The 72,089-nt window shown below is 44.6% G+C and overlaps 1 protein-coding gene and 1 non-coding gene across 7 annotated transcripts; both read right to left on the bottom strand.

Moving 5' to 3' along the window:
- Positions 1 to 12,707: 12,707 nt before the first annotated feature.
- On the bottom strand, positions 12,708 to 12,779 carry TRNAA-UGC (transfer RNA alanine (anticodon UGC)). The gene has a single exon. It is a non-coding gene; the product is annotated as a tRNA-Ala (tRNA).
- A 9,086-nt stretch (positions 12,780 to 21,865) lies between these two features.
- WT1 (WT1 transcription factor) lies at positions 21,866 to 53,661 on the bottom strand. 6 transcript variants are annotated; one of them, XM_032444725.2, is made up of 9 exons: positions 53,536 to 53,661; positions 48,146 to 48,268; positions 47,957 to 48,059; positions 43,550 to 43,627; positions 34,660 to 34,762; positions 33,168 to 33,318; positions 27,525 to 27,614; positions 26,570 to 26,662; positions 21,866 to 23,233 (listed from the first exon to the last, which is right to left on the bottom strand). In XM_032444725.2, exons 2-9 carry the CDS (start codon positions 48,165 to 48,167, stop codon positions 23,112 to 23,114), a joined length of 762 nt encoding a protein of 253 aa, XP_032300616.1. In that variant the 5' UTR covers positions 48,168 to 48,268; positions 53,536 to 53,661; the 3' UTR covers positions 21,866 to 23,111. The 6 variants fall into 6 exon arrangements, with proteins under 6 accessions (XP_032300616.1, XP_085406051.1, XP_015718988.1 ...); XM_085549925.1 differs by having other exon boundaries at positions 26,579 to 26,662; XM_015863502.3 differs by lacking the exon at positions 53,536 to 53,661 and adding an exon at positions 51,688 to 52,446 and having other exon boundaries at positions 21,866 to 24,287.
- Positions 53,662 to 72,089: the final 18,428 nt, after the last annotated feature.

The raw sequence follows: 72,089 nt of genomic DNA, 5'->3' as shown, positions 1-72,089 counted from the left end.
GCTTACAGAAGTGCTTTCAGGCTGCCCCAGCCAACTGCACAGACAGCGTGTTCCAGAAGCAAACAAACTCACCAGCAATCTGAGTAACAAAAGCCTGCTTCATCAAAAGCCCCTCTATATGCACACTCCAAAATACAGCCTTGGCGACTTCATGGTACTGTCCTGTCCAATGTTTGCAGCTGTTTTCTAAAAAGCAAGAAGAGAAATTATGCTGACAATCTGGTTGTTGTTCCCTCAAGTCACAATAACCAACTGTTTGTGGGAAGGAGGGAACTTCTATACAATGATTTATTTTTGGTAATACAGCAACACTGCAAATTAGGTAAATTACAAGGCATCAGGGTATCATCTGAGTCTTTATGCAGTTCTGAATTTCAATTCAAGTATTATAGAAAAATAAGATAAAGCCAAAAAACAAAACCCACCAGATCTGAACTGTTCCTCCATTCTGAAGGAACTAGTAAGGTGCAATACACACTGAAACATACTGAAATACATTTGTAAGTCATCAACCCTTCTAAACTTTGTTGTTTAGCTGACAAAATTGATCCTTACCAAGAAACTTGGAGAGAGATCTCCAACCCAAGTTCACTGTCAGGAGTTACTTTGATGTTCTTCCAGATGAATACAGCTGCAGCACTTCCTGTGTTACTGCAGGCATCCTGCTGTCTGGAAAGCACCTTCCCAAACAGGCAGGCCTGCACTGCTGAAAACATCCACCTTCTGTCTGTGAACAGGAATCACTGTTGCTGCCGTTAAACTCTATTTCAAATATAAACTTCAGAATTATAATGATAAAAGAGGCAAATTTTCACATTTTAGTGTCAAATGTGACTTGATATAAAAACCAAAAACAAGCAGATGTACAGACTTGAAGGAACGAAGCAGACCTCATTTGTAATTCAGATTTACAATCAATACTTGCTTTGTATGTATAGACAAACAAATTTGCACCACTAGAGCATCCAAGAAGTCTTGCTTCTCTTAGAAAGCAAACGATAAAACACCAGGCAGCAAATATTCTTACAAGTGCTTACTCCATTTTAAAAACAACATTCTAAAAGAAATCCCCATGCTCCAAACCCCACCCAGATTCCACAGAAGCCAACGTGAATCCAGCGAGAGCCTGATGGAGTACATATTACTGCTCACCACAGAGCAGACCACCATCCAGCAACCCATTTATTGCTATTTTGAAAGCCACCAAAATGCTACAAAATCATACTCAGGTTGGATGTGATAAAAAAAGAAAGCAAACTATCAACAGTGAAAAACCCACCAAACTAATAAGAAAATAAACACTTCCTTTTTTTTCCCCATAGAACCACAGAATGGTTTGAGTTGGAAGAGACCCTTAAAAGTCACCTAATCCAATGTCCCCGCAATGAGCAGGGACACATGCAGCTCTATCAGGTGCTCTGAGCCCATTCAGGTGGCCTTAGGTGTCTCCAGGGATGTGGCATCCACCTCTCCAGGCAACGTGTGCCAGTGCCTCACCACCCTTGTTGTAAAAACCTTCTTCCTTATATCCAGTCTAAAACCCTGCCTTATTTCTCCTTATTTTCAGCCTTAAGTCTTTTTTTCAGAAACTGAAAGGACAACTCGAGCCAAACTAAACTATGACAACACCCGCAAGCCCTTTCAACTCCTCAGATATGCTGGAGTTACTTTGACCAGCTGAGAACACCATGAGCACCATGAAAGAAATGCAAGGAAATCCCTTCAGCACAGCAAAGTCCGAACCACGGGGACAATAAATCAGCCATCCAGTTTAATTAAAAAGAATATTTTTAGTGGAATCACTCCAAAAACATGACAGTGAGACCATTTCCATCCCCGCGGCCCCGTGCTGCCCGCCTGCCAACAGTCACACCAAAGTTCTTATCCTTCAAAGGTGCATTTTAAGGAAAACAGCCTTGTATTTGACCTCGCTACCTCAGGAAAATGCTATAATCAGAAGGAGAGCCCTTTTATTTTAACAGATAGTTTGTTCTAAATAGACAGTGGGCTGATACGTACATAGAAATGAGCACGTTCCAAACCAGGGGTGCTTCAAGATACACTTTAGTACATGGTACATCAAACTGCAACAAAGATGGCTTGATGAAACCAGATCATAAAGCAGCGCTGACATCCCAGACGTGCCTACACAGAAAAACAACACTCGTTTTATCTCCAATAGATGTAAGGAGGTAGATAGTCTCTCTGCTGTCACCAGATCCAAGGCCAGTTTAGCTGACAGCATGAGGCAGATCCATTGTTTAAATAGAAGAAATTGTTAGATAACCATGCACTCTGTGCATCCCAGTGAAAGATTTGTAGAAGCTGAGGAGAAACCAGGTTGGGTATCAGAGTAAACTTGTCTTTCATGAAAGCATTAGCCCTGGGCCAATTATTAAAAGGGCCTCTGGAGTATAGTCATAAAAAGAGGGAAGGATTTCAAAGGTAACTCAGCACAACAAACAGCCGAGCAGGAACAACTTCGTGTATCTGCCAAGAGGAATATGGCCAATGCTCAAAAATTCAAAAAAAAAAAAATTAAAAACCAGAAACATGATAAGAATAGAAAGGATGTTCATTTTCAAGCAGGAGATAAGAAATGGATTAAAGTTCAGTCTCAGAATAGTGCAGAGAAAGATTTTATTGCTACACTAGCCCCGAACCAGAAGATTCCTTACTGAGTTATTTAAGTAATAGGGTAAACTGAACTGCTTGCTGTTGGTAAAGTGTGCTGCTGTGGGCTGTAAATCCTGGCACGCTTACACTTCTGGGATTCTGTCAGCCTTTATTCTTCTGGAGTTCGGGGAGAATTCAGCTTTTGTATTTTTTATTGTTTCCATCTCTGATCTTATCTATGTGGACACTCTATTAACCTATTCTTTTGTGTTCTTTACCTCTGACGTTTTTAGCTCTCCCCCAAGAAAACCAAATAACCACGAAAAAGGTGGTAACCATGTAGCTAATCCTTCACATACAAACATGGTTAACATTCTTTCCTTTTCCTATTAAATACATATAAATTCCATCCCTGTATCTCTCGGCAGAAGATGAGCACTGGTTGGTAAGCTGGAGAAGGCAAACCAAGAGAAGGAGAGGGGCTGGAAAACAGAGGTTGGTTGAAGGAAGGGTTTATCCTGCTTCTGATTAGCACAGCAGAGCCTGCAATATTAACTGGAGAAACAGCAAAAAATAACTTCACAAAGCTTGTGTCCTCAGCAAAGCACGGCAGGGAAAAAGGACTAGGAACAATATCAGTAATGAAGGAACAAGCAAAGCTATGCATGATATTTAAGCTAAGGAAAGAAAGTTACTGAAGTAACTTGTAAAGTTTTGTGGGAAAACATTGTTTATTTCAGAGCTGGCACGGAAGCAGTCTGCAAGTAAACATTTAGCCTCCAAATGTGATTTAGGACTCTCACAAAATGGACAGCGTGAGCACATAGAGTCCATTATTCAAAATAGGAATGAGTATGGGGGATCTTTTACTGGTCCTGTAATCATCATTTGACAGAAACACTGGAGACTGACATACTGACACTCAGTTTCAGCTTGGTTTTGGCTTTCCCCGCATCCAGGGGCAAATGACTTGATCTTGGCAGGTCTCTTTCTTGTTCCTCAGTAGGAACCTGTTGATATTTCCCTTTGCCCATTCTCTGTCCGGTCAGGCAATAAACACCTCAGAACAAGGGCGGCCTCTCGCATAAAACTGCTACAGTAGTAAAAATAATGACTTCTGAGTTTTTCAGACTGTAAACTCGTGATTTATTCAGGAAGAGTAACTAGGTTGAAAGAGTTTGTTAACATTAATAATTACTGTCTGTGGGGATAAGCCAGAATTCGACGCTTTCAGGCTATGACAATGTTTTTGGTTAGCTATGCATGGAAAGGAATGGCAGAACTTTCTAAAGTCCCGCTTGTCCTACTGTTTCTTTCATATTTTTCTCTCACTCTCAACTTCACTTCTTTTTCCATTTTGCTTCTACTTTGAATAACTTCCCATCTGCCGCGTGCCAAATCTCCTTTAGATCCCTCCTTAAAACCTACTTCCTTCACATAACCTACTTATGCTGATATTTTCACCACGACATCTCCATTCATTCCCCATCTGAACTATTGTCCCATAAATCATATTTGTCTTGCTTAGATTGTCAGCGCTAAACATAAAGCATGTCCCGGATATTCTAGCAGTCATTCCTAGTCTGCTGCCACATGAATGATAGCACGGTCTTGTATCAATTTCTGTACATTTCCCAGCAGGAAAGAGGAGAAAAAAAATAATTCAAAGAGCTTCACAACAGCCCTGAAGGCTTGTCTGTATTACACAGCTGGGAACAAACATTTCTTCCTCCTCTGAACTACAGCTCACATCATTATTAGATAACCAAAGGTTAAATATAACTAAAAAATGTTTGTTCCTATTGCACATGACAGTTCTTTATACATATACGAGCATCTTAGTAGATACTAAAATATACCTTTCTTCTAAACATAAATCTCTCAAACAACTCAGGATCTGAAGCTTAATGGAAAACATAATTGTTAGCCCTCAGCAGTCAGCAACAAGAAATGCATTGCTTAAAATTTGACGAGAAAGATCTGTGAAGAGTTTTGAAAAAGAATTTTGTCAGGTCATATTTAGTCAACAACTCTCTTTTTTGATTGTGAAGATTAATGTTTTTTCCATTAAACTTATGCCAAAACTTTGACTCTCTGGAAATGAAACATTAGTTTAAAGAGCTACTCATTATCATTTGTTTTACAGTAAAAAATAAATGTAACGAATTAAGATATAAACCATTTTGTCACACAGCAGTACGTTAAAGAAGACATGGAAGGTGACCTGAATACAAATGGTTGCCAAGTTCCCAACTACTGTAACAACTGCATAGATCCCACGGAAAGACAGGAGTTCCACTTGCTCAGACTGTTAGTTTGGGTCAGCTTTCCTCTGTAAAGAAGAAATTAGCATGCTTACCTTGTACAAATGCAGTGATGGCTGGCTGTCATTCTCACCACCTGCAGTGCGCAGAACCCTCTCTTGCATATTACCACCCACAGGCCTAACATCAGCACAGGCACGGATGCATGCTCAGTGGGACCTTCTGGGACCTACTTAAACCTGTGAGTAAAGATTTCAGAATAAGTCCCAGTACGGGACAACTGCAAAGGAACAACCACTTCTTAGATGTTTTTCTGCATCTTCAGTATGTATTGCTGCTTATTCAAAACAGCAGATTCTGAGACAGTCTTCTTGCATGCCAAGACCATTCCTGCGTGTTAGAAACAAAACTTGAGAGGTTCCAAGTATTTCTGGGAACTTACAAATGGAAAGGGATTGCATCCAGAGTCCTGAAGTATAAACACACACTTGTTTGATATCAAAGTATTAACCTAACACCAAAAATCTCTATTAAATATCTAGATGAGAAAAGTAAAAATATATAGTGGTAATTTGTGCATTTTTTAATAATATTAATTAGAGCATCAAAAAAAATCATACCAGGAATTGTGGCAGATTTTGCAAATCCTTAATTCCAAACTATCCTTTATCTCCCAAAAAATGTCATCAGCTGTTTTCCTGACATGCATTCAGTAGGATGTAACTCACATTATACTGCAGTTATGATTTTATTCTCTGTCTTGGTTTGTGAAGCAGCAAATTGGTCACTCTTGCTTTCAGGCTAGAATATTTTTACTGATTCCCCCCCCCGAGTTTCTTAGACTCATTCTTAACCTGCAGAGATCTTGAACCGGTATTCTTGTCTTCAGGGACATTAACATGACAAAGCTGGGAAAGCATTGGCAGATTGTGCCCTTGCAAATGGGGACAGATGTTTCGCAATGGTTGAGAAGTGAAGGAATCTGCAGAAATCCAAAATCCCTGTGAATTTATTGCTTCTGCCACCTCTAAAACACCAATACTTGGATGTTCGTCCCATTTCCCTCATTCATCAGCGCTGTGAATTTCAGAAGCAGTGATTCTGGTTCTGCAATATGAAATACTTGGAGAAGGTTGTCATTTTTCAGGGGAGAAATGAGTACTTAAAGAAAACATTACATTCCCTTTCAGAAAACAATATATTTTCAAGATGCTCCAGCTTGGCTACTTAAAAATGGTAGTCAGAATTTCTAGTTATTGCACATAATTTGGGCATAAAATTAAAACAAACCACCACTGGATACTTAAGCTGGCCACTTTGCTCCATGTCAAGAAATTCTCATCTTTTCTCCTGCCACCTTTTAAAGCTCATTTGGATCTTAACATTTACAAGAGAAACTCTGCACACATTTCACATCAGAGCAGGCAATAACTGCTCAGGTACATCTGTGAGAGCTCACCACCTTCATTTCAGTCTCTCAGGTTATAATTCAGGAATGCACTAGAGCAAATCCATCACTCTCTAGCAGTGTGTAGACTACACAGATACTCAGCTGTTTTCTGAATGGGAATGTTTTCTTACAGATCACAGAGTTGGAACCTATTCAATACTTATTTTCATGCAGCATGAGAATTATATTTCAACTTTTCAGGGTTAACTGTCCCAGGAATTAAAAACAATAGGAAATGCACTGCTTATAAGTAAGTTTGCTGTATACAACTGTAGGAACAGGTTGCTTTAAGGAGCATTTTTACATTCCCATATTTCAAAGTCAGACCACTCTTGAATGTATGAACAAAAAACAGCAGTTATCTGAATGCAGGATGGAAACTGGGAGCTGAGAACCAGTTTTAACCTATTCCTACCACAAGTAGAGAGTGTTTGTTAAATTACACCTGACATTCTAATAGCCTGATGTGTGGCATTGCTGTTGGGAACCTGGTACTGCTGGTGCAGCGCACAGTTGAACCCCATCTGTGCTGCATGTGAGGGAGATACGATTGTCTGCATTTCAGAAATCAGCATACTTCTACAAAAATAACCATTGCTGTCATCTGCTGTCAGCTCCACAGCATAACACAGTGATTTACACACTGGTTACAGCAAAGAGGTTTAGAATCCATACTTCTCACTATGACAACATTCTGATTTCAGAGAAGTCAAAACACCATACGTCCAAGGGATGTTACACCAACCCAAAGTTTTAAACTCTTACTTAATTTGATAAAAATCTACCTTTGTCAAAACTACTCTGCCTGGTCTGCTGGTTGGCCACCCTGCACACAGCAGGAGGGTTGAAACTAGATGATCATTGTGGCCCTTTTCAACCCAGGCCACTCTACAGTTCTATGATTCTATACCTCACATCACCACAGGATTTCCAGTCTGCCCGTGAAGCCCATATTTAGCATCCCAGAAGTTCATTTTGGCCTGCTACGTGACACAAAAAGCAGCTCTAATAACTGATTAGCAATAGGTTGTCCTTACAGCAGTGTGGTTCTATATACATGCTTTCCTCCAGTATTCCTTCCCTATTCCCAGAACAGAGACACTCAGAAGTCACAGATTACTATATTACATCGGAGACCCTCGTTAAATCACAGCAGACACCGTTATCTTTTGTATCCATCAAACCATGAAAGGTTACCTGAGTTACTAAAAAATTCCAGGCGTGTCTTCTTAATAAACAACAGTATAGTGATTAATTACTAAAAGAATCTGGTGCTTTAGGAGCAGCTTTAATTTGGAAAGTTTAACATACTCACTTACCAGACAACTGAACTCTCCACTTCTCGCTTTCTCAGGTCACCTGCAAGTACGAAAGATTTATGTGAGCAAGAAATATTGTTACTTTTTAACATGGTGGTGTTTTTTTAAGCAACATATCTCAGATAGAGAAGTAGCCCCACGATGGATACAAAGAAAGAGACTTTGCTCTGAGAGGATTTGGTATGAACTGGGTCACAAAGGCAATTAAAAGTCGTAAACCAGATGTATTATGTCTGTTCAATCCTTTTCATTTGTGTCAAAGGGTGAAATCGTAGCATGGTACACCCTGGTTCATTTTGTCATTTTAAAACTAGAAACGATGTAAACAGAAAAGCAGCTCTTTTTGTGAAGGGCACTCATATTATTCCAGCGAATGATGAATTTGAAGCTGCAAATGCAAGTGCATGTGCATTTTTAAGCATTCTGATCCTATAGCAGCAGTCATTCAGTAGTTTGGACTCACACTAATTGTGATTCATTTTCTCCTGTAACCCACAGCACACTTACACAAGGCGAAATTTAGGTAAATAAATTACTCTATTAAAGCTGTATTTTCATTCACCTGTGGAATGCTTTATATGAACAACTGGTTCATGTAAAATACACATTTAAGTTTCATGGGACTGAGCTGGACTGAATATGCTTTCTGCTTCCATGGAAGATCAGTACAAACACAGTGAAATTAGTAAATCATGCACGTGGTTGCTTAGTATGGAGTCACTCCAGTTAATTATATTCCTGTTGGTTTTGGCAAATAACTAATGCCACAATATTTACTCTAGTTTAATAAGCTGAAGCAAGCCCCGAGCCTCTTCAAAATCACACTCCTTAGAGCACAAAAAACTGTGAAGACTGCAGAATGACAGTTCAGCTTGAAAACACTTTCATTACTTATTTGCCTAATTTCCTGCAAGCAGAAAAGAATTTGCTACTCAGTGAGGCATCTATGTAGGTAGCTGCTGGGGGAGACACTGCAATACCTTGGTGGTACTGACCAGCTGGTAGAGTGGCATCATTCCTAAACAAATGCTCTCTTTGATAGCACTGGGGAAGAGGGAACAAGAGTCTCTTTGGCCTCCTTGCAACCTAACAGGGTCAGTACTGCTGACTATAAAACTAGCTGAAGCATCCCCTTCTCTGCTCCAGTCCTAAAAACCCCTTGTGTCTGGCTGCCCAGAAGATTTCTAGATACATAGTATCCTACAGCACAGCAGTGTTACCCCCATTGCTTCAGGTCTCCTGAATTCCCAGTGAAACCAGCCCTAAGGCAAAACTAATCAAAAATGGTTAAAAAATATCATGACTGCCCCTCAGAAGTTCACCTTCATTAGCCATCCCATTCTCATTTCATCTGGCCTTGGTTGGGCCATATTTGTATTCTCATCTGCACCTGTGAGACCTTCCCATTCTGCACTTTACTGGGGGTGACAGGGAGGAGAATACCATACCTCATCCCCAAACAACTTGATTTCCACAGCCAGACAGAAACATGCCTGTAATTTACTTTATACTGTCAGTGCTTTCTGTGAGAGGAAATTGTTGGGCCACTGGAAGTTATTTATTTTCTACTATATTTTATTAGGTTATTTCCTGTTTTTCTTCCTGTTCCTTTGCTCTGTCTAATTTGGCAGATTGATTTTCTTCTTGTACTTTCACTCTTCCTTGATTGTTCTCCCTGTCCTATTCAACATCTATTTTCCCCAAACCTTTTGATCATCACTCGAACTTTTGAAAGAAGATCAAGGATTTCAACCTTTACGATGTAGATAAAGATTTCCAGCTAATTTAATATCTTCATATTTAATTTTCCCCAATCTTATGCTAGCCCTTGTTTATTCTTGTTCCTAGAAAACTGCTCATCACATCACAAAAATTAACCTGTTCCAGGATAGGAGACCTTCAAAGTTATGTGTCCCCCCTAGACTGAGATAAATTGAACAACATCAGATGCATCAATACTTTGGGAAAAGTGATCATTAAGTTCAGCTCACAGAGAAATAGCCCCCCAAGGGATCCTCAGCTCATTCAGGCTAAGCAAAGGCCATAGCCAGCACGGCTAATTCCTACATGTGACATATCGAAGCTATTGGATTCGCCAGATATCCTTTAGACACACTGTCACAGGCCCTTGAAGTGGAATTGCTCAGCAGTGAGTTTCACTCATCAGCTGCTCCGACACACATTCAAGGAAGGCAGAGGTTGTGTTGTTCCTGCTGCATTTCTTTCATTTCTCTTTTAAGGGAAAAAAAAAAATTCAAATAAAATGACTGGTTTTGTACATATCTTGAATGAAGTTGTTGCTTTTTCAAACTCTTCAAAGTAAATAACTCTATTGCAGAAAACTTCCAGCTCACTTCAATAGAACATAAAACAACCAAAAAAGATGATTTACCAAATTCCCATCATTGCAAAATCCCAAACGAGAAGGACTCATCTATTTTAAGTGCATATTTAATAGCAACTGGTCACAAGCCATCAAAACTGGAGAAGCAAAATCCTAACAATGCTTTTCTAATCAGTTTCTAAAACATTATCTAAGTCTCAGCATTTGTTAACTAAGCACAAATTTGAGAGCATTGAGGGGAAGCAATACACTCAGAGCAGATTACAGAGTCAGGAATATGCTGATCCTGAAGGCACTGAAAAACTATTTTTTATGCCAAGAAAGAAAAAAAGTCTTGGGGTATGACCTGGAAATTTGAACACTTGAAGAACAAGGGTTCAGCGTTCTTTTATTTTTCATTCTTGGCACACTCCATTCACTCCAATTTACTGCTTGTGCACTTGGACACGGATCCAACTGTCTCCTGTATCCAAGGATAATGACCTACCACTCCAGTGATTTAGTAAACCTCAACTCTGTTCAACTACTCAATCAATGATGGGCTAATCCCTTAATGGCCATTTGTGTCTTTCCAGTGCATCCTAAGGAGTTCTGTAACACTCCGATTCTGCTGCACAGAGTTAGATGCACTCCTTCCACCCTTGTTATCTTATCAGGTAGCTAATTCCCACAAATGATCATGGAGTTTCAAGTTTAAGATGAAATTGCAATTGAATCATAAATTTGTCACTCTTTAGACAGCTGTAAAGTCAGTAAAATCTTGATCAAGTGGGGATTAGTCACTGGATTGAACAATTAAGACCTGTGAGTGCATCTGGCCCTCTGTCAGAGACATGTTTATTGATAAAAAAAAAGTTTATGTAGAGGTTTAAGATGTTATTAATTCTTAAGTGGAGTATAATCCTTTATCTGGTATATTGTGACACATGGCTAGCTATCCCGCTAGTGCCTCGTTCAGCTCAATTGACTATTTAAACAGAATCTTTTGTAAAGGTTCACAGTCCTCCCTATTTCAAATACCAGAGCACAGTGCAGATGGAGGTGTCATCTGTGACAATTGCTTGCTTCCATATTATTTTGGAGTCAGTAAAGAAGACCCTTTCAGATTACCTTGTTATGCCTCTATTAAAGTGTTCATATGTATCAAGAAGAATAAGTTTCCCAAGAGAACTGACACATACACACATCTGAGCCCTAATTTGAAAAAAAAAAGGTAAAAAAGGATCAAAGGTAAAAATATGGCATCAGAATGCAAGACTACATAATATAATAATAATTGTAATCGAGGCTAATAAATCAAATAAAATGAGGGACAGAATGTCTGAAACCAAAAGCCCTACTCTGATTTGAAAGCAAAAGGGCTGGGAGCACACCCACACACTGCCAGGCAGTGAGAGAGAGTCCCATGACTAGTGGGTCTTACCTTCCATCTCAACACAAAGTCCTCTGGGGTATGTAGTTACCTTCTGAGAGCCAGCTACTGGGATAACAGGCAGTCCATGGAAGTGGAGCATTAGCTCTTTAACTCACAGTTCTTTACGTGATGTGGAATACTGAGAATAAAAATCATAAAACCAGGACATTCCACCCTGTAGAGACAAAATATTACAGGTTTATAGTTGTAATTTCAGAGTAAATAGCCAGAGAATATTTAAGAAAAGACTCACCAGTGCTGAGGCTTTCAGTTGAGATGGATGCTCGCCACAAAAACTCCGCAAAGGAGCATCTCCACACATCTCCAGAAAGAGATGCTATGTGCATTGCTTTCAACATAGTTTTCAACAAACCACTGTATTATTTGATTTTATTAGAAGCTGGTGCATGGTAGGGGACATGATAAATGCACTCAGTTCCATGATCCTTGGCCCAAGTATTTACAAGAGAATTTTTGAAGTGTGTCCCATTTATCTGACTCAGTTCTTTCTGGGGTGCCGTGTCACCATAGGTTGTTCCTCAAGACCCAATACGGTGTTTCAGGCAGTAGCATGGGATACTGCATAAGTTTCAAGTCACCTAGTGGTTGCCTCCACCATGTTGAGCACCTACCTGGCACACCTTTACAACCATATATTTTATTTGGGCAGCAATGTCCCACAGTTCAGCAGCCCAAATAGGTTTATATTTCTTTGCTAGTTGCTCTTTTCCCACTGCTATAATCACCCCATAAGCCATTTGCCACCATCCATGAGCCAGTATAAAAACAAAGCACTGGCCACCTCCCCTGTTCAGCAATATCCAAGGCCAGCTGGACAGCCTTAACTTGCACAAACCAGCTCAGTCCTTTTATTTCAATGGCCTCTGCAACTCATCATGTGGGGCTCCACACAGCAGCTTTCCACTTCTGTCCCTCCACAGGGACATCAATATTGTTGCCTCCTGTGACTGATCAGGTTTGACTTGGAGACTACCCCCTTTGGCTTAAGCCTCAGCTCAGAAACTCTCTCACTCTCTCTCCAGAAAAGAATTACATAGAGCTCAATAAGCACAAGCCAAGCCCTAAATAAGCCACACCTCAGATCTACCTAAGCCTCACCATCCCTGCCTTTAATATTTGCTTGGTTTCTTGGGATCCCACAGGTGCTCAAGGATGAAACACTGAGACACCGCAGGACCCTGCACTTCCCAGAGCTTCCCTAAACCTCTCCAAATTCCCTGCCAGCCAACATTCTCTGGTTTTGGCTGAAGCTTCTTCCATAAAACATGAATGGAAAAGATGGAGATGCCAGGGATTGAACCAGGGACCTCATACATGCAAAGCATGCGCTCTACCACTGAGCTACATCCCCACCCATGTAAGCAGCAGGTAATCAACCAAATTCTTAATTAACTTTGCAACATAATTTATATAACAACGTTACAATGTTTAAAGTCACATTAATGCAATGTGAAAGCACTGACTCCACACAAGAAACTGAGAGCAATTAACATGAAGGAAGAAATGAATACCTCCTGTAATAAGATGGCAGTAATATTTTTCCTCACACAGTTACACTAAGCAGCACCAAACACAACATCACATGCAAAAAACAACCAGCATACTGTTATTAAATGTTCACAAAGCTCAGCTGGAAATAAAGGTATGTATAATTTTAGCAGTGTCTAATTAAGTTCCATGTCTTTAAAACACCTTACCCCACTGTAGCCAACATTACACAGGGGTGGTTAAGCCCAGGCCGGCCCCTCACTGGGGCTTTACCCAGTGCAGCATTAGCACAGGTGGCTGATTAGGTGGGTGATGGGGCTGAGGCACATCCACCTGCCCACATTGGAATGCTTTAATTTGCATCCGCTGTGGCAAATTCTCCCCCCATCACACCCTATGTTCTTTGTCAAGTCACAGCTGAAGGGCCTCTTGCTCAAGGAACGCAGCCCAAATTCTTCTGACAGCCAGGTTGGATTAGGGCGATTCACCTAATGAATCAGACAGAACATACCCTACATCAGCCTGTGTTGCTCTGTGCTGCTCAGAAGCTTAATTTTGTAAATAACTCTCAAAATCTACTCTCATGTGTCGCAGTCATTTCATTTTGCCCTTGCCTTGGGCTGATTAATGCAAATTAAATCTCATGCCAGTCAACTCGAGCAATCTGCACAGGGCACAGATATTCAGAGGCTCCAATAGAAGGCAAAACTGTTGTTACCAGTTACTTACATCTTCAGAAAAGGTCAGAATTTGAACTGTATCAATATCTGAGAGAAAGAAAAAAAGCCTTGAACTTCAAACCCATTCATCTTACATTTAAAAGCACACCTGAAGAATCTAGCTAGGTTGCTTAAGAGTCATATACATCCAAGTGTATTATGTGTCCAAATAAAAACACTTTAAGTGTACGACAATTCTGCCTTCTAAAGAACGGATCCCTGTAAGAAGAGCCAGGAATGTACTCAGCTATTTCCAGAAAATGGCCAACTTAAACAGCACACAGTGACAGCATTTCCCCTGGCTGAAAAAAAAAATGTAATATGTTTCATGGCTATTTACTACACTGCTCCTAAAATGAGTCCACATTCTGGGCTAGTATTTCAGCCAAGCCTCATGATCAGCTCAGCCCTCTCTCTACACATTAAATATTAATTCCAGACAGAGAGGAGAAGTTTGTTTTATTTAAATAAAAAATACTGCCCTGGGTTTCTCTGTTGCATAAAATGAAGTTCTGTTTAAGTAACATCCAAATCCTGTAGTGATAAACACAGAATCACAAGTGAGGCACAGTAGAACACAGCAGAGCTATGATGCTGTGCAGAAGATAATCCCACAGTGTGCTTTCCACAGTCAAACTGCACATTCATTTGGGATAACCAGCATGCTCAACTGGGAGCAGCTTGTGCTTTCTGAACCTAATCTGGCAACTTCAGGTCAAAGCTCTATCCCTATCAACTTTGGGAACATGGGACCTTCCCCTCTTTTCTAAGTAGGGATGTGTATAGTTGCAATACAAAGTAAATGGATAGCAAAAGGGTATCCATGAAAGGACTCACCAGCACCGAGGCTTCCAGTTGAGGCTCACCACAGAAATTCCACACATAAGCAATCTCCAGAAAAAGAAACTACCTTAGTGGTGGTCAGCCCTTAAATGGGATCTAGGAGAGGTGAAGTCAAGCTCCACGCCTTCCAGGAGCACAGCTGAATTACCTTCACCTGTGCTCCCACAGCTGACTCGTCACTTGCCTCAGATGGCTGATCAGAGGTTCAGGCTGTGATCAAGTGTTTCCCTTGCAGGATTTAAGACTGAGGATTCAGCAGAGGTTGATACTGGAGTATTGCATTATACTATGTGTACTAACAAAGGAGATTAATGTTTTAACTGGCTAGTCTCAACATTCATAGTTAATTGGGAAATCCAATCTGTCGTGGGTTTGGTTTCCCCACAGTACCCAGTTCCAATAAATACTCTGGTGCCATTAGAAATTACATTGCACAAGTCTCTATTAAACAAAATATTTCAAGATGTAAAACCTTAAAAAGAATAGTGTATTTTCTGCAGAGGCTGTCCCCTGAAAATTAGGTTGGGTCGGTCCAATTTGTTAAGTATAATTTGAGATACTTAGCCTGAGCAAAGCACTTTGTCATCTGATTACTTGAAACAACACATCAGAGGAAACAAGGTGAACTACAGAGGGTCTTCAGTCAGAAGAAAAATCACCCAGGTATCAGGCGCTTCACATTTGTCACTGTGGCCATGAAACAGCCTCCTTTTAGCTGACTGACTTTAATTTCACCCATGCTCATCACCCAGTACCCAGCTTCCGCACATGCTCATGCACTAAGAGTGAGAGCCAGAGAGTGGGAGGGCGGGGTGACAAAGGGCAAGGCCAAGATAATCCAGTTTGGATCTGAAGTTCAGAATCATCAGGCCTGATGTGAAAATATACACAGCTACTGCCTGCTCTGTGTGCTGTGCAATTAAAAACAAGACTCTACCTTTTGGAGCCGGGAAATCTTCCTCACTCCTGCACTGGTTGTTAGTTTTTTTCTTTAGTATCTCACCTTTTATTAAAGGTGCAATGGGAACGTCTTCAGTGTTTGACTTGGTGTTACAAAGAAGGGAGCCTCTGAAAGCCAGAACCATTAGGCCTGAGTGAGCTGGATGAGGGCTCAGGGGTTAACAAAGCAATTGTGGGCAGCCATCAGGCAGAGAGGGTAGCAAAGATGCTGGACACAAACAGGTGATAAAAGCTGATAAGAGAGATGACAAAATTAAGAAAATAAAGAACACCGTTATAAAGATTTATAGATCAGCTAAAGCAGAGCAAAATAAATGAAAACAAACACTGATAAAATAGAAATGGGGCATCAGACATATAAACAGATAGCAAACTTCAATGCTTCTGTGTAGTACTATGACACTGCTTTGTTTACACCAGCATTGACCTTTTGCTCCCAGAGAAGTTTATTAACCATCTTGGTCTTTCTTTGTGTTGCTTTACTCATCAAGAGAAAGTTGTACGGGGTTGATACTGATGAATGGCTATTTCAGAAAGTCAAGTTATCCTTGACTAGATGCAGATGGCCTAGTAAAAAATGAATGCTGCCAGCAGACATTGTCTTTATCAGTAGTAAAAGTTCAGCAGGGACTAGACTTCCTCATCTCTGGCCAGAGAAACCCAGCCTTCTGTTTCAGCACCATATCACATATTGTCCTAATGAATTCTTGTAACACACTGCAGCCCAGATAAATATGCTTATATTAATGGGTTTTGGCAGTCTGGGGCATGGTACAGAACTGACACAAACGTTTGGATTCAGCCTGAAGCAGACACTAGGAATTTACCCAGCTTAGAAATATTAGACTGTTGTTAGGTTGTTTGTCCTGTGTGCTGACCTTCAGTATTGCACGCCACAGTTCACTCTTGCTGGACTGCCTTCATAAAGGGGAAGCATGCAGCATGCCATGCTGACAGCCTGAAGCTCAGGGCAGAGGGAGAAAGCAGCTCCGTCACTAGAAAGTTTCATCCATCCCGCAGCAGTATGAGCACTAATCTGAGATCCTGTTTCTAGCAGCCCAGCGGACAACACTCATTGCAGGTAATTCAAATCCTGCTGCCATGTGGCACTTGCCTTTCTTTGATACCACTCATTCTTCCTGCCAGTAATAGAAAGAAAGTGAGGGAAAGGAGCAGTGAGTGATTTATGGTGAACTTCCCTTCAGAGCATGAAGCAGCATTCTAGGCAGCCTCAAGGACAGCAGGATCTTGGCCTTCAAAGAAGGCCCCAGGCAATACCAGAGACAATTAGCAACCAGATCTTAAAAGCTCAAAAGCCACCCAGATCCACTTGGAGAAAGGCTGCGAAAGCAGTGACAGCACAACTCTCAGGATACTGAAACACTTTGTGAGCTGTGTTACGTGATATTCTTCAGCTCCCACTGCTGCTTTGCAAGCACTGTAACTGTTGCAAGTTAGGAAATTCCATCGGGCAGCGGGTGTTCCCAGAAATGCAGCTGTCCTATAAACAAGGAAACCTTCCCGGCTGAGCCACCTAGTGTCTGAAAATGAAAAAGCTTCCAAGTTCTTTGTTGGTCTGGATTTCTTAGCAAGCAGCAGATAAAAACCTCTTTATTTGCATTTACAGTGTACCTTTGGTGCGGCATGAGGCCCATAACTTAAGCTAAAAAGCTCAATGATGTAGCTAAAAGTGTCAGAGACCCTTCCAGGAGGGAACATTAAGCAGATGCGTTTCCTAGTACAAAAGTACTAGTAGAGCACATTCACAGGGACACGCGATTTCCCAATAAACTCTGGGGCAGGATTTCTTTCCAGGCAATGGGGTTAATTATTTAATTATTTATTAAGCTGTGTGTTTTTCAACGTTTCACTCAAATGAATGGGAGTTCTGGAGCATGACTCAGAGGGGAATGAGACATAAAAAGAAACTGCCTGAAAATAAACACAGTTGTATTTCCCTCTTGCACCACCATACTAAGGAGTTTCCATGCCCTGTGTGTTTCTTTAATCCTCTGGCACCAAGAGAGTATGTTTCATGCTGGGGAAGGGCACCTAGTTTTGTACGAGATCCATCCAGCCATTCATGCCAGGATGATCGGGCAGATCTTCCCATTACTGTACAGCTTATTTTTGCAGATTAAGATCTCAGCTCTTCAAGAGTTAACCAGGATATAAGCAGCCTGTTTCACATTAAAAACAAACAAACAAACAAACAGCGATGCTATTAAATATTTACACCTACATGATATGCACTTATTCATCAGTATTAAAGAAGCCTTGCCTGGGTCTTTACTTTTATCATCCAGTATGTTCAGTGCCTTTAAACCTGTGCATTTGAACCCCTTACCTATGGTCTGCAAGTTCTTTATGGCAGCATTTCCCTGAGCTCCTACAGTCCCCAGCCCAAAACCTGTCCGTGTTATGTGTGGCTTCCACAAAAATACCACCTTTCAGACCACCCTCAACACTCAGAGCCCTTTCAGGATTCAAAGCTGGCATTTCTGATTGGATTTCACACTCTATGGAAAACTGTACTTCGATTAATTGATGCTTTGGCTTATATCCAGCGGCCATGCTTATCTGGGTTCCCTCACTGCCATTATTTAAGAACCTCTCTGTGCTGGTGGAGCCACATCAGCCCATCGGTGCAAAGATGGTTTGAGTTGGAAGGGACCTTAAAGATTATCTAGCTGATGGCCAAACCAAGCACTTAAAACCCAGCTTCATCAGGCTGCTATTTGAAGCCACGGAAGTTCTGCCAGGATATTTTATGGGAATTGACAGAGGCTGTGCTGGCAACGTCAACGTGAAAGTATGCAGCTTAGTACAAGCAGAGAAGAACATAATCTCTGTATATTTTGTCTTTGACTCATTTGAATCATATTCCAGCCAGCCCTGTTGTTTCCTATATTATAAGTAGTCTCTCATGAAAACTAAAAACAAAAGTTGTGTTTTGGGGTTGTTTTGTTTTTTTCCTTTTAGTGTCTCTGTATTAGCTCTGAGCTGATAACTTACTACAAAACAAGCAGTTACAGCCCATGCACCTGAGAGTACAACCGTTGCTACCTGCCAGGCTCAGCTCCCTCTCCGACTGCTCTGCCAGCTTCCCAACACCCCTCGTGGTGCACTGCAGACAGCCCTGGTACATCTGTCTCCCCAGAACACCCATAGCCGTCCTGCTCCTCGCCTGCAAAGCTGGGCTTCAGAGCCCTCTCCAAGCTATTGGCCCACCGTGCCTGTCCTCTGAGTTATCTCAGCTCTGCCCCCGGTTTTGTCACTGTATCCTTCAATCCTCTCGCTCCCCATAAAAGTGTCTAGCTGTCTCTTAAACTCACTTTACCATTTGCTTCTTTGACCTCACTTGGCAACTTATCCTTGTGTTTATTATTTGAGGTGGAATAGTTCTGGCTACATTCCTGGTTTTACTCTTAATTGTCTAATTTTTAGAACGGTGTCAGTGGGGTTGGGATTGGGCTTTGTTTTGTTGTGTGTTGGTTTTTTATTAAACTCACCACTTTCGTGACCAGATCTTCAGTTTCAGTAGGCTCCTTTGTGTCATCTCAACTTCCAGTAACTAAAAGGATCCTATCGAATCTTTTATTGGATCTTCACAAATATTGCAGCTGGATCTTCTTCTCCATTAGTGCCATTCTGAACTGCATACATTGCCTTTAATGACATCTATGTTAACTCATGGAGGGAGCGGATTCCTAAAGTGTGGATGAGTTTCCCAGCCTGACACTGAGTAATTCCCCCTGCCCATTCTTGCCCCCATGTACAAACAGGGTTTGAAAAGGACTGGGCAGCATAGGTCTGACCATCCTCTGACAACGTACCTCTGCCAGCTGGCTGCCTTTGTGTACCCACCTCACTATGTGCAGGCAGCTCTGAGGTGTAGAGCTGCGGGTATCTTCTTGGAGGCCCTCAGTCCACCCCAAAGCCTTGGACTGGATTTACTGACAGATCATACTGATGACTGGAAAACACTGCATGTGATAGAATTTTCTCAGTGCCTGCCTGCAGAAGGAGAAGGAGGAAGAAACATTCATTTAAAGCACCCACCTGTGTCTTCAGGACTCATCCTCAGTAGCTGTAGTGTTGGTTGGTGGAGTAGTTTAATGAATCTTACTAACATCCTGAAACAGATAGGCCAAGTTGGATTGGTTTCTAATTGACAATAGGACTGCCTTTGTGTTGTTTGCTTTACAGCAGCAAATTGACATCTTGGGACGTACTTTTTGGTCACTGCAGTTGGTATTCTTAAATAATATGACACGCACCAAGAGTACAATCAGGTGGTTACAGCCCAGGTGTGTTAGGTCTTGAGTTTTCAGCAGAGAGGACACTTGGTTGGATTCATCTACCTTGAAAAAATTGGTGCAAAGGAATCCTTGATTCTTGGCTCACAACATAAGAAAGAACTGACATCATGTTCCCTTTCCTACCCAACATGTATTGTCCCTCATGAAGTGACAAGAAGAAGCACAGGTGCTACTTATGCCACAAACATTCTGAATTATGGGGGGTGATGCAAGCTACAGAATACAAAAAGTACGTCAGTCACAGCAGACATTTGACCATCAGCCAAAATAACATTGCTGACTAGTTCCAGTTTACGGACACAGGTCAGAGGCATAAAAGACTTTCTCTGTTAAATGTGGGATTGAAACTTTTCCAGAGAGCTTGTAAGATAGAATAGTGTGCAGTCCCCTCATCCTTCACTTGGAGGTCAAGCTCACAGAAACTCAGGCCTCTGAGCAGTTTCGCTTGCCACAAAATGAAGAATTGCATGCTGCAAGAGACAGCACCTGGGGGCTGCTTCTGAGAAATCCATGTAGCAAAGCACTTCAGTAGAGGTGGCTTACCTTGCTGATAGAATCATGGAAACAGGAAAATGAGAGGGAGAGACATGAGACACCTCATGACAAAGGCTGCAAAATGACTAGGAATAAGAATAAAAAAGACCTTCTAAACATCACTGCTGTCTTCACTGTAGTCGTAGCATCGGAGGACATAATGAGCATCGAGCAACTGAGCAGCAACAAGTGCTTTCATTGAAAAAGGGGCAACAGCAGAAACGAAGGGACATACTCTGTCACTTGTCACCCCACACTTCATTTTTTGTCACCGTCTACCATTGTTATTATTTGGCATGCCGTTCACCAAGCAGAACAAGTATGGATGTAGTTATTTACAGGTCACTGGAAGCCTGGTCTACGCTGCAGCAGAGCTTTGGTTGTATTTCACCAAAGATAGTTTTATTTATGTTTGACTAATGCAGGCACAACTGGAGGCTGATTTTTCTTTTTTTGGCTTTTAGTATAAACACTTCTGGCAGCTCTCTACTTTGGGTGCAGGCTGAAGAACATTGTTTCCTAGTTGCAGAACACTGCTGGGTAAATCAGAGGACATAGTTATTACGACTGAACTTCTCTCTCGAGAAAGAAGGAGGGGTTGCTTTATTTTTTAATTCTGTGCAGTTTTATATACACCATTTACTCCAAATATTTGATGTTTGCCACACTTATGAGTTTCTCCAGAGAGATGCTGTCTTTTGGCAGCAAAAGATAAAGTTGACTGATACAAATGAGTCACAGTACCCCAACAGTAATTAACAGTGATGCAATACCCCAGCGAAAAAGAGGACTTGAAGAATTAACTGTTGAGTTTTCTTGACGATGCAGCTGCACTTTAAGAGAGAAAGCTCGACCCATCATAGAACTCCATTGTGTACATTAGAGAAAAAAGCTTGGCAAGATACATTAAAGATTTTTGCTAAAGAGATACAAATATTTTGCAAGGTCAAAGGGCTCTCAGGCAGGCTGTACTTACTTCCAAAGAAAAGCAGGCAGTATGACAAAGAAACAATCATTTTTTGTTATCTCCATTTTCACACTTCATCATGTAAGAAGGACTGTCTTTTTCAACCTGCTGAACTGATTTAAGCCGCCCTAACTCTAAGTTAACTTTCAAGTAAAAGTCACTGCACAGCATCCTAATCTTAGAAGTTATCTGCGCTTATGTTTTCAGCACAGTTCTACAGAAGGCCAATACTTTTATAAAGTGGATTTTACTGTCCCTTGAAGTTCATATACAAATCTTAGAGCTTTAAAGAAAAGGAAGAGTTTTGTAAAAAGACGAACGATTGAAGCAACTGTTTTACAGCACAATATGAAACTTGACACTGTTTTCTGCTGCCAGTATGATTCCCAAGTGAGATGGATAAATTGTGGTCAAGACCTGGACAGGTTAACTAGTGGTCATCAGTGCTGGTGGTACCTTTATATACAAAAAAAAAAAAAAAAGAAAAAAGAAAAAAAGAAAGGAAAAAAAAAAAAAGAAAGAAGGAAAAAAAAAAAGGATTCTATTGGACAGGGCATTTGAAATTTAATACCAGACATGAAACAAGACATCTGTTGGACTCCCATTTGTTTCTCTTCGAATGGGCTTTAATTGAAAGCTCAGTGAAAAATGCAGGTTACATTCTTAGTGTTATCAATAGTTTGTAACAGCAACAACATCAGAACAGTGATGCATCTAATATTTATACAGTTTCTAATTTTAGATGTCTAAGAGCAATACATTATCAGATATATATATATATACACACAATTTCAAGCAATTAAAAGTAAATAATAAACCCCTCCTCCCAAAACCCTGAAACAATATATTTCCTTACACTAATAATGCCTTTTTCACATATACTTGACAAAGAGTCTTTTTAAGTTACTTATCTTAAGAGTAATCTGTTAATGGAGATCCTGGACCAGCCCCATTAAAAGTTCAGTTTTAAGTTTATACAGCTTGCTAAGCCACATAACCAGTGTGGCTTTACATTGTAAACAAATCCCAAATGTCTACAATGATTGGAATCACTTTTGTGTAAAGGAGATCTGTGCATCTCATGATGGAATAAATTTAAAACAAATACATCAAAACAGAAAGAGAGGGAGAGAAATAGGGTTGTTTGATGAATAAAACAGTTTGGGGGGCAGGGGGGAATCGATTATGCAATTGTTTCAAAAACAAGTTAACTTAATGGTAAGATTCTTATTTTCTATACAGAGGTTCACGTCCATCTAGCACTGGCTGCTCTAGAAATAAGAAATTCCTTTAAAAAAGAGTTGATCTGTAAAATTCAGAAGCATTGCTTCCATGTTCAAAAGTTTGCCTTTTGGCAGTATGACTACGGAGTTTACAACAAGTATCCCAGGTGATGTTTCTGTTTCATCCCGCGAGGACAGCATTTGGAAACCTTAGCGTGTGCACCAAAGCAGTAAGCGTGAAGCTTACCTTCAGCGGGCACTGATCACCCTACCCATGGCGGGACTAAAAAGAGCACAGTATAATGTGCCTAGAACAGCTCAAGCAAAAATAAAACCAGAAAACTGGAAACACCTACAAAATGTAAGAATAGCTTAGAGCAATCTTGAAACTGTGGTAATCTTGCTCATTTTTTAATAAAATAGAAAATAAAAATCTTTTGAAGTTATTGGATAGGAAATTCTGTTAAGTCCAAATGGAAGCTGAGCAGAATCCTACTGTTTAGTTAACTTGTGTCAAATGGGATGCGAAGACAGCTGCAGCTTTCTGACAGAGGTGATCGAAGATGGCTGATAAAGTCTGCAGTAGCTCATAATGTCCCATCTGGTTTATTCACTTGTTTGAAATGCCTAAAGGGCCAACTGCAGTTTAGTCATGTTCCTCTGGTGCATGTTGTGATGACGGACTAATTCATCGGACCTGGCAAATTTTTTTTGACAGCTGGGCCATCGGCAACTGAAAGGCTTTTCACCTGTTAACAAAACACCCTGTTATTAACTGGGAAGACAGCTTGCCTGGGACATTGCTATTTCTTCTCTTTCTGCAGCACTGGGAGAAGCAAGGCTGATCTCCATCAGGAAAGGTGTGCTGGGACACCATGAGAGGGTGTGAGCATGCCCTCAATTACTGCTCACCTCAGCACCCGGTGCTTTCTTACAGCTTGCTCTGCTGGTGTTTAGCCACAGCCTTTGCAGGTGAGGCACAGCATTCTGCAGCGGATCATTCCTGAAGACAGGCCCGTACTGGACATCCTAGTGCCGCATACACGTTACTCACAGTTCTTGGATGAATCAGCTTAAAAGTAACTGGCACCTACAGAAGCTTCGGTCATGGCTTTGACCAGGAGAATCGTGATTATTTAGAGCTTGACCTCTAGTCAAGAATTTTTCCTGCAAGTTCAACAAGTTTTGCCCAAAGTTATTTGAAATTATGATGGTGAGGGTGGTGAGGGTGAGTGAAGCAATAATTTGCTGAGCCAGACTGAAAGTTTCCCATTACTGCCTAAAGAGATTCCTTTCTACACAAAATTTTAAAGGACCAGAATACTTAGTATTTTTATTACATTCCCACGAGTATAAATAATAGCCACTAAAAATGACCCCAAACAAAGTGCTTGCGATTTTGACAAGAAATGCCATCACCTTTTTACAGTTTAATCTGCTGTCTCGATTCTCTACAACATTATGTGGAATTTCAGGACTTGTGTCTGATGCTGCAGGAATCCTGCTGGAATGCTTTCATTAGCTCAGAGCAGTGCCTGGTGACTCCTGTTCCTTTTAGACTTGCCTTTTCTTCCCCCCAGCTCAAGATAGATGTGGTATTTTATAGTAGGTTCAGCTCTGGGACAAGACTCTTCCATGCCGTCTTACACACCTCGTGCTCTCCATCTCAGGACATAATAGGGTAGGGTAGTACGAGCTCCCCCAGACATCTTTTTCCCTTCTTTGCCTCACCCTTTGTACATTTCACAAACATCCAAATTCAGGCAAAAATGAATCTGGGAGTGGCACCAATGTTGTGTATTTCTGTTTGCAAAATCCCATGCAATAAACAGGTCACATAAAGCAGGAGAATCTACGTAAAATCTATTTTATCCACATGACATATATGCTGGCAAAAGCATCAACCATCTCACATGGGTGCATAAAACAGCATAGGACAAAGCCACTGTGGTCAGAGCTACTGATAAAAATCACAGAATATACCAAGTGGACTTCTCTCATCTCAGCAGCATTTGCAATCATCCTGTGAGCCGATGTGAGCTGTGGCCAATGTTCACCCAACTACCACCACAAAAGCAGCATGAAGGTTTGCTGTTTCACAAGCAGCGTGATTGTCCACTCACAACAGGGGCAACCACCTATGAATTCTGGGCAGGGCACAAACTACCTTATGCAGTTTCCCTGTACGGATACCAGAAATCACTTCCTGATTGCTATAAATGTAGATTGGATGTGGGGTTTTTCTTTTGGATTCTTTTGTTGCTTTTTTAGAGCAAAGATTGATTTTACAGTAGACGTGCTTGTGGAGACAAGAGAGCAAATAGTTGAAAAACTGACTGACTTACATTTAATCCCACAACAACAGATAAAAGTGACTTGCACTATGCTTCATCAAAATTTAACATGAAACAAGTTAACAAGTTAATTAGGTATTTTGTTGCAAGACTTAGAGAACGTAAAAGAAAGGAAGGAAGCTACAGCACAAGATGGACATGAAGAATCGCCAGCCATCATTTGTGCTTGGTTCCTCTCAGGTTAGGTATGTTTTACAGTCAAAAGAGAACAACATCCAGCTTGCCATCATCACAGCAGGAGCAACTGGGTTGCAGAGCTCATACAGAACCTGAGCTAGCAGGGCTATGGGGCTATCAGCGCTCAAGAATGGCTACTTTCAGCAACAAAGGCAGCATGGGCTTGGATTGCATGGAGCAAGGGAGAACTAGAAAAGGGAGATCAGTTTCACTTGAGAGAGTTATTCTTCACTGACTTAGCTGGACTAGGGTAAAAAAGTTACTGAAGTCAGGAGAGTACAGAGTCCTTCCATGAATTAGCAGAGCAGCTAGAGGTAAAATCTGAAGGGGAATGTAGTTTCTCCTAACTTTCTAACATGTGGTAACCACTGTCATTTTGTCTCCATGAGAATGTTACCTCTTGATGATTAAGAAAATGTCTTTCTTCGTGCACATGCACTGAACCCAGGTCCTACAGTTCACCATGAGCTACACAGAGAACTGAGAAATACGGATATGCTCTTTATCTTCTGCAAGTTGCAAATGCTGATATTGCCACTGCTTGATGCATTTTTCCAGCTGGTGCCACAGAAAATGCCATTATCCTTAGATCAATTGTTTCCTTTATGAAAATTTCTTACTTATTTTTGCAATGTGTTTTTTTATGGTCATGAAGAGAAGAAAGAATCCTTAGCAGAGGAAAAAGGATTTTCAAGGTCCTGGTCAATCAGTAGAGAAACTGAATCTAAAAGGTTAAACTCAGTATGGAAAATACTGTGATGTCTAATAACATGACAAAATGCTTGGTAAACAACTACTTCATAAAAATACTGCCTATGCAGTGGAAGGGAACAGAAAGTGTCAGTTCACAAGAATAACTCTAAAACTTAAAATACAAATGATGCTGCAGTTGCTTCTAAATGGTGTTTACATTTATGTGAGGGCAGAGTAGACTAAAATGCCTGCTATTTTTTTTTTTCCACGTATTGCTATGAAATATTATAGTTTCTGCACAAAGGTCCTTGAATATCTGAGTAAGCTTTTACTTCAGCGTCTGTCCATATGAGTTTGCAAAAGGCACTCCTTTTATCTTCTGGAGAGATTATAAAGCAGCAGCAGCAAGATCTTTGCCATGCTACATTGCATTAGGCTCAAGTGACACTTAGGAGAAACACAGGTAGGCATGAATACTTTAGATTACAGACCTTCAGCTGCAGCTGGAATTAAAATTTCTTTCTCGTAGGTTTTTTCCAGCGAACACAATAGATGCAGTTGACATTTGTGGGCTGAGGCCATGATGTTCATTTCACTATAGCTAACAATATCTTTTACCAAGCTGAAGTTTCATGACAAAAAGCAAGCACGGTTTCAAAAGCCACTTAACTCCCACTGTAAAAAGTAACCATGATATTTAGGGAATATAGTCATACTGGCAAGCCAGCACACTCTGATATTATTTTTGATGTTTAGAATATTTAACACTTGTTAAGAAACTTTCTAATCACGTAATTTACAACAATATTATTTTAAACTTAAAAAATAATGAAATATAAATGTGAAGAAAAGTTTACGCACTTGTTTTACCTGTATGAGTCCTGGTATGAGTCTTCAGATGATCAGATCTGGAGAACTTTCTCTGACAGGTTTTACATTGGAAGGGTTTCACACCTGGAGAGAGGGGAAAAAAAAATCTGTTTTTATAACCCAGCAGCTTTTGGGAGGCTGAATGACATCAGCTATTTCCGAATCTTCAAAAGAGTGGATTTTTTGTGGTGAAATAATTGTGAAATGATAACCTAGTAAATGATTCACCAAGAAGGACTGCTGAATCTACGTAGGACTCAGTCCTGATCATGACTGCTGCTGCCTTCTCCATTGGATGATAACAGCTGCTATACACTTTCCTACCTATTTTTAGCCAATTCCATTCAACCCAATCAGCCAGATCTTTGATGTTTCTCTCCTTGCTACTCCTAGAATCCTTCTTTAGTTGCCAGAAAGGCTTAAATCTAAGATTAGGTGTCTTGTTGAATCAGGTACTTTATTTAGTATGGCTTTTCCTTTTTTCTGCTTTCCACATGGAAGTGCATTCTAAGTCCACCAGCCTTTAATGGTGCACACGTGCAGCACTCACATATTGGCATTGCCACACAAACATCAAAACATCTACAGCAGCATTTATCTGGTTACTCACTGGCAACTCTTCCTTGCAGAACTCTCTGGCTTTAAAAAACAGTATATTTATTACATCGAGAATACTATATAGCAAGCAGTTTTGTTTAGAAATCTACTTCAAAAAGATGGTGATCGGATGAAAAGGTCACACATGCAACCAAAGTAGTGCTTAAGCACCAACAACTAAAAAACCCAGCACAGTTACAACCCTCTCCTAAAGCTAACTTTAAGAATTTGTCACTACTGGCATTGTGCATGAGCAGATACATCAGAAGTTTAGAAGTACACTTTTCGGATTCCAATTTTAATAGAGATGTGAACTCTTTTAAAGAGTACAGATGCACTTTCAGCATACCTGTGTGTCGTCTTTGGTGCCGTTTGAGTTGGTCTGAACGAGAAAACCTTCGTTCACAGTCCTTAAAATCACACTGATATGGTTTTTCACCTGCAAAGTACAGTTTATGTGAAATGTAGCCAAACTGGAAAGTGTGTCAGCTAGAATCAGAAGATTAAATGCACTACAATAAGCAAAAACTAAGTAAATGATGTGGTAATTTTCAACATACTAAATGAATACAATATCCTAAATGAATTCTAAGAAAGTGAGCAAAATTCAACTATAAAACAATATGTTCTTCCCCAAAACTCAAATGATGTTTCTTCCATAAAGCAGTCCTAAATAGAATTCTATATGTAGCTGCACACATACTGCAGGCAAGGCTGTGAATTATCACAAAGGCTCATGTAAACACAAACTCTTCCTCCACCCTGTAGAGTTCAGCAGGGGCCTTCAGAGTGCATTCTCCCTGGGACCAAAAGAAAGCTTCTGACTTAAAATGGATGAATGAATGAATTAATATTCTGAAATCCCCAGGTAAGCCTTTGCCATAGATGAACTGAGTTTTTAAAAGCAAAAGTTTTTTTAAAGCACAAGGCCCCATTAAACACAAAAAGATGCAAGAAATTAGCAAGGAGAAATGTTTTTTGTTTTTTTTTTTTCTGGCCTTTTCTTAGATGTCATTTAAGAACTATTATGGAATCATTTGAAAGATGATTAATAGAACTATCCTATATTCAGGACCATGGTCTTAGATATCAGCACCAACTATTTTAGTTTAAAGCAGCAAATTAAGAAGAGCATTCCAAATTCATACCACTGTAGTTAGGATCAAGATTTCACAAAAGCAGCTAAATCTGCAAGAACAAGTTAACTTCCTGTGACAGTCACCCAAAGGAGTTTACTGATTCTCAAACCTAGGTGTGGACAACTTCCATGTCTGCTGTGCTTAATTTATTAGCATCAAGGATTAAAGTTGCCACAGGTGTTTGAAATAGTTCTGCACACTTTGACCACAAGGGCTCCCAGGGGGGTGCCTGGTTTTCAGAAACCACTTACTTCCAAGGAATTCTGCCCTTTGGCAGATTTAAGAGGGGAAATGTCAGCAGTGCAGAATGCAGTGACAGGATGATTGTCTGCTAATTGCAATGTAAATGCAGAAGATAGTTAAGGAGGTACTTGAATAAAACAGTACAGCAGGTCTGATTGCATGTGTGTTGAAGTATTTCTTTCAATACTTTGGAATATAAATTATTAAATTAAGGACAAATTTCAGCAACGCATTTTTTAAAGGAATCAACCCAATACACAGCTTACACAGAGATAACACTGATGCTGTAGAAAACAAACAATGTAAATAAGGGGCAACACAACATTTGGCCAGCAAGCCTAACTTCTCTTTCCTTCTACATCTTCCATGCCAGCCAGTGTCAAGTAAAAAGCCTGCTGAGGCCAGTTGCCACATACCAGTTAATTTTTGTAAGTTCAACAAAAACAGAATCATAAAGAAAGGGGTTAGACCAGTGTCATGTTTCCTTCAGCCTATTAGAGCCCCTCCTGTAAAAGGCTCAAGCCTCTCAATGTACAAAAAGTATCCCATAATACTGTCAGCTTCCTATGTGACCATATACAATTTCAAAACAAAACAGGAGAAGGTGAAGCTCCACCAGTCCTTTCACCTGTGACTCAAAGGATTCCACGATTACTTACATTTTATTACTGAAAGAGAGCAACAAAAAGAGGCTAAACTTTGTGTATACTGAGAGGATGGGTGGAATTGCAGTAATGGGATAATATTGAGAAAAACATTTAGAAAAAAATAAGCTCAATAATCACAGCACAAGTCTGAATCAGCCTTTAGATTCTTTGCAATAAAGACATTTAATAAAATAAACCTTTTTGCTCAAAGCAGGTTGACTCAAGCTAGAGGAAGTGTGTACATCTCTGGTGCAAATTAGTTTACACAGACACATGGGAAAACAGAAAGTCCTACTGCTGTAGCAGTCGCACAAATATTCATCATCATTTAATTTAATTAAAGCACACAGCAAGAGCAAAAGCTTGCTGCTAACCAGTGAAAATGAGGAGAGGAGGCTGATTTTGAAACAGAAGACAATGAGTCTCAGTGAGCACCTGAAATGGGATTATTATCCTATAAGTTACTGCACTGGATACCTTAGGGGTCTGTGCAGTTCCCAGCTCAAGCACAACACCACCCACTTCTCTTCTGCTTACACAGAAGATAGACCTCTGTCATTTACCGGCGCTGTAACGATGAACTGCATTAATGACTGTAAGGCATTTAGCAGCATGGTTGCACATGCCATAAAGAAAAGATACTTTGTTAGTCAAAGCAAAGAAATTACTCTGAGATGATTAACAAGAAATCGGTTATTTATCTGCATTATCTGTGCTGCCTAGAGCCTCAGAAATTCACTTCCAATAGCTCCCCCCTGCCACAGAAGGCATTTACTTTCTTTATTACACGTTGTCATACTTCGTTGTAGAAACTGATACCTGCAACTGAGCACATGTAGGCTGAAAAATATCCCCAGCAAAAAGGCAGAGAGTATTTTCTCCACAAAAATACTGGTTTTCATTAGTGGTAAAAACAGATTACAGAACCCAGTTCTGTGTGCCAGGGCCCTGTTTGATTTTGCAATACTACAGACTGGTGAATGGAAGATCTGATGAGCCAAGTTCTCTGCAAATATTTATGGTAGAAAGTGAAAAGATAAGCAAAAGTGAACATTATTTCATCATGATCTAATCTGTTTTTTTCTAATATCAGGTAAATGTTACAGCTTGTTTTCAAATTGTGTGTCCATAATTAAAAAATTGTCTTACCACTTTATTAAGAAAGGTGGGAAGGGCTTCAAACCCATGAGTGAATACAGGATCACCTTACAGGAGGATGTGTAAAATCTCATATTGGCTGTAAAGAGGTATCCCAAACAAACAGTCCTCTACTTGAGTTAGCACCTGACAGTCCTCTATCCTCAAAATGTCTTGTCAGAATTCCCCATTGAAACACCAGAATGGAAGAAGAAAGGATGTAGTATATATGAGGTATTACATTCACCAGTTTACTGCCATCTAAGTGAGTATGCTGATTCCAACAAGCCCAATTTCTATACTCAGCAGTGAATTCTAGAGCAGTGGTATGGAATGGAGTTCATTGCGTTGCAGGCAGAAAAGTGACATGAGAGCCTAAGAGACAGGTACATAATTATCAACATATACCAGCAGCCTCATCTTAATCATGCTGGTCCCTTAAGATATCCCCTCACATAATACCAAACAGGTGGAGAACAGAAAGTTGTTAAGTGTAAACTGTAGCAATCGTAACTGCTACCAACAAAACACACACATTCTTTGTAGCAGTGATTGATCTGCCCTTGGAGACAACAGCTCTGTAGGAAGGGCCCTCCTAGTATCACCAAGTCCAGCTGCCTGACCCCTTCAGTGCATGTCATCCAAATACCCCTTGAACACTGGGAGGCACAGGGCACCGAGCACCTTGCTAGAAAGCCTGTTCCAGTGTCTGTCTGATCACCCTCATGATAAGGAAACATGTCCAGTTTGAATCACTCCTGGTGCAGCTTTGTGCCACTGCCACATGTTCTTTTGACGATGAAGCTTTCCACAGGAAGGAGCCATAGATTAGGGTCAGATAAAGAAAGACACCTAGGAGGCTGGGAATGGCTCTATGCCACAGATAGTCAGTTCAGCTACCCAGGAGTACAGAAGAGCATGGGACTGGTAAGGACCACATGGGCACCAAATCCACACCCCCCACTGTACCACACAGCCAAGAAAACATTAATGTTAGGTTTATCCATTCCAGATGCTCCCATACTGTATAGTTCACAAAGCACTCATAAAATCTAGGAATAACAGACTACAGGAAGATACAGGAAATGAAGGGCAGCAAGTCTTAGGTATCTACAAGCAGCTGGGAATTTAGTAAGTAAAATTTCCAGATAACAGTTATAGGAAATGGTTAGTACTCATGCAACAAGCTGGAGGACAAAAACCTAACTGTCCCTGCCAGTCTGACAATGGGGCAAACTCCTTTCTGATCCTAAACCTGAATGTTTCTGCCATACAGTTTAACCAATTACCCAAGCAACAATCACACAAGCAGTGCAATTTCCCTTTGCTTCCTCTCTTTAGCTCCAAGCAACCTTGAAAGTTCACATGGTCTTCTCTATTGCAACAGTTTTATCAGCAAAGACAAACTCTGGGTGTCAAACTCACCACTTGGAGAAAAAACAAGTTTTAATGTTAACATAACACACTGTAATGGCAGAAGGATCTGGGTACATCTGTAAAGAAGAGATGTTTGAGGGGAAAAAAGCCTTTTTTCTCTATTCTGTTCCACCGCAGCATAAGCCAAAGGAGAAAGAAGGGCTTTTTATGACTTCAAATACAAGGGAAGAAGTCTCTCTAGGGATGCTAGGTTGTTATAGTCCTATTCTCTATCTTGCCTGAGGCTTTTGTGACTCTACACATAAAGATTATATAATGCTGGATATCTCCTTCAGTTTAAGAATAATAATTTAAAAAGATGTAAGCAGAAGGCCCTGTGGTGCATCCAGAAATAATACTGTGAAAGCCAAGAAACTAACTGGAATAAAATACAGGAACAGAACAATTGCAATTACTTTATCCAGAATTTTAGCGAAACTGAAGATCTCTAACAGAATATTCTGTAATTTGCATATTCAGAAATCAAAACTGCTTTGTAATGTTCATTTCTTACCTGTTTTGTGCAAGTAACAAATGTCAGCACATGGTATCCAAAAGGAAAAGCATGCAATTAATTTTTGTATGAAATATCTGACAACCTACTAAGTCTTAACACTCATCTGTTCTTTCATCCTTTTGACCTTCTGTTATATGTTAATCGAACATGTATATTTACAGATTTTATTCACAGGTTTCGAATTAGCACAGAAAAGCTGCCTAAGTAGAAATACGATAGGCAACAAAAACATGCATATGGAGCATATCTAAAGATACCATCATATATTTTCAACAGTATAAATCTTCACATAGGGGAAATGGTCCCTTTTAATCTTTTGCGGGGTACAGCAGGGCATTTTATTACGCATTTTCAGATGCAAAATGAATGGCCTGAATTCAGAGAGAACTCAGGTCTCACCATACAAATCACTGGCTTCTAGCTCAATTCTTCCTGGGATGATCCCATAGCAAATACGCTCGTGTGCCAATCTCCGTGTCCAACCCCAACCAGACAAGGTTTATACAGGGGGACAAGATTATGGTAAATGTCTCATTCGCTCTTGCAGAAGAAACTTCTTAATAGTTAACAACTGTAATATTTTGGATCAAGCTTTGGTGCTCCTAAATTAAAAAGAATTAAAATCACAGCCCTGAATGCTACCCTGTAACAGTAAGAGAGGGAAGGAGGTCATCTACTTGTTGTCAGTACTGCTCTGCGTTTTACTTCACTGGATTCACAGCCAGTCTTCTGCATCCAAAAGAGGGACCTCACAGATGACAGAGCACATGCATCCCTCAACTAATAGAGACTCCCTGCCCCTGTCCTGGCAAATCATTTATTGCACCGTCTGCTGTTTTAAAATCACCCTGCCCACTGTAACACAATGCGTGCCATTCAGTGCCAGCACTTACCAGTGTGCTTTCTGCTGTGCATCTGTAAATGGGACAGCTTGAAGTATCTCTTGTTACAGCCGGGGTATGCGCACATGAAGGGACGTTTTTCATTTGTCTCACTTGCTGATCGAACGATAGTCGGAGCTACTCCTGGCACTCGTCGCACATCCTACAATGGCAGACACTTGCTAATGCAACGTGAATGTTCACAAGCTCAGAGAATCAAAAGGCAGACAGTCAGAGGCACTTCTCCATGACAAGAAATAGTTAAATACACCATGCTGCAAATGGTAACGTATTTTACGTTTTAATGAATTTCAATCTTAGCATATCTCAACCTGTTATTTCCAGAGCAATAAAATGATATGAAGAGGAAACAGTAAACTTTCAGTAAAATTATCTCATTAATATTTATACGTAAGATTAAATATTCTGGCCTCAGATATAATCACACAATCCTGGAAGTAAGACTGACTGGCATAAGGAATAGTCTTAAGTATATACTGGCATAAAGACAAGAGCATTAGCCAGAGTGACATTATATTACATTAAATATTCATATGAAATTAAGGTGCAGGTTTATTGTATTGGGTTAATAAACATTGTTAAAAAATAAACCAAGAAAAACTGTCCAGGTGGAGCTGGTGAACAGTTCGGCTTCAAAGAGTTTTGGCCACTGTCTATCAAAGGTTCCACCAAAGACCATCTTCTCCTCCTGAGACAATGAGCATCCATAAACACGTCAGCTGTTTACTTCTATTTACTCAGCCAAAAGCTCTCTCACAAACCTGTTTCTGAGAGTTTGCTACTGAATAGTGACTTGTTACACTAATACAGAACGGAAAAAGGAGAAAAAAATGGCATCTAAAAGCATTCATCTACGCTGATTACACAAAAAGAGCAACACATAAGAAACAAATGGTATGTGATTACTTTTCCATTGGTTTTAAGAAGCTTTAACTTTTACAGAGGTATTCATCAATGATAAAACTGTTTCAGAAACAGAGGAAATCCACTTCCATGAATGAAAAATTCCTTCCAAATCTTTTTTTTGTCATCAGGAAACAATCGTTCTTATTTTTGTTTTAAGGAAACGTGTTTGAATTAGTAAAGCTTCAGAAATCCTTAAAAGCAAAATGTCATCTAGCACTTTCTTACACAGTTATCAGACTTAGTCCATTGTAACAAAAGTTTCACGTGGCCAAAGTGGCTGGAGCTAGAAGTTGGAAGCTGAATCTTATATTTTGGACCATCTGGAGCAGCTGGTAAAAAATCCTGCCCCACAGATATCTTTTAGAAATAAACAGTTCTAAATGACTGCGCCAGAAAGAAATCTTACATTATACTTCATTGGTTTCAGTGAAGTCACGACACTTATGTCAACCATTTCTTAATGCCACAGGGAAACTCAAATCAAAGTTGAATTTATAAACAACAGTAAGGTAGTAAATGAACATTACAAGCAGGCAGCAGCGTTACTTCCCTGTGAATAGTGCCCTACTGTACTTACTTGTATGCCTCTAAAAACTCCATGGGTGTGTATTCTGTATTGGGCCCCACAGCTGTATAACATGGGAGCACTGTGGTTCTCATTTTCATATCCTGTCGTATGGCTGCAAATAAAGAAAGGAATAATGCAGAAATGAAATATTTTTCAGTACTTTGCTCCATGTGAGAGGTTTAATTTCTTAACTTGATGATAACATATGCAGAGTTTGTTTCCATAGGCAGGATATCCAAGATCAAGTGGAATTCACCAAAGGAAGCCTGCTCCACCTTCGCATGAACCCACTCCTTTATAGCACAATGCACAGACTCCATACACACAACTGCTGGTATCCCTTAAGACAGGAAAGAAAGAAAGAAAGAAAGAAAGAAAGAAAGAAAGAAAGAAAGAAAGAAAGAAAGAAAGAAAGAAAGAAAGAAAGAAAGAAAGAAAGAAAGAAAGAAAGAAAGAAAGAAAGAAAGAAAGAAAGAAAGAAAGAAAGAAAGAAAGAAAGAAAGAAAGAAAGAAAGAAAGAAAGAAAGAAAGAAAGAAAGAAAGAAAGAAAGAAAGAAAGAAAGAAAGAAAGAAAGAAAGAAAGAAAGAAAGAAAGAAAGAAAGAAAGAAAGAAAGAAAGAAAGAAAGAAAGAAAGAAAGAAAGAAAGAAAGAAAGAAAGAAAGAAAGAAAGAAAGAAAGAAAGAAAGAAAGAAAGAAAGAAAGAAAGAAAGAAAGAAAGAAAGAAAGAAAGAAAGAAAGAAAGAAAGAAAGAAAGAAAGAAAGAAAGAAAGAAAGAAAGAAAGAGAGAAAGAGAGAAAGAGAGAAAGAGAGAAAGAGAGAAAGAGAGAAAGAAAAGAAGAAAAAAAACACCTCATGATTTGAACTCTGATGTACTTCCACAAAGATTCGAGGTAAGGGGAAAAAATCCACATAGCAGCATAACTGTGTCATGTGCACATGTACACGTTATTTATCAGCTAAATGTGGGGCTGGCTATTGCTAATATCTTTTGGAATGAGCAAAATGCTTCAAGTTTCACATTAAGTGCAGTGGATTTTTGTCAGCACTTCATGACTCAGATATTGCCAGATACTACCAAGAAAGTGATGACATTTATAAGAACAGCAGTCATGTACTCATAAACAGAGATTACAAATCAGTGTCCAAACTATTTATCCCACGTATCAGCTTGCAGGATGCACTACAAATTAACCCTTTATTTATAAAAATAATAATAATAAGTGTACGTTATTGGGATTCCTTATGCAGCACCATGACAACTTTAAACACGTGTGATTTATGCTGTTTTCAGGGTGAATCAGCCACATATTTATGTATTAATGTTTAATCTTCAAAATCTTACACTCTTCTGTCTGGAACATTAGGAATATTGGAGGGTTGTTTTTTTTCTTTTCTTCCTGTTAGTGACTTTCTTAATGTTACAATAATATCAATATACCTTAAATAAGTTTGTTAGATTAGTGTGGACGTTGCCACATGTATTAATGTACACTGGCAACAGTAAATGTTCATATTTCACACTGCACTAGAAATTAGAAAGCCCGGAACAAAGCCCAAGGGCACAGAGCTAGGGACAAAGATGGATACATAGGATGTTATCCCAGTCTTTGCCAAATGCTTGCAATAGCAATTTTAAGGGGTCCCTGAGGCCCAGGCTCTCGTTTCACTGTGCCTTCCTTTCTCTTCACTCAAAGTTCATGTGCAGAGTAGAATTACAAGGAAGTTTTAAACCTCTTAAGTGATTTGCAGAACAGCCAGTGGAACTGGAATGCGGGAGATGTTTCAACAGTTTGTGAACTTCGCTAAAGAGGAAGGGGAGCCCTATTTGTGAACTGCTGTTACTCCAGCACGTGGGTCACATTCCTTGTTATTCCTCCACTTAGCGGCTCACAGGCTGCCACCTGGCAGATGTGTTCCTCCAGTTCAAGGAGCTGCCTAAAATACTCGATTCAAACCCAGGCTCCACCTGGCTGCTCAAAACAAAGGCTACACTTTCTAGGAAAGCACATTCTGACTGTTTCAGTTTTAGGTGCCAACCAAGTGGTTATAATGAAATAAGTCTTAGGGTGATGGCAGTGAAGTATCTCTGATCTGAAATATTATCTTTAATAATAAGAGAAAGGAATACACTGTTAGCTGATTTAGATGTATTAACACTTCTCTAGACACATACCATTTCTAACTAAACAGGTTCTTCTCTCTGCTCAAGGTCCAGATGTGGCCTTTTGTTCTGTAATACAAGTAACAAATTGCCATTTGCACAACTCACATTTCCCACCAGCACTGAATTTTCCTCTCCACTTAAAGACAGCAAAGCCCATAGTCAATAAAAGAAAAGTTGGAAAGTACCAGGTCCATTAGGGTACTCATGTTAATCACAAATTAGAACAGAAATTAGATGAGAATGCCTATTTATAAGGAGGAATTCCTGAAGTAGAAGCTATCACTGATCTGTAGCATAACAACAGAGGGTAAATGTGAACTCCAGCACCAGTTATCCTGAGTAGCTGTGAGTGCTCTCACTCCATTCCTGTGCTAGTAACAAGAAACACCAACTCAGATAAGAAGAATTTGCAAGGCTGAGATTTTAAAGGAGGAACAGTAATGTACAGTAAAACGTTATGGCACCAAACACAACCTAATTTCCCCTCCAAACTCACATTTTTCTTCTTCTACTGTTGAATGCTTCTGTTAAAAGCAATTGGTTCTGAAGCAACTCCTCCCAAGAATAAGAAACAGAACAAAGAGCCTGTCTGTGCCCTCAAGAGTGACTCCGTGAGCGGGAGTTATCCTCTGGATGTTCTCCACCTCAGTTTTTATTGCATGTTTGGGATGGCTTCCTCAACATTCAGCCTTTTTTTGTATTTCCTCCCATTATTTCTAATTATACTTCATTATAGCTTTACACAAAACTGCTACGCTTAGAAGATAAAAACTTTTCAGAGCTTCTCAACCAATGGAACACTAACAGGTGAAGAGCCACCTATTTAAACAGCTCTCTTTGAGGAACTTTCTAGCAAGCAGGAATCATAGTTCCCATCTCACATAACGAACAGTCTCATCAGTGCTGTCTGTATGGTCATAACGATGATGACTTCGAAACAGTGAGGTTTTGTGCTCAAGGTGATATTTATTCACTATGGAATAATCTGCTCTTTGAGAAGAAAGAAATTAACGTGTGACTGCTCCTCCTGATGAGTGGAGAAATGTGAACGCTGAAGGGAGGGTTCAAAACCAGTCCCCATCACTGCTCTCTTGAACTTCACCTTCCATCAGTAGTAACTTTAATGTGAAATAAGATTTTTTTTGGTCTGTGTCCCCATGATGTATGCCACAAAACATACGCCATGCTTTACACAGCAGGCTTGCTTTATAATGCTTGTAGTTTACATACTAAAATAAAAGCTCTGACTGCAAATATAAATCTCCTACACTGCTGAAACTCAAAAGTCTACTTTACTGCCTACAGAAGATAATGACTGCATGTGAATGATGCAAGTAACTGGCAAGTGTATGGCTCCAGCACATTAAATCAATGAGAATCTTCAGAGGGTAAAAGATCCCTTAGCTTTCAGCTTTTCTTGTCAGGCAGTCTGTGTTTAAACAGACAAACAGAAAACACTTCACGCACATAGGTCACAAGATCTATACAAATAACAACAAAAAGTTGCCCCAGGACACTCTCCAGAACAGGTAACATTCCAGACCTCCACCGAAGCACTATGATGGCTGCACCGTACATCCCAGATCCTTCTAACAACATCTGCATTGTGAATCAAAAAGATGGCACATTAGAGATGATACCATGCTGTCCAGATGAGCAGTGATGGTTCAGGCCAGGTAAGCATTGACACCTCAGGAGTGAGAGGATTCTCCAGCAGGACCACATGTTCCTTTCCCACAGGGTGGACTGCTGGTGAAACTACAACTCACAGAACCACAGCATGGCCTGGGTTGGAAGGGACCTCAAGGATCACCAAGCTCCAAAGCCCCTTGCCACAGGCAGGGCCACCAACCTCCCCATTTAATACTGGACCAGGCTGCCCAGGTCCCCATCCAGCCTGGCCTTGAACACCTCCAGCTGTTCCAGCACCTCACCACTCTCATTATTTTCTTCTCTGGTTCTAGGCAGCCAGAAACAGACTTGGAAACATATCCATACAATGTAACTCTAGATAACTGGGAAACAAAGACTGATACTTGCAAGGCGAAATGCTAAGCAAGCAATAGTGTTGCAGAGTAGTTAGAAAGGCTTGCATTGACCGCTGGTCCAGCATATCCTGAACACCCGGAGAGTAGCTCTTTTAAATGATTAATCTCAAAGTTGTACAGATCGTACAAAGATTAATAAAAATGAAGGTTTTACTGATGAGAATGTGTGATGAAAAACAGAGCAGCTTTAGAGAGTTATATCAATCTAAGTGGTTATAAAAAAAAAACTCATAAAAGATGACATTCTAATCTGAATATTTTAAAAAAAATAATCAAGCTGCAATTTCTCTCTCACACCATTTTTACTTTGTTAAGCTGAAACTGTCTGTCTAATGCATAAACCAGTTACAGCTTAATCTGTAGAGTTAAGCCTTTTATTATTATTTTGTGAACCAAAAAGGGGAAGCTTTAGGGCACACTGAGAAGACTTAGAAAATTTCAGATGAAAACATGAATACAAATTGATTCATGAGATTCAGGCTTGGAAGAATAAAAAAAGCCAGAAAGCAAGATTACATAAAACAGGCACCGCATTAAGCCTCAATTTAATTGTGTTTCAATGCAAGAACAGGAATCTTAGGGTTTAGAAACAGAGCCAAAAATGAGGCAAAGTGAGGGTGTGGGCCAGTCCTGTTGATAACAGAACATAAAGGAAGAGAAGGAGAGCTAATTCCCTCTGCTAAAATATTTACCATCCTCGCACCCTGGGAAAAATACGTATGGAGACAGCAAAAAGATTCTGATTAGTTACATAGAAGATCATGTGTCTGCCTGTTTTTTGTCTAACACCATTACGGAGTGTGGACTATAAAGCTGCATTTTTATCTCTACTTTCCAAGGCAATGAACATTACAAAAATGTTATTTCACATACTGCAGCCATTCTGCCATCTTCAATGAGAAAACCAGCTGGCTGACAAGAGGAAGGCATTGGATTGCAGGGGACTGGTCTCATTGACTTCAACAGCTAAGGGTTTTTTTTCCTTTGACTGCAGTAGAATCGGGATTTCACCCAACACTTCCCTTTGAAACGAGGCCCTCAGCTAACAGTGGGAAAGGGAAAATGGAGTACAATAGGCAGTGGGTCACTGTCTGTTTCAAATTCATCTTGACTGCAGAATTGACCCCGAGTAGGAAGTTTTACACCTCCCTATTTTACTGATAATACCATTGTAGGAAACAGAAAAACCTTCACAATTCACTCCTAGTCAAAATAAGTTGTCCCTGTCTTGTTTTACATGCAGTTCTCACAGCATTCTATAAAGATCGTACCTAATTTTCCTTCCAGTGGACATGAGCGAGCAGAATATGTACAAATGTCTTTCAGACACACTGACCATTTAAAACACAAGCAGAAGTAAAAAGGTTTTTAAAAAGCCACTACATTTATCTGGCTTTACATATGACTCAAGGTTAATGTCAGAAATACGTTTTACAACTCTCATTCAAGCAGCTGAAGATAAAACCATGCAATATTTCTATAAAGTCTTGTCACTGGGTATGTGGCTACCGCTGTCTATCATGCCATATTTTCCTGCTTGGCATATATTATTTCTATGTCCCTTTTACACAGAATATGTCACAATATCAGAGGATTTTAAAGTTGTGAGGACAGCCTTTGCAATAGTACTACGAAGGGCAATAGCATTTTCCACATTGTACAAATAAAAAAGTAATACAAGGGCAGAAACTGAGGGAAAAAGTGTCCACAGATTTATGACACCCAATCTGAGACATCTGAGATCTGAGGACACACAGCTTTCTTGCAGCAGTATAAACCCAGTCCTGCCCTCCCAACCAAGTACCACAAAATACCATCAGCAAACAGTGACGTTCACCACATTAACCTTGAAGCTCTCCCTTCAGATCCCTGAAACTGCCCATTTATGTGGCAACTCCTGCAGAGAAGAAGACAGCCCTCTCTTCTGCCTAAAGCTCAAGAACAGCAGAGAAGTCTCCAGGACAGCTCCTTGAACAGGTTGCTTGTTTAGGCTTCTTTAGGGCCCTCAGTCTTCCTTTTGGCTTACCAACAGGCATAAATGTTTAAAATTTAACATTCAGGAACTGAGTCGGTATTCTGGAGTAGTCTAACTGCAACACTTCTACCCATTTCCCTGCATACATCTCTCCCTTTTACTTGCTAGTCTTTCATGTGGCTGTGCAGTCAGAAGACAACACCTCCGTTCACCTTGTGTTTCTCTCTCCACCAGTTACAGTGTCTGAACAGGCACTCTGTTCCATCCCCTTTAATGCTGGCCTCAGCTTGACACGCAGACCGTGCCTTCTGCCATTCCTTAACACACTTACTAAAGGCACTAAACACAGAAGGCACCCATAGAGCTGAAGAAGCTTCTTGTCCTCACAGCTCAGCAGGAATGATCGTGGTGATGAGTGAAAAGGACACAGCTTTGACCACCTGACAGTATTCATGGCCAAATAACAAACTCTGAATTCAAAGTGAGCTTTTACAGCTGATTGATCAGATGCTGGCAAAACAATGTAACCAGCTAAAACCAGAATGCTTGCAGCGAAACTGCTTCACAAGTTAAGGACAGAAGCTGCTATCTCTACATAAAATACATGGTAACCACTTCATTTCAGGGTATTAATAAACTCATCCTGAACCCAGAAAACAAGGAGCTGAACTTGTCCAGCGTCAAGTGCACCTAAGTTTTAGATGATAGCAAGTCTAACTACTTGCAGAACATACTGGTAATGTTTCCTTCCTGATTACAAAGCACACAAGCCTTAGCTAAGCCAGGAAGAAGTGCTGGGAAGAACCCAAGGCAAGGAGCTAAACAAGGACTGTCATCATTGAACAGAATCTAGAAGCTCTGTATTTCAACAGAAAGACCGATTCCAAAATCCTTAAATTACAAGATTGAGAAAAGCATCTGAAATACTAAACGCCTGGGAATCACTTATGAACAGTTCATATATTTTAAAGATGTAAATCTTGGGAAGAATACCTTATGTTCGTGGCAACCGAGCTTGGAGGTGCTGTGTATTGTAACTCTCGGCCAGAAAAGACAGATAACTATTTTGGCTCATATTACCAGAGATGAGGCTATGTCTAGCACTGATTTTCCACAGATTCTACAACCTTGGCCTACACCAAAACTTTCAGCTTTGTTTTACCATAGATCATTCATCATGATTTCTCCTTTTCCCCCCCCCCCCCCCTCTTTCATGCATTCTAGGTCACATACTTTACACTGCTAGCAGTCTGACTCCTGGACAAGCAAAAAGCCATTTATTTTGCTCAGTGCTCCTTCAATATTTCTATTGTGCCTTTTCTTTTTTTTTTCCTCTTTGCTGAGTTCCCCAAAGAATAACCTCTTCCTCGCTTTAATAACTTGGACCTCAGTCAAGGTTGATGCGTTACTCCATTTTGCAGGATATTTTCTTCAGAAGAGACAAAACAGTGTCTAATATTGCGATGACTGATCTTTAAAGTGCACAGATTAAGGAGGAAATCACAAACAGTTATGGGGGGGGGAAAAAGAGTAGGAAATGAAATAACCTTTAAAAAGAAAGAATCGGCAGCACAAAAGGCACTGAGCTGTGCACAATGGTAGGATTTGGGGATCTTCTTAAACACAAGAGATGTCCTTGGCAGATCTCCTTAGACTCAGTTCAGGTCATTCCAACATACACAGGTTACTACTCTATTATCTGTCCCCTCAGCCTTCCAGCACCCTTTGGGAGTGAGACAGGAGTAGGTCCAGGATATTACTTCCTTCACACTGCAGCACTGTATTGTATGGACAAACCCAGTATCAACCAAGGCTTCCGCACTCATGGACAACTGTGAAAGCACAGATGTGTGTGCTATTTTCTAGATTTCTTTTGCTGCTCAAGTGAGACTGCCAGCGTGTGCTTAGGCAATGGCAACGTCTCAAAGCATGTCGGTGATACCAACATCACCAACCTTCGGGAGGGAAGTTTCCATCTATTCAGGGCATGGCAGGCAGTCTTTGGCTCTACCTCGAGTAGGATCTAAAGGTGGCTCTTTCACTCACGGCAGCATTGGTCTGAAGTGAGGTGAACGTACAGAGGAGCACCAGCTGAGCGGCCCTCCCCTTGCCTGAAGCTCCCTCGTGGGACAACCAGCCCACGGGAGCACCGTCGGGGCACTGGGCACGGGCTGCTGTACGGCTCCGCCCCGCCGGGCTCGCCCCGTGCCCCTTCGCTCCCGCGGCACCCTCCCGGGGAGGATCGCCGTGCAGCCCCCGGCCGGGCCACTAGTCGGGGAGCGCAGTCCCTGCGGTGGCCGCCACCCCGGCGGGGCCCCGCGGCGCCTCGGGGCCTTCCTGAGCGGCCGGCGGCAGGAAGCCCCGCGGGGGAGGCGGGCCGGAGCCTCTTCCCCGCAGGTGGGAGGGCGACAATGGACGGGAGGAAGGAAGCCGGGAGGCGGCGGGCCGGGACACAGGACGCAGGGCCCGGCGAAGGGAGGGAAAGGGAAGAGGGGCGGTAGGAAGGGGCAGCCGGGGCGGCCCTTCGGGAGGGCGGGCGGCCCCAGGGAGCTCGGTTCGAGGGGTGCCGGCAACTTGCAGCCGCTCTGCAGCAGTGCACGGCTCCGCTGATCGGGCTGGGCATCGGAGTCCGGCCGTAAAATCAAACGGGACGTTGGATGCCTAATGTGATCACTTTGGGAGAAAGGTTAGACAAGAGTGCAGCGCCTTACCCTTTCAGCGTGGATCCCAAGTTCATTTGGTTCCATGTCATGCATTCCAGCTGGGACGTCATTTGGTATAAATTGTCACTGTGGTGGAAATAGCCAGAATTAGAACCAAACGCACCGCCGCCCGTTTAGCATCGACTCGTCTAAATAGCAACATTTCGTTATCGCCTTTAGATCTAAAAACAGCAACATATTTATTTATGCAATGCATCTTATCGATGTAATCATTTGTTCATCGGGAAAAGAGGGAAGGGAAGGGAAGGGAAGGGAAGGGAAGGGAAGGGAAGGGAAGGGAAGGGAAGGGAAGGGAAGGGAAGGGAAGGGAAGGGAAGGGAAGGGAAGGGAAGGGAAGGGAAGGGAAGGGAAGGGACACCCTTGTAACCTACAAGCTGAGACATGAAGCTTTTTCCCTTGCAGAAAAGTCACATCCGATATTGGCACATTGAAATTAATGAAAAGGGACCCGCGGGCTAACAAAGCAGATTATTTGTTTTAAAAAGGCAAATCTGTTAACTGTTTTAACCGGGAGTGTAAAAGATCACGTGGTTAATGGAGTGAAACAGCTATCGTGACTCGTGATGGATGGCACTACATCTAGAGGCTTGACAGGCAGAAGAAAAATGGAGTGGCTGAGCGATAAACTAAGCTCGCGACGGGAACGCGCTGGGATGTCTGCCCGCTCGCTGCGGCGCTCTGGGAACCGGCAGCGACGGCGGCATCCGCGGCTTCTTCGGAGCGGGCACGGCTCGGCTCCCAGCGCGGAGCGGGGCTGAGCGGAGCCCACGGGAGACGGAGCCGGGCCCGAAGCTCCCGGGAAGGGCTGCGGGAGGGAGCGGCCCCTGCGCCGGGCGCCGCGATCGATGCCGGGTGGGGAACGGGCGTTCGCAATAAGGCGCGTCAGGGCTGATTAATTGCGCCGGGATTCACCGCGCTCGGGCAATGAGTTTCCCTCATCCTGTTACTAAAGAGGGCATTTTTCTTTCTTCTTCTTCTTCTTTTTGTGCGTGGCAGGTAGAAGCGACCTAAAAAAGTCAGATTCCAGTGGGAAGCTTTTGCATATAAAAACAAATTAAGTGACTTCAATCTCGAAGTATGCGCGGTACCATTTGTCAGTATCACCGGACGCTATTATTCATTAGTGTGTCTGAACCGCTATTATGCTACTACAATGTCCCGCATATCAGCTCGGGGATTGTTAAACTCTCCTGCAGTTTCCCCATTTGCAATAGACGCTCGTGCTGGTCTGTGCCAACTACGTTTTGCAATTCCACGAATTCTTCCTGTAATGCTGCCGTAATTAATTCCTCCAGGACCCTGATTTTTATTAGAAGTGCCCGCCCGATGCATTTACAGCAGGAGATTTCCCTTTAACTTTCTCTCCCTTGACAGTTCATTTATAAGAGCCTCCCCCACGATATCCACTTTTTCCCCTCCTTTGCTTTTTCATAAAGTAATACACTTATTCATCTTGTCACTCGCCAGCAGCCACCGTACCGCACTCCGCCGTCGGGTGACAGCGTCCAAACCGAGAGCCCCGGACTAAGCCGCAGCCCGCCGTTCCACCTCCAGCCTCCCTCAAGCCCCCTCCTGCCTCCCGGTTCCCGACCGCGCTCCGCTCCTCTCCTTGCAGCCCCGACGGCAGCCCGGCGGCGCAGCGCTTCCCGGAGGGATGGGCTTCGGGAGGAGGGGGGCAAGGACCCGCTCGGTAGCCGGTGCCGGACATAGACGGCCCAACTTGGGCAGGCTGAGAGTTGGGGCCGGGGCCGCGCTGGCCTTCGGGCACGCTTTGGGTTGCAGGGGGACACAAGGGGACATCACCGAAGGATGGAGAGCGTCGCATCCGACGCGTGACGCGTCTGCGCGGCTTCTCAATGACGGGACCGAGAGATGAGCTCGTGGAATTAGTAGCTCTAGTCAACATCTCTGCTTCGAATGAGTCTTGGGTTAGGAGAAGGGAAGCGGGTCCCTGGGGACGTGCTTGCATTGATTCCAATCGGAATCGTTGGCCCTCCAAACGGCCACAAAGGAGACGCTAAAAATAACTTATTTTCATTACGGAGATGCTTTTAAAGAGAAAGGAGAGGAAGGGGGGAACGTTTCCACAACGGGATTAATGTAAGTTGGAGTGGAATAAAAGGAAGTCCACGCGGAGCAAAAAGGGAACTTAAAAGGAAACCAGTAGTAGATCATATAGAGTTTGTTTTGGCCTGCACCACGGTATTACCGAGTTCTTGACCTCTGCACAGAGAGAGCTATAATCTGAACCGAGACTCCTCCACTTTTAAAGTCTTTGTAAGTGTGACTCACAGTAAATTTTCAACATCGGGCATGTTTACTACATCAAGCAGCGCGAGGTAGAAAAGTTCACATCCCCACGTCACCGCCCCACGGCAGCCCGCCGCCCGTGCCCGGCTGCGTCCCGGGCAAAAGCCGCCCCGCGGTCACCCGCCTGCTCGGATGAAGCCCGAAGGGACCCAGAGGGAGGGTGTAAGGCCGAGCAGTGCCGAAAGCTCGGATGGGGCGGGGGTCGATGAACCCTCCGTGGCAGGCTCGGCAGCCCCGCCGCAGGGCGCCTCGTGCCGTGCACCACGGGTGCGAATAGGGCGGGCGGTGCGGGACAAACCTCGCCGAGGAAAAAGGCAAAGCCCCACTATGCCGAGCTCCTGCTCCCGGCCACACCGCCCTGTTCCACTGCTAAAGGTGGTCGGAAGCTCCCGCTCTATGGGCACGGGCCGCAAGGAGCACTACGGGGCTGAACCTGAAGCTGCGCAAACAGGCACGAGGTGAAAACACGCTTACAAATGGTCATACAGACTCTGTCAAATCAGCTTCGGACAAAAAGAGGGCGGTTGATTCTCAGGCCGCCGGAAAAGCGGACAGCGAGACAGGCTCATCTCTACACGGTACCTGGCCACCCGCTTGCCTTGACGGCACCACCTAACAAAACGCTTATGTGCAAGGCAAGTCGTTTTTCTCCGCATGCCTCTGCGCCCGTGGAGCTGAGGACAAGGGGTGCTCGAGCTCGGCCACCTGTTCTGGCTGCTTCAGTGGAACATGAGAAAAAGAACCCCTCGGATCACGCTTTGCAGACCCTTCGGAAGAACCGGCGCTGCTCGCCGGGGAAACGGCAGGAGCTGGGCTGGTTTCGCACCGAGGAGGGTCCCCACTCGAGGGAAGGGCTGCAGCCTTCACTGAGCTCGGAGCCGGTGGCCAAAGTGCAGAGCAGAGCGGCGAAGAAGCCGCCCCGCCGAGGGCAGAGAAACCCCGCGGGGTGCGCTGCCTTCGTAAGGCTCCCCGCGTAACCTAATTATAGACGGCCCCGCGAGGGGAGCCGCTTCGGTCCACTCGGCCAGGAGCTCTCCCCGCCAATTATTCCACACGCTAATCTCTCTGGATAGGCTTCTTTCCTTCCTTCATTACCTCATTCCCTCCTTCCCTTGACGTCAACTCACGTTCGTTAGCGAAGCGGCTTCTGGAAGTGACAGAATTGTGTTGTCCCACTTCCAGTTCTGATTAATCAGAGGCGATAGACCCGGCCTACGAGAGGAGCCGCCGCGGCTTCCTTCGCGCAGGGACATTGTTTTGTGTGCTGCAGTTACTTAGCAACTCCGAGATACGGGACCGGCTCCAAGTTCACAAAAAGTTGAAGAATAAATTTTGGGGAACTTCTCACTAAACACGTTGTAAAACTGCGAGAGGCACGCCCAGCCCCCACGCCACACCAAAAAGGAAGAGAAGCCGCGATCGCAGCGGGCCTTCTGTTTGCGGGAGCAAAACTCCACAAGCACTTTCCTCCCAGCAAGGAAATCTGAGGGCTGTATCGCCCCGTGCTCCAAAAATCACCTCTCTGCTGTCCGGTCCCCTCCGCTCAAAGGAGTGGAGCCCAAACCTTACAGGGAACTGACATACAACCGCCCGACCCCGCACACTCTCGTCGCGCACCGCCGGCCCTGCCCTGCCCTGCCCTGCCCTCCTCTGCCCAGCCGGGTCGCTGCGCCGTGGGGCCGGAGCGGGGCAGCCGCGCGTGGGGCTGCGGACACCGGGCCCCGCCTCGGGCAGCGAGGGATGTTCTGGGACACGCTTGGACCGGGCTCGGCCGGCGGAGCCCTGCGGCCCGGGAACGGGGACGGCACCTGCCGGGTGCCCGGCTCGGCAGGGGAAAGCCCGAGGCGCGGCGGGTCTGGGCTATGGGGCCAGCGCCAGGTTTTTACTTAAACGCGTGCCTCCTATTTTCCTTTTTGTTGTTGTCGTTGTTTTGCTTTAGTTTGTTTGTTTCAAGAGGAAAGCAGACCCGACCTTCTTTTCCTGCTGCAAAAGAAAGCCGTTGGCGCAACACGCCCGGCAGCAGAGCATCCCGAGCAGCAACCGAAGCGAAACGAGGGGAGTGAGAACGGGGCGAGGCGGAGGTACCTGTTGTAGGGGGTCCGCAGGAGCAGGGCCTGGCTGCCCGTGCAGCTGTCCGTGGGGGTGTGACAGCCGTACACCGGAGGGGGCACCGAGTACTGCTGGTCCCCTGCGGAGAAAGGGACAGGGTTAGCCCGTGCCGCGGCCGCCGTCCAGCCCCGCGCCGTGCCGGCCGGGCCGCCCGGGAGCCATTACCTAGAGACGGCTGCTGGCTCATGGGGTCCTCGTGTTTGAAAGAGTGGTTCGTAAACTGCGCGGCGTGGTGAGACGGCGTGTGGCCGTAGCTCGGAGTCCCGTCAAAGGCCACGGTGCCGTAACCTGCCGGAGAAAGCACCGTGGGGTCAGGGGGCTGCCCGGCCCGCACCTGCCCCCCGCAGAGCGGCTCCACGCGGCCGTCGAGTGAGAGAAGCCCCCGGGGCAGACCCAGCGCCGCGGGCACAGCGGGGAGAGGCGCAGCCAGGGGCGTCCCCATGTCCACTCCCCCAGCACACCCACGGGCACTTGTGGGGCTGGGGGCGCAGGGAAATGCCGTGTGACCCCGAGGGGTGCGGGAGTACCGGGGTGTGGGGCTGGCGGGGTACAGGGGGGCAGCTCCCGGGAGGGCCGAGGCGGGCAGCCCGCTCCTTAGGGAGGAAAGTCGGAAGTCTCGTTCACGTTTCAAGAGAACAGATCGGCTTCGGTAATAAAAAGGATGTTTTCATTAATTGTTGCTCATATTAAAGAGGAAGATTCCCATCTGCTCTGTGTACTCCTCTGCCGTTTCCAATTTAGAAGTTACCCTTTAATCTCTCTCTTTTTTTTTTTTTTTTTAAGAGCAGCTTTCTGAAGAGTCTGCAATAAAGAATGTTTCACGCAAAACTAAAACTCCTCCTTTCAGCGAAAATTGCTCTCCAAAATAACAAACAGCCGATTTGGTTTCCTACGCTGGGCAGATTCAGATGGAACGCGAGCACCTCTGCTGACCCCGGGCCGCTGCGAGCCCGTAAATCAGGTGCTCGGACACCGACTTTCATTAATGACTTGGAGCTGGCTAAACAACTTCGGCTAAGAAAGTAATTACAAAGTAATATTATCTCGGCGGCTTCTCGGCTCGTCAGCAGTTGCCCCCAGAACCGAGCTCCTCCGAAGTCACTCTTCCAGCAAAACAAAACAGAAAGCCCGGAGAGGGCTGGGAAAACAAACGAGGCCGGCCCCGAGCGCCCGCTCTCACACCGTCCCGTCTCTCAGCCCGCTCCCTCCGCTCGGGCACTCGCCGGGCTCTTCTGCCAGCCCCCTTCGGACCCGGGTGCCCGGCTGATAATCACAGGCGCTTTTCCGAGGCGTTACGATGGGAGTAACGCAAGGATCCGGGTGCCGTTTCCGCAGTTGATTGTCTCTGCAGACAATAAAGTGGATCGAGCCGCGATACGGGGGTTGACCAACCTGCTGGTGTCCCCATCAGAAAAAATGTCCCCAACAGAAAAATCCCGAAGGCTTTATAGCCCTCACCTTCGGGACGGTTTGGAGCCGACCCGGCACGGCGGGGCTCCCTCGCCCCGGCCCATCGCCTGCCCCCGCCCGGAGCCGCTCACGGCGGTGCGAGCGGCGCTGACAGCGCGGTACCGTGCGGGATGCTGGCCCACAGCTGCGCCTCTCGCTCCTTATCTCCTCCCTTGGCCCTCAGGGCAGATGCTCAGCCTTCAACTCCCTTTCCCCCTTTTCTTCTTTCTTTCTTTCTTTCTTTTTTTACGTTCCGAAAACACTGACACTTTCTACGGTACATTTGGCCCGGCGCAGATTTTTGGCGACCTTCACAACGCAGCTCGGTGCAGAACGATGTTTTGGCCGCATTTTCCGGTGTTGCCTGACCCAAAGCTTCAGGAATGTGATAAGAAAGCCGAGTTCTGAACCGAGCTGCCGATAGCGAGGTCTCTTTAATTAGGGCTTTATCAGAGCCGGGCCTGATTAAAATGTGCTGAAAATAATTGAAAGCTATACAGCTGCTGCAGCACGGGGCCCGCGGGAGGACTCCAGTTGTGGAGGAGCCCAGCTTGGATGAAGGAGACGGGCGGACCAGAAGGGGAAAGCTGGGCAGAGCTTCCAAAGCCTCGCTCCCTACCCCCACGCCCCAGCCTAGACTTGGCTGAAGTGTCATCGCAGAGCCAAGGTAACGTCTTTCCCACGGTCGGAAGAACAGGCTATAAGCCCGGGAGTTCAACCTTGAGGAGAGCGAAAACAAGAACTTTTTATCCGCTGCCGAGAATAAATAAATCAATCAATAGAAAAGCGAGCACCCTTTGCCGAATTCCTCCTCGGCGAAGGAAGGAGCGCTACCCGGACGGGCCGGAGCGGGAGGGAGGGGCTGCACCGCAGCCGTGCTGCCCGAGCTCTGCCCCCCGCAGCAGGGCACGGCCACGCACACACCTGCACGACTCGCTGCCAACTGCGGGAGCTGCCGCCGTCTCGGGGTACAGCGGTGTGCCCGCGAGCTGCGGAGCCGCCCGCACGGAACCCTGCCCGGCTTAAGGCCGCAGCCAAGACGGGTGCTGTGTTTCTGAGCGCTAAAGGCTCCCTTTCGCTTTGGGGGCTTAGAAATCAGAGGGCACCTACTCAACCACCTTGTCCTTCTCGTCACTACTTCTGCTCGGCCATTAAAACCGTCTCAGATATCTGAAATGCTTTCAGGTGTCCGAACGACACCAGCGGCCCCGTGCTGCGACGGCCGCCTCTGGGGATGCCGCGTAACTTCCCCAACCGAGCTGGGCCCTGCGCTCCGCTCCCAGTTTTTCGATATCGGCAGACCGGCAAACGCCTGGTCCGGGCCCCCTCTCCTTTACCCCGGCCCGCCTGGGAGTAAAGGCACCCCGCAACAGCCGGGAGCTGGAGGCCGGCCACCCGCAGCACCCTATCTACGGCCCGAGGCTGGCTGCTGGGCCGCGGAAGAGCAGAACACCCGCCGGCAGCGCAGAGCCTGCCCCGAGACCCTCCGGTCGGCTGCGACAGCGCTGCTCCGGGCCCGCTCCTCCAGCCGCCTCGCCGTGCGTGGGCACCTTCCCCCGGGCCGGGCAGAGCGGGGACGGAACGCGGCGGGAGGCGCAGCCCGGGGATCCCCAGCGAGAGCTCCGCTCTCTCTCCCTTCTTGTTCGCGTTAGCTCCAGCAGATGTTTACATTGCCGCCGCTGGAAGAAAAACCATTAAGCGATAACCCCGTTCCGTAGGCGGGGGCTGACCGATCGTTAGCCGCGCACCCACGCCAATTTCTGGGGGCAGAGCGAACAGCGGGGCCACGACGCTCGCAGCCCGCCGTGTCCCTGCCGCGGAGCCGCCGAGAGGGAACCAGAAGCCGCCCGGTGCGTGCGGCTCGGCCCGAGGAGCCAGCGCTCCCGAGGTAGGTCCGACAAACGCCCGGAGAACAGCACCGGGCGGACAGCAGCCCGCATATTCAGGAGGAGGTAAACAACTCTACCCCCGCCCCTACACTGCACGGCTTGCAGAGGGAATGGTCTGAGGGCAGCCACCCCATCTCCACGTCGGGACCGTCCTCAGCCCGAATACGGCCCCGAGAAGAGAGGAGGCTGCCGTAGCCAGGGCCGAGGCCGGGGTAGCCCGCTGCGCCCTTGGGAGAGCCGAGAGCGGCTCCCGGAGCTGCCCGGAGGGGCGCGGCAGGGGCTCCGTACGTTCGGCAAACGCGGGTCGGAGAGCCCACGGCTGTGCCCGCGGGGCTGAGCCCGAGGCCGGGTGCTCGGCGCCGCCCTTACCCTGGTTGCGAATGGCTTGCTGGCTCTCCAGGCAGTTAGGCAGGTAGGGCCCGTTGGGGAACATCCTGGCCTGGCCGGAGGGCGGCTGGCTGGGCGGCGGGGCGCCGAAGGGCCCGTAGCGGCAGGCCCCGGCCGTGCCCGTGAACTGCCCGGAGAAGTGGACGGTGAAAGCGCTCAGGTACTGCTCCTCGTGCGGGTCCGACCCGTTCCAGCTGGGTTCCTGCTTGATGAAGGAGTGCGGCCCCAGCGAGCCGTAGGAGGCCCCCGGGGGGAAGTCCAGGACGGGAGCCCACTGCGCCGCGCTGCTCACCGGCATGGCGCAGTTGCTGTTGCCCGGTAGGGAGGGCACGGAGGGCAGCAGCGCGTTCAGGTCCCGGACGTCGGACCCCATCTGCTCGCAGACCTTCTGCCTGCCGCCGGGCAGCCAGTCTCCCCCCGGGCCGCACTTATTCCAGGACACCTGGCCTCTGCCCGCCAGGCCGGAGGCCGGCTCCGGCTGCAGGCACCAGGCCGGAGAGCTCAGCCCCTTGGGGGAGGTTTGCTCCGCGACGCAGCTCCCCGGGTCCAGCCCTGCGGGAGCGGGCAGCAGCGACAGGGAAAGGTTGTTCTCCAGGATCGCCTCCGGGGCCGCGCCCGCTCGTAGCGCAGGACGGGGTGCGCGCGTGTCCGTGCGGCCGCGGCCGTGTCCGTGTGTCTGTCCGCGCGTGCCGTGGGGGGGGGGATGGCACAGCCGCCTCGCACGCCGCACCTCGGCTGCCTGCTCGCCCTCAACTTTGCAAAGCTCAAATAGAGGCGCTCGCAGGGGAGGAGGAGTCAGCCGCGACGATCCTCCATTCACACAACCTTCGTCAAGGGGCTGCCCACAGCCCGCTCTGCTGAACCGACCCGGGCCAGCCGGGGGTGGGGAGCGCGGGGGGCCGGGGGGTGGGGACGCGAGGACGGAGGGGGAGAGGTTACTGTGGGAGAATATATCTCCCTTACGCATCCCTCCCACCCTTCCTCCGGTGCAAGCGCCACTAAATCTCACCCTAACATCCCTTCGCTTTTGAGAGACCTGGCGAGACCGCCAGAGAGATGCGGGCGGCCCCGTAAGTACGTGCCGCACCGCTTCCCGCAGCCCCGCGCACGTCCCGCGGGACCCCGAGGGCGACGGGGGCGCAGCCCCGGGCACCGAGCGGAGAAGCCGCCACCCCTGCAGGCGAACCGACCCGGCGAAGGAAAAATGTGTCCTTCCAGGTGCTCTCCCCGTGCGGGAGACGTCCGCGTCCCCCGAGCCGCCTGTGTCTAGAGGGGAGGAGGTGGCTGGGCTGCCGCGGAAGGACCGCAGCACAACGAGCGCCCGCATCGGGGACTCACCCGGCGCAGCTCCGGGGAGGACCCGCACTCTCCCTTCCCTACCCAGCCCGGACGGCGGCTCCGCAGCACGAACCCGGCGGCACTTCACGCGTTATCTCGGACAGCCCTCCCGGTCAGCTCGGCGGGTAGGGGGCTAGCCCCGGCAGCCAGGGGGCCGCGACCTTTTCCCCGCCCCTACCGGCAGGGCGGACGGCGAGGCCCCCGGGACTCGGCCGTGCCTGCCGCGGCCAGGCGCACCACGGCATCCGGCGCAGATACGAGCCCGCCGCCTCCCGCCGTAGACGCGCACCAAGAGCGGGATCCTGCCCCCCTCCTCCATCGCTGTCGACCCGGCGGGGGGAAGGCTGAGCCCCTGGGGCACGCGTGTGACAGCTCCGCCGGGCCGCTTGTTGGTGCGCTCCCGTTGCGCCCCGAGCTCGGCCGGCAACACTCGCGCCCCCGTGCCCCGGTCAGAAGTCGCTCCCCCGAAGCTGTAGTGATAAAAGCGGTTACCTGCCGCTGGAAGGGTGGGCCCCGATGTCCTCCGGTGGCAACTCGCGCTGCGGCGTTCCCGTTCCCCGCGGCATTAAAGGTTACCGCTGCTTCCATCGCCGAACTCCAAACGATGTTTTAAAATTGCTGCAACAAAATAAATCGAAACGGCCCGTTACTGGCGAAGTCGAGTGTAATTTCATGTTGTCCTTACATTGATTAACAACACCCGTAGGGTTCTGCTACTAGTGAAACGGCGTTCATTTTCACACGCAGTCTTCAGACAAATCGCTTTTAAATCGCCCTCTTAGATGTGTACATAAGTGCGTTTGTTACACAAATCCGCGCGCACGGTAAGTGCGAAAGGTTTCTTAGCTAATACTAAGGGCTGCGTAACTTTGAAGGAGCTGCTGCTCTCTGTGAGGACACGCAAAACGAATTCGGTCTCGGGAGATGAGCGAGCTCAGCCCGCTCCCTCGGAGCGAGGAGACCGCTCCCCTCTGCCCCCGCCCGCCCCCGCTGTGTGCTCGCAACCCGCCGCTCCCGCACCCGAGGGGTCCCGAGGCGTGGAACGGTGCGAGAAGGTCGGGGCTGCTGCTGGACCCGGTCTTTCTGAGATGGACTAACATGTGGAGCCGGTCCCGTTAACCGCCGGCTCCAAAAATCTACAACGTACGTACTTAAATACAAACCCTTGTGCAGCTTAAGCGGAGCATTTGATTTCCCGTGAAAACCAGACTTCTCTTAGTACAAACAGAAAGCCCTTCCCGCAGCGGAACGGTTCTTTAGTTTGCATGCTTTTATCTATCTTTCTTTCTTTTTTTTTATTAGCCTAACTTGAGAAATATTCTGGAAAAGGAGCAACGTTTTCTCGATCGCTTAGTTCTGCATTATTCCGCCCGGGAAGAATACCGAAGCCCTTCCAAATCTTCGCCCTCGCATTCCCAGCAGACACAGCCGAGAGCTGAAGCAAACAGCGCCCTCGGCCATCAGCTCATCTCCCTCCCGGCGGCCCCCGGCTCGGCCCGCAGAGACCCTGCGGAAGGCACCGCGCCTGGCACCTGCGCCTCCCGACACACGGCAGCCCGCAGGGACACCGGGCAGTGCGGGACGGAACGGGGGGACGCTCCTCAAAGCTGAGCCGGGACACGGCTTCAACCGACAGGGGCAACCCGAGAAGAGGGGAGGGCTGGAGTCTTTAGGGAAACAGCCGGAGTCAGCTCCCGCAGCCGTTTCTTTACAGTCAGCACAAGCGAGAGATAAAAGCTCCCTCCTCCTTTGCGGGGTCGGAAGCGCTCCGGGGCCGCATGTCCCCTTCGAAGCAGTGCGGCGGGTACAGGGGACACCGCTCGCATCCTTCCCGGGTGCCCGGAACCTGCGCCCGGGCCCCTCCGGAGGGATCACGCCGCGCCCCGCAGCCCATCCCGGGCTCGGCGAGGCTCAGAGCGCAGAGCCGCCGGCTGCTCTGCCGGGTACCGACCCACACGGCCGGGACCTTCCCACCCTCTGCCCTCCAAAGTCGGTCTGAGCCAAATCTCGGACGGGCAGAAAGATGGGTGAATAGCTTTAAGCTATAATTCCCGGGAAACGATCCACGTCCGATCCTGCTCACGGGCTAACGGTACGAGACCAACCAACGAGTATTTCTGGGACAGGGGTTGTTCTACAGAAAGCCCCTCTCGATCCTGGGAAAAATGGGCTCAGGGCGCTGCTCCCGAGCCGTGAAGCACCTCCCAGGCAGCGTTCCGCTCTCCGCTGCTGGGCCAACCAGTTAACGGCCCAGCCATCCTCACCACGCTTTACTAAGCTCCATAAACGATCCCCTCGCGGCTCGAAGCGGGGGGAGACTGGCTTAAACAGAGATAAATCCCCAGCGCTGTCGGAGCCGCTCACGGCACGCAGGGGGATCTGTCTCCTTTCACTCGGGGAGCCGATCAGAGTTTGATTACTTAAGCGCTAAGAGCAGCAGAAACAGAGCTGCGAACCGCTCTACAGGAGCGCGGAGAGGCGAAGAGGGGCCGAATTTCTGCTCACACCGCGGGCTCACACCGAGGCCCGACCTCGCTCTCCCCGCAGGAACAGATTCGGGCGGGGGAGACCCCCGGGCCGCCCGCTCCTCCTCGCAGCGCCCCCCGCGGGCGGCAGCTCCCGCTCGGCCCGAGGCCTCGGTGCCGATCTCGGCCGGGAGCCGGGACTCAAACCGCTTTTCTACCGTAAATCTTCCGAACGCTGGAACTAATTACGGAGGGGATGTGTTTCAATTTGTTCCGCATTAGCGCCGCGCCGGACCGCGGGCACCAAGCACGGGAAATTGATGAGCCGAGCCCCGGGCACCCCGCCGGCTCTACGGCCCTGACCCCGCGCTCAACCCGGAGAGCGGAGCGGGGAGGGACGGGCTCCGCGCTCCGCCTCCCGCACCTGCGGGGCCCCGCGGCCACCCGGAGCTGCGATCGGAGCCCGGGACGCTGCGCTGTAGCGCCTAAAGCCCCCGCGAAGGGCACAAGAGCCGAACTGTGCCGAACTGCCGATGTGATGCTGGGAGCCGGCGCAACGCCGGCTGTCTTTGCGCTCCCTGCCCTGACCGAGGTGCTGGGGATGCTCAGACTGTGCCATCAGTCGGCCACACCTTTCGGATCCCGTATATGTGGCGTATTGAAAGTCTCAGTTATACAAGGGGAAATATTCATGGAGCAGCTAAAATTATGAAATAGAATTCTCACAGGATTTTGGTACTTAGAAAAGAAACTGGGTGAAAAAAAGCCCTTAGGTATATACATAGATAGAAATGCCCAGGTCTTTACATTATCCCCAGTGGTTCTGAAGTAATTAAAATTATTATTTTTGGAGGAGAAAATAAGAATATACTGTAGAACGCAGCACATAATAAAAATAAATACATGGAAACCACGATCTAAGGGATTCATTTTTCCTGTTGTAGAATGCAGACTTCACTACATAAGTATATTTCACTCTAAATGCAATAGTACAGAAGGAAATCAGAAACGGTACCTGTTACACACAGAGATCCTAAGAATTCTTGGAGCTCCCTGGGATGTTGCCTTTGAACACAGATACACACCTGAAATGTAAAAGAAACGTTTATAGATTCAGAAGTGATAGGAAACATTCAAACAGAGTAAACCTGCTGTGCTCATTGCCACACTGCAGTCTTTGTGGTCACCAGTGGGTAAGCAGTGGCAGCTGATAGCACCAGCAGCCTCAGGTCTCGCTGCCTGCAGGGTGTTATGGAAGGGGCACAGAACAAGAATTGCTCCGTCCTGGTTTCTCCAGCAGATCTGAACCAACCATGTTTTTCTTAATACTATCTGTGCCTGCTTTCATGTTACAGCATCACTGTGAAACAAGCACACTGCAACAGCATAAAGTCCATATCTCACTTTGTTCTTTCAAAGCCCCTTTTTGCAGTAACCCTGCATGAAGATACTCCTTCCACCAGCCCTCCTCAGGGGAAACAAATGATGTTTTGGGGAGGTTGCTCTGACTTGAGCTGAGATCTCAGTACTTTTCACAGGACTCAGAGGAATACGTGCACACAAGCACTTGACTAAGGGTGCTTTAGGGCAAGAGCTGTTCCACTGAAATCAGTGCTGGAGGATTTCAGTCTATAAGGATGTAACACCTTGCTGCATGCAGGGGGGAAAGCAGGCAGAGTCTCTTTGATTACAGATGCCCAGGAGACAACGTGCAGCCCTGCAGCTTCATTAGGAACTGAGCACACCTCGTCCTGCACTTAACTGCAGTCCTATGAAGGCACACCTCTCTTCTCTCTCTCTGGACTGAATGTACTGATATGTCTGGATTGCAGCAGTACACAAAAAGCAAATAAGCTCATTATTTTCCTCATCCAGTCAGCTAGAAGCAACAGTCAGTGAAAGTGTAGCTCTGATCAAAATGGGAACTTTCCCAGTTCTTTACTCTGAAGCTTCCCGATGTATTCTTTTGTTTGAGGCCGAAGATTTATGGCCAGGCCCTCTGTTATGTGCTAACACTGCTGCATGCGATAGACAGTTGGAGATGAAGCTTGTGGGAAGAGGTGCAGGAAGAAAGGAGAGAGAGGGAGCTCATGTGTTCAGCTTGCCTTAGAAGTCAAATTTATTTGTTATGAGACACAAGAGACTCCTTTCCCTTCAGATCTGAAGGATGCTTGATTACCTTACATCCATTTGAGTACTGTTATGACAAAAGAACTAAAAACACCAAGATCTTGCCGTAGCCACAAAGACAGAGACTCTTACACTGTTCATCTCGACAACTTCCCTGTTTTTCCCTCCTATAACATCATAGCAGGGTCCAATAAATTACAGATCAGAACCAGGACTTGCTTTTGTGATGGCTTAACAAGCCTCTCAAAGTACTTTACATGTTATTTGAAATGAAAGAAGCAAAACAAGGAGAAAAAAAGAAACCTTGCCAACTTGTTCTCTCTATATCTGTATGCTGAAATGAAACAATGAAAGGAACAGCTAAATAAGTGGGACTCCTTTCTAGGGATCACGTGATCTTAGATCAACTGTTCCATGAACATATTTGCAAGTAGCACCACAACGCTAATCAGGATATTTCAAAAGTTTATGAGCAGTTGCTTAGGAAAAACAAGATAAAGCCTATGGAAATCTGATACTGGTCAACGATGCATTTATTCAAAGCATAATGCTGACTTCAAGTCTCCATAAATCCTTTGCAAATGAAACTTCCATTGTGATCACTGTTCCAGATCTAAATGATTTATTTCTTTTTTCTTTGGTAGACCTTAGATATATCTCAGAATGCACAAGTTATGCACCCATTGATACAGAGTTAATCATGTCCACACGAGATAATACTTTTAGAATTCAAATAAGATAATTCAAAAAATGGAGTATCCTATAACAAGGTTTTATTATTATTACTTACTAGTGGATTAATGTACATGAAAAAAACAACTTTTTTTGTGATTTGTTTCAAACCTTGGGGCTTCCACACTGACAACCAGTCAGCTCTTAGAAGAGCAGATGGATTGCAAACAGTCTCAAAACAGAGTTCTTAGCAATATTTCTCCCACTGCTTCACCCTGAAGAGCAGCATCCTTAGCAACATGTGTGTGCATTATGAGGAGATTGGTTCTACTGCTTAGATATAAGGAAGGCAGTGAAAGGCCAAGCAGAAGGGGACAGTCTGTCAGCACATCTTTCTAACTCAGTGAACAGAACTTCCCAACTTGTAGAAGCCAGAATGGTCTTCACTGTTCTGGGTTTCTTGGTTTTCTACATGCTGGTCTCTTAATTGCTGTAATCAAAATGGACTCTCGCTTATCAGTTTACTCCAAAAAGTTCTGAGCAGAAGTCAAAATAAGTTCAGCAAATTGCATGGAGATCAGCTAAAAATACGCTTAATTTTTCAAACAGACTTCTCTCAGAGGCACTGCTGGAGTCAGCTTCAGCCAAGGCACCATGAAATAATTCTATGTATGGGTGACAGGAACACCCTTTGACAGCTTCATATTCTTTATCAGGGAATGAAATTTCTTGAGTAAGCTGAGTAAATTCTTGAATAATTTTCCTTACATTATTTGTCTCTGTGGAAACATCAGCAATTCTCCAGTCAAATAAGAGTTCCAGAATGTTTCACACTTCCAATACACTCCACTCCAATGCCATGTATCAAGAACATAAATGATTACACTTACTGTTAAAGGAACAGGATCATTCCCACAGCCTCAGTATACATGTTTGAGTGCACAGCCTCACAGGAGGTAGGTTTTCTTCAAGACCTGCAGTACTACTTAGTAATCCCAACCCAAAGGGTGGCCTTAGGCCAGCCAGCACACGGGGGATGAAAGCTGCCCGACAAAGACAAGGAATCCAAGGAACCTCAAACACAGTTAGAAAATGGGAAGCACTATCCAGTCCTCAATGCCAAGTTATTAGGTGACTATGGAGCTATGCTTTGTGCAATGCTGTGAGGCTCTGAATACTCTTGTATAACTTTTCCCAAATCACAGAAGTCCCCTGGGAAATGTCAGTAATCAAACAAAATCTCGTGGTCAGGAAGCTTTACTTCATTCAGCCAATTTTATTTCCCCTTCATCATTCCATCTATTACTCATTACATCCTCCTGCCAAACGCGACATAATTCTCTCTCTCCCATGCTCATGTATTTCAGTTCCATGTAGACCATGATGCCCTTTCATCCCAACTTCTCCTACTCATTATTCAGGCTGCACATATTTAGTCCTTTCCACTTTTCCTGCTGTCCTCTGAGCTCCATCCTACAGCATCTCCCCAGAATAGAAGCACCCCATGTCAAATCAAATATTCTGCAAATAGCTTTATTTGGCAATCTCCAAACATATGGCCACAAAAACCAATGACTAAATCACCTTGAATAACTCAGAATCAAAAGCCATAAAGTTGTCAAATCAGGATAGGGAACTTAGGATGACACCACAAGATCAGCTCCACAGGAAGCCCTTAACTAACGGCATCTTCAGAAATTTCCCTAGTCTGTTTTATGGTCCTTGTCTCAAGGAATGTGTAATATTTGTAGTGATTTTAATGTTCAAAACATTTTATAAGCATTCTCTCACGGTGGCGTTATTATGATAACGGTAACCGCATACCATACTTATTCTCATAGTCTTATAAGAGATCATTGAGACAAAAGTTCTGAAACAGTGAAGTTCATATAGAGTCAACTTTATGCTCAACTGAATTACTTATTTTTAGCAATTCATTCTCAAAACATCAGAACATCTGTATCACTGTGCTACACAATACTTTGCTTCTATTATCATACACCACTTTGAAGCAGCAGCTTCCACATCTTTTCCCTGCTTCTTATCCATGAATAATACCATTCCACAAAGCAAACCATACTACAAATTATACCCTATTCATACAACCTAAAATTTCATAAGCTCAGAGGCTGAAAGACTTCAACTTCAGTCATCTGAAGATGGTGAACCTGCTAATTCATCTAATCAAATTCTGAGAACACCATATATGTGAAACTGGGTTTACATCTGGCTAAGAGAGACAGTTATCCAGTCACCTTTTAGTAGATTCTCCTAGTTTTGCTCTGATGTGACAAGGACAGTAGTGTCTGTGAAAGGTGTCCATGCAGACAGAACTATATTACCACTGCCTGAATGATTGATTTTCCTTTTACAGCAGAAGGGAAAGGTGAGAAGACTGGAACTTCAGAAGGTGCATCAGTCCTGAGAAAAAAGATAAGAGAGAAGCCCTGCCTGGTACTGCTACGTGCAGTGCAGTGTGTTAAATGACCCTCATGCATACAGATAAGCTGTAACTTCTGTTTTAATCTACATCAGGTTCAGGTAGAGAGTGAGTCTTTGTGCTTTCCAGGACGTTGCCTAAAGAATATGCTAGAGGAGCACTGACCGTTTGGGGTCAGCGAAACTTCCATCTGGGAAAAACATGATGGCTTCAGAGCAACTGCCATGTACTGGGGAAACTCTGGATGCCTGAGCAAGAAACTTTCAGAATGGAAAGGATACCTCAAGAAACTGGCAGATTTAAAAGACCATAAACATTCAATAGGAAGGAAATAAGATGACCAAGTGAAGCATCTGCACGTAGCTGCTAGCTTGCATCTCTGTGCAGCAAAGGGGTACCTAACATGCATGTCCCCAAGCCAAGCCCAATTGTTTTAGAACTACATGACTAGAGGATGGTTTCTGTCTTTCCATAATGCCATTCTTTCCCTTTTGCTCCAACTTCTTTTGTTTGCTCCCTCCTCAGTTTGTTCTTGTTATAAAAGAGAAGGTTACACTCCTTTTCAGTCTTTCCTAGGTAACCGGAAAATGCTACACAACAGCACATTTGTAGATAATTTTCATGCCAAGGACCCAAAGTTGCTTTGATTACTTGGCAGGCGTTTACCAGCACAATGGAAGTGAAGGGAGCCTCAGCATTTCTGCCCTCTCTCCTACCTTGAATGCTGGCTGATGCAGCAATCTGGCTCTGCCTCAACGAAGGCGGCCCTCTCAGCTGTTCTGGGGCTGTTCCCACTGTGAGATAGCCATGTTCCTTCTTGATTATGGACCACAAAAAGAAGTGGTACCAGGTATGCAAGGCATTGCGCCCTCTGACAAATCTTTAATTGCTATTTGGGTTAGGTTGGAAGCGTATTCCTAGAGATCCCGTTCCTGTTTATAAAGCCTTTTGGGGTGAACATTGCTCAATGGAAAAGCAGCACAGAAATTTAACAAAAGCCATGCTGCAAAATGTAAAAACAAAAAAGTAATTCTCCCACAGGAACAGAAAGGCATTTCATACACGTCCAGTGAGACATTAAAAATAATTATGTGGAAGAGTAATAGCTCCCTTGGTTGTTTTAATATATTTTTGTCTACAAACAAGAAACGCTCTCTAAACTTCTGCCTTGGCTTGGCTTGAAAGGTCTCTCAAACAAAAGCCCTTCAAGTGACCCTTAGATTATTAAAGCTCAGTAACAATGAATGCAGATCTTAGTTAAATCAGAGACTGTAAGAAAATAAGACAGCAGGTTCAGTTCTGGAAAGGAATATGCCTCAAAAAACTGGAAGCATATAGAATGTAGTTCTGATCAGTGGTCATATCTTCTCTGAACAAAGCCAAAAACTTTTGCCTGAAGTATCTGACATTGATTTCTTCTCATAAATAATTGCAAATAGCCCCATGCCTAGCACAAATAGAACATACTGGATCGTGCATCTTAGTGCTGTTCCCCTGTCACAGACACAGATAGATCTAGAAAACTCCATGACAGCATCACAGAGTTCATTCAAAGAGTAATTCACATCACCAAGGTTGTTTTGGATTCTACTCTTAATGATGTTTCTTTTCCAAAACTTGCAAAAACTACCACCATAACACTTGAGGAGAACAAAAAACGCCAGCAATGCCAAATTACAAAGCTTAAGCAATCTGATCTGTGTTTCCCCCGAGAGCAATACAAAGGTTGAGATGTTCAGTGACAGGCACTGATGTCAGATGCCAAAGCAGAAAAAGCAAACATAGTAGTGGGGAGAGATATATAGGCCCCGTAGAATACTTTGTTTTGAAAGTCATATGTCATTTAAATGGCCTTTATAACTCAAAAAAGTTCTTTAAGAATACGTTTTGTGTCATTTGAAGACAGAATATACACTGCCACCAGGTGATAGGGTCAGTTTTGCATTTGGGAACTGGGTGCACAGCTTTTTGGTATCTGTTTCATTGCCATGAGCAACAACAGCTGTGCACAGCCTTAAGCAGAGGCCAAAAAGGATGTTGTCAGGGCAAGTGGCCTACCCAGAACATCAAAATGACCCCATTTCCTCTACCTCCTTCGTGTCTACCAGAGTTGCACTTGCAGCCAGCTGAAGAACTGGAGAAACAGGGACTGCCACTACAGCGGGCAGGAACAAATGGCTTCCCTAAAGGACACTGGTCCTGTGTTCTTCCCAGTGTGCTCACCAGCCAGTTCACCTGACTCTCAGCAGTTGCTCTGGCACTTCTTTCCCAGTCTTTCTCCTTCAGGAGAACCACCCTAGCTTCAGAAACAGAAAGCTCAGATGAGCCTGGCATCTGTAACTGAGAAAGTACACACCTAACTGTGCATCTGCTTTAACAGATGTAACATTGCTACACAGGGATGCTTAATGACTGGAACTGGGTTGGTATCCTTGCTGACCAAAGCTTTCTATTCTAATTATTTGCATTCAGAGCAGAAAATCAGCTACTTTTGTGTTATACCCAATTCCTACCCAGGGGCCGAGGGAGATGTTTGTTCTGCATAGCCATAGCAACAAAGTTGGCATTTAGCATCATGTTTGGCTATTCCTATGACAGGAATTATCTTGTGAACTAAGTTTATTGGACACCAAGCAGCCAGCAACGTGATAACAATGCATGTAGAGTCATCAAGGCTGGATTTAATTACTTATCTACATCTTTCTCTCTCTCGATTTTAGAGACATTTACATTTTCCCTTAGTTTCAGAGAGCATCTCTTTCCTGCCTTAGCAATTCTATCTGCGGCATCAATGTTGCAAACACTAATGCACTAAAGCTCGCCTGTAGCACAGAACGATAACACAGAATTCAAGGGAAGTACAGCTTTGCACGTGAGCATCCAACCTTCAGGCTTACCCGGGCCACACTGAGTGAAGGCGAACATTTCCTGCTGCTCCCAGGACCTCGTTCAGCCAATGTATGGAAGCGGGCACCGCCCCGCGCCGTGCTCTGCTTGCAGCGCAGGCGATGCTGCCGGCGCCGAGCTGTCCGGGTGCTGCTGGGGGGCCGGGCCGGGCCGCTCTCAGTGTATTTCACACAGTGCATTAAATGAGCTACAGCAGGACAGAATTTAATAGGTATACGTAGGAAAAAAATGCTTCTGAATGAGATGCGGAAATCAAATCAGATGAAAAGACGACATAGAATTCACCGAACAGATTAATAGCTTATAGTGTTACTGATATTGATGCATTTAAGAACTGGACTTTTTTTTCTGATGAGGATTGCCAACTCATTAATGTTGACGGCTGCTACACTTATAGAGAAGAAAACAAAATACCTTTATCATTAATTACAGTGGGGCAATACATGCCAGAAACTCCATCCCCGTCTTGTCTCTCTTTCCGTCAAGAAAAAAGCCAAACAGAATTGTGATTTTTGTTCAAAGAAATGGCAAACTAGGACAAGGCATTTCCAAAGGCAGCAGTTTATTGATGCTCAAGGTGTACTTGGCCATTTCTCTTAAGATTTTTGATCTAGCTACCTAGTGCCTGAACAGCTGAAACCACACTAATGGGAGAAGACATACATTTGTGGGACTAACTCTAAACTTTCAAGAAGTCAACACAGTTTCATAGATATTGCACATTTCTCCTGCTAAGACAGCAACACAGACTTCGTCCAATACAGGGGGAAAGCAGAAGTATATCAAGGGAAGACTACTGCGATAGTAAGAAAAGTACTAACATGCTTTAAGTATCACTTCAAATGTGCATTTGCTTGGTTCTAGACAAGCACTTCACAGAACAAAACAGAAGGATTTTATCTTTGCTCAAGCAAAGCATTTGAAGGCATTTGAGTTAGGTAACAGCTTGTATGATTGCACTGCCAGTGCATGTGTCTCAGATAACTTCTCCTGTTTCAGATGAAGTCTGTAGAGACATGACACTTCCAGTAATGCTGTGCGCACAAGCATCAGGAAAACTGGCAGCTCAGCAGAAACAAAAGAACTCAAATGAGTGCCCCCACTGAAAGATGAACTGCCAAATGAACACAGCAGTTATTTGTACTGCTCGGCTCCTCCCGGCCCAACTCAACTCAGAACTAACTACACTGTGCATTGCCATTGCCCAGTTACTGTCTGGGGAGCAGTAAGGGATGTGAAGGCAGTGGGAGGGGAGGCAGTCACAGGGGAAACAGAGGGAGCAGGGGTTAGAGGGGTGGGCAAAAAGCTTCGAGGCAAGGACTCAAATCCAGGAAGCCAGGATTCATTAGTTCCAGTGTCACAAGCGTAATTTGTTTCTCTGTTTCTCAGTTCAGCCAGGAAATGAGAAAAATGAGCTATTAGCACAACTCAGTTGATATCAGGCTTGCAAAACCTTGATTTGCTGGCATTTCAGGTCTAACCATGAAGTCTTTTGCAGGGAGAAGATGTGATCCATCTCAGCAAGATGATCACACTGATAGGGGTAGGAAAAGAGCAAAATGAGATCAGTCTAGAAATGCAGTAAATATCAGGTTGTCCTAAATTCCGGAGAAGAGTCTGTATCCTTCCAAACAGGGATATTTTCTGCTTCTTTTCATCTGCACCAGCGTCTCCTAAAAGCCAGCCTTGTATTCTGCTTAGGAACAGTAGAATGTGTGAGTAAAAACAGAGTTAATGAAATACTGAATTACTTGAGGCTGACTTCACCATCCAGGCTATCACTTTTGCTGAGCTTTGAATAAGTTGTTTGAGGTCATTTCTTCTAAGTGGGATGTAAACCAATTCTCTTCCATTTCCTATAAAGGGCTCCATTAAAATTTGCACTGTGACATAACCAAAAGAAAGCCAGGAAACAAACAGCAACAAAAAAAGGCTAACTGACAGAAACTACTCCTGACAGACTTATTTGTGAGTTGTGCATCAATTCCTTGCTCTGTCAAAAACTAGATAACTAGATAAGAGCAAGTCTCTTCCATTCCTGAATGCCATTAAGCATCCAGTGACATCCAAAAGCACCTCAGTTTTGTTCCAGGCATAGCATGGAGCCAGCTATTAACAAGGGTGAACTACTGACAAGGGCAGAAGCAGCTTTATCACCAAAGGAGTGAGTTCTAGCATTTATCAGATCAGTAGCTGTCACTTAAAACTCTAGTTGTAATTTCTAACAAAACCATCCCTAAAGGAGTGGTGTAAACCCCTGGTTTCAATATTGTCCAAGTGCAGAGATCTCAGTCCTCCAAAGGTGATGGTTTTTCTCCACTGAGTAGCAATTGAGAGTCCCAGAATAAATTCAATATGCATGGGAAAGGTAACTTTGGACCATTCTTCAGTGTCTTGCTATCTAAGGAGTAGAACTAGTAGCACTTAAGGCTAAACCTTGACAATGAAGTTTACATCCCAGTGGTTGTGTCTGAACTGTCTGTACCTGCCACGCTTTGTCCTGAAAACCTGGTTCTGAGTTATCTGCATGGCTTACACTGGGCCTCTGTGCTTACTTTTCTTCACTGCAAGTATGATAGAGGGAGGAGGAGAAAGGAAGTGACTGGTTATGTATAACAACACCTAATTCTGAAAATAAATGGCCAAAGCATGCTGCAGAGAAGAAAGGTGCCTTGATCTTTCAGTTCAGATTTAATGTGTGGTGTCTTTGTAGAAAAAGAAGCAGCAGGATTTGTACACAGAGTAGTTTTAGTAGGTGGTTTCCTTAGTTGGATAGATATGATAAGATGTGGGAGTCTTAAAGAGCCATGTAAGCTTGCTAGCAGAACAGACCTGGGTGTCTCTCAGTACAGACAGAAGTCCTTGCTGAAGGAGAGCAGCACAATTATTTCAGGAGCATGGAGTGGGGTAAAGAGGCTTGGGATGAAGTTAAAGAAGGCTGTTTGAGATGTTTGCATATTCTATTTTGTCACCATCTCCAGTCCACTGTATGCCAGGTATATTTCTTTGTTTCCTAGGTGCTACTTAACAGGATGTGTAATGAAAAAGATTACAAATAAGGTGGTGATAGGTAGTGAGATTTCACACCACAAGATCCACTGATGATTTTTTTTTTTGGTGAGTTAAAGCTGAATGCCTTTTCCATCACTGCCCTTTCACCTTGATAGATACGTTAACAGAACTGGAACTTGTACCTCTGAGAACTGTACACCCATGAGAGCCCATACAGTTTTCCATTGGCTGTATTCAGCTGTCATTTTTTTTCTGCTGAATTTCCCATTGTCCAGACAAGCTATCTGACAGGGCTAAACACCTCCACAGCCAGCAATTACATCAAGAGCATATTGACGTCTGATCTGATGCACCACTGACTTACCATATTTTCAAAATAAATCCAAAAAGAGAAACCAGCTACAAGAACAGTCCATATAAATTAAAGAATTCTTTGCTTAGAAAGCAAGTGGGATTACATATCCATCTGCTTTAGCTGCAGACTTGTCCCTAGGGCTCCACAGAAGGAAAAGAAAAGTGAGGATTACAAGGCAAGAGAACATCCATTTGAAAGATTACCTTATTTCCTTTGAATCAGGCTCACATGAACACTGCCATGGCTCTCTGCACAAAACAGTAACAGAGGTTCTTGAGACTTGGTCCTGACACGGATCCTTCCATGAGTCTGTCACTGAGCTTCAGTACCTCAGTTTTCCTACCAATTTGAATCAGGACGTGAGTGACAGTGCTTAGGCTTGTGTAATCCAAAGACCACCTTTGGATCATCTGTGGTAGCATCAAGTAACTTCTCCAGAAATTAAGCTTTAATTGAACTTGAGTGACTAATATGTACAAACCAGAAACTTTCCTGTGGGTTTTAAAAATTTAATTATATTCCACCCCCAAATTTTCTTTGTGATACTCACTGAAAATACACAGCTGCACTGGTGAAACTGTCAGTGAAAGGAAGCTAGAGGTTTTGGCAGCTGCATGGAGGGGAAGAGGTGAAGCCCTGGACTCATGAGAAGGCATTAGAGACTTAAGGTTTGGAGATCTCTGGATGTCTGCTGGAATTTTTGGCAGTCTGAGGACAATTCATTTAATTCCCACCCTTCTGTGAACAAGGGAGAGGTGACAAGGTTACAAAGCAGTAGATCCTGGTCTTGGCTCTTCCAGGGACTCATGGTATGACCAGAGTCACACAGAACCTGGTTTCTACCTCCGTCCATGAAAAGCAGTATATGTTCTTTGTTAGATGAACATCAGCATCTGGGACTGGATAAGAAGAGAGTTCTTAGTTCCTATGGAATGGGCATGTTTGAACCCATAAGTGCATCAGGCATGCACTGATGTTCCCAGCACAGATTTTAGCTGAGGAGCATTATGCTTATCTTAGAGCTGGAGGATCTTCTCAGGAAGTATTTGTTCATCACACCTGTCACTCTGCTACTGAATGCTTGTTCAGAAGCTACTCAGAGGAAAACAACAGCCTTTCTGGGATCTACTTCCCTCTGCACGCCACAGAAGTGTTTTCCTTTCTCTTTAAAGCAAAGACCACCTTTTATTTTCATATTTATACACCACCTGTCACTGAAGAGGGAGCAGTCATCATTCCTCCAAGCCATTGCCACAGAACAAAACAATAACAGGACCAATAACGACAAGCCCTTGTTCTGGGAAATCTGTTTTCAAGCTTGTATTTTAGTCATTTAAAATGTAACAGAGAGAATGACCTCCCCCTCTAAGACATACCAATAACCTCTAAATAAATTCCAGGGATTGTGAAATACTGTAGGAAAAAAAGTCACCAGCAGATTGCCTTATTAAAATGGTACTTTCCTGAACATGAGATGCCATTTCACCCTAGAGGATGAGAAGTGCTATATCAGAACTGATTAATTATTCTTTTCTTTTATGTATTTTTCTAACTGCCTACCACAACACATCAGTAAAACATCTCCTTCCCAAGCATAGAATGCAGGAAGAAACTTTTGACACAGAAAAGGGAGTTTTCAAAGCATGTCTTTACCTCAAGATGTTAAATAACATCTCATAGCAGTATACTGACACACACATCTTTACAGCAGGAGGTTCAATAACAAAGTCACACAGCAGCACACTGTCACTGACTTTACTATTAGCCCTGCAGAGCACTGTAGTTGATACGACTATTTTATTCTTGAAATCTGCTCACTTTTAATATATGTGAACAATGCATTCACAGAGTTTCCCATAACCAGAGCTTCTCTCCCACCCCTGCCTAAGAGGATGCTCTTCATTTCACACTGCAACATGAAATAATACCAGCGTTACAAAATATTGTATGATCCAAATAAAATAGTGAGACTAAATAATGGCACATTATTGAAAGGAAGGGGTTCAGGACATCCCCAAGAGACACCAATGGCTAAAACAGAGAGCAGCTCTCCCAGAGGAGCATTTCTGGGTCTGCACAGACCTTCCAGAGGCAGGAATGGTCCACATTCCACAGAGCTGGACTACCAACTGCTTAGCAGCTCAGGGGTGACGATGTACAACACAGGTCTACCTAGGAAAGCGTATTTCCTCTAAGGGTTCACCACTCCCCCTTATAGCTTCTGCAACAGAGAAAATGCCTGTTGTGGAACACTCTGCCTTCCACACACTGTGCAGGTGTAGATGAACTGATGATATCTAAGGTGCTGTTAATTGAGACCTGCTGCTCCAGCAGATAGTGAAGAAAAACAGTGCATATGCTCTCACTGACACTATGAAATCCCTTCTTTCCTGCTCTGGAGAACTGGCCCATCAGGCCCTCCTTGATGTGGTAATGTAATAGCGGTCTGAAAAGAAATGTGCAGCTTTCAGCAGTGTACATCAATGAGGGAAATAAAACAGGTTTATCAAAGAAAAATGTGACTCTGACCCATCCTTGGAAACAAATCAAAGAGTATCTAATGGCAGCTATAGGTCTCCAAGAAGAAAATGAAGCCAAACAAGTTTAAAATAGATCCAAACAAGAATACATATCTTTTGTGTGTGTGTGTTTTTGTTGTGGTCACTGCCAGCCAGACTATGATTGGTTACAAATGTTAAGGACCCTAGAGTTGTCGGAGCCTTTAATCCATCAAATTGGCCATCCCTATGTGCCAAGCAATGACCTCAGTCAAAAGCCATAAATTACTACTCATTTAAAGCATGAAGCCTGCAAGCTCCCTCAAATACTGCTTCGCTCAGCACTTGTGCATGGGGACGGCTGTCCAGGACCCTGGATTAGCTGCTTTAAGTGGACAAAAGAGCTCTCAACTCTAAGTACCAGATTTTGTGTTAACAGAACCTACCATGGATTATATGAATAAAAACATCAGAGTGTGGGTTCTACATGTGAGTAAGACCCGAAAGATTCTCTTATAGAAAGATTCTCTTACAGAGTGTGCCCAGTTAATGATTTAAAGCAGCATCTAAGAATTTAAAGGTAATTTTATTGCTGCTAATCCTCAGGGCATCGCAGCATGAGTGTCCAAGTCCTTTGCAAATTGCCAGAGAAAACTCGTTATCCATTCAGTAGGAATCACTAGTTATATTCTATTCAGCACCTATATCAAAGATGACAGAGCCTTATTTTCTCAGTATTAAAGTTACTTCATCTATAATTACTTCAATAGAGCAGTTCACCTACAAAGCCTTTTTTATAGGCATGACTAATGAAAATTACCTCAAAAAAACTGTTATAAGGATTGTGAGGAATTAAAAAACTGTAAAAACACTGCAGAATAAAAGTGCTTAGATTTTCAACACTCAGCACTCTACAGCAAACCATGCTGCAGTGACTGTTCGCCTTGTTTTCCAAACATTTATCTGTGGCTGTACATAGATAAATAAATAGATACGGATATTTAAATAGCACCAAGCAACAGAATTACAAATGACAGTAGAAATACACAGGAGGACATAAGTTCATTTAGCACTCACACACTTCCTAATCTGCCAGTCTTACAGCTCTTTATCAAGAGCTCAGCTGAAGACTTTGCTTCTGGCACACCCCCATGAAAACCATCTGGAAGCTCACTACAGCTAAGGCCAATGCTCCGTTTGCATGTACAAGCTGGCTGGCAGACACAAATTCAAGCATTGCAAACCACATCTATGGCAGTGAACCTTAAAATTAGGCCTCAGTGGCACACTTTAAACAAATGGTCTTAGGGGATCCACGTGATCTCCAAAATTACTGTTGTACATGGAACAAGCTGTTGGCTAATGAATGGAAATGCTAACTTTGACTCTTACTTTTGGAGTGAGAGCACAATTTTCTTTTTAAGAAGAATGAAGTCACATGGGTGCTGTACAGTTTGGTACAGATATTTCCAAGGTGGTTTGGGGCTGAAGGCTCTATCTGCATCCATAATATAACTTGCAGAAAACACACCTTTCTGAATGCAGTTCTAACATATTGAGATATGCTGCTTCACTTTGATACGATGATGGATGATGACAATTGCACATGCTAAAACTGCTTAGCATCGTTCAAGAATTACTAGTGTAATCCTTTGCAGCAGTTCTGTAGGCTGAACCACATAGCCTCAGGTAGGCACACAGCACTGTGGTCCTTTCCTTGTCACATAGCGAGCACGTTGGTTTCACTTCCCATTCACCCCACCTCACCTCCAGCTCTGCGACCTCTCCAGTTGGCAGACCACGGCACGCAACTGAATGTGGACCAGTGACAGTGGCTTAGCCATGCTTTGCTGAGAAGCTCAACATAAAAGGCAGTTTAAAATACACAACTGCCAATACAACGTGGTGTCTTTTTTGGCAGAGGAGGTAAAAAAAAAAAAAAAAATAGCAAAGAAAAAACCAGCTCTGTTCTTTTTATGAAAGCCTGGCAGTTTTCCAGCAGAGACTTAAGTACTTTTTGTACTTTGGGGGAAAAATGATGGGACGTGGTCCAAGACTGGTCATACGAACCTGAGAAATATGGAATAAGAGGCTGGGCTGAAGCAGCCAAAGTGGTACCACCAGCTGCAGCCCCATTAATTAGTGCTCTGCGGTATGTAGCTGTAAGAATGACCCTGATACTTGTTGAATACAAGCAGATAACTTTCACAGAGCGGCTATGCTTTTCTTACTGAGGTATATTTATCCAAGAAGTACCTTGCACGTTTCCCCCTGTCTCACAGGGCAGTAAATTAGTTCTAATTGCAGAGGTATGTAGTAAAAGCTCTGCTCAGTCTTCTGCAGCATTTGAAGATTTATTTTACAGTTTTAGGTTTTTTTTCCGAATGTCTAAAATTGAGTGCAGAGGAACATGAGAGAAAATGCAGGTTTTATAGGCCTATAAAATTACCTTACTTTAGATAAATACGTGTTTCTTTGCAACTTAAACAATGTAACTGAAAACTACAATTCTGTGGCTGACAGTGCACTGCACTAGAATATAGATTTCTCTGTTTGCAGCTATTTTT

Source organism: Coturnix japonica, chromosome 5 (assembly GCF_054131305.1).
Source record: "Coturnix japonica strain WE chromosome 5, WE-NBRP24, whole genome shotgun sequence".
NCBI lineage: Eukaryota > Metazoa > Chordata > Aves > Galliformes > Phasianidae > Coturnix > Coturnix japonica.
This window is presented reverse-complemented; position numbering and strand designations above follow the sequence as displayed.

What these genes read in the sequence shown, in the direction of transcription:
- WT1 (XM_015863500.3), bottom strand. Translation starts at nt 52,078, where the DNA reads ATGGGGTCCGACGTCCGGGACCTGAACGCGCTGCTGCCCTCCGTGCCC. An exon ending in GAGCCAGCAGCCGTCTCTAG is followed by an intron (nt 48,060 to 48,145) that starts GTAATGGCTCCC and finishes CTTTCTCCGCAG; the next exon opens with GGGACCAGCAGTACTCGGTG. An exon ending in GCACAGCAGAAAGCACACTG is followed by an intron (nt 27,615 to 33,167) that starts GTAAGTGCTGGC and finishes TGTACTTTGCAG; the next exon opens with GTGAAAAACCATATCAGTGT.